The following is a 72,089-nucleotide window of genomic DNA, read 5'->3' on the forward strand; positions in this document are numbered from 1 at the left end:
ATTTGTGCACGCTTCCGGGTGGATGTTTGCGCCCGGTGTGGTTGCAGCTGCTTAGCTCCCGGGACATTATGCAGACACTGGAACGACTGCACCGAACCCTATTATCCAGCATTCGGTTCACGGTTTTATTGTTTGCGAATCGCACAAAAATCAGAAGCAACCAGCAATGCGATAACTAACGGGATGAAAAAACGGCTCTCGTTTTGTGGTATTTGCGTAACATCCATATCGATTGGCTATCTTTCGCTTCAAATGACCATTTGTACGATGTGGTTAAATGCCTTTCTGTGGATTTCAGCAATAGATAGATTTTGGATAGAGTGCAAATGAGTTGTTGCGACGGCAGGAGGTACAGTTAATGATTCTTCTTCTTCTTCTTCTTCTTCCTTGGCTCAACAACCGATGTTGGTCAAGGCCTGCCTGTACCCACTTGTGGGCTTGGCTTTCAGTGACTAATTGATTCCCCCCATAGCAGGATAGTCAGTCCTACGTATGGCGGCACGGTCTATTTGGGGATTGAATCCATGACGGGCATGTTGTTAAGACAGTTGATGATTAGCCCTTAGAAAATGGTCCCAGAATCGAGCGCTTGAAAATTAAAACACTAGCTCGGATGAAGGGTGGTCACTCGTTTGGGAAGAGAGTTTACCGCTGGGGATGGACCAGCCTGACACAAACATATAAATGAGTGCCTAAATTGGATTATAAAATATTTTTCACATGGGGAGGTTTTAACTTGGTCGTTGTAGAGAGCAATGGGATGGAATGCCGTACTAATATTCTGTTCCACTTGGTCACGTTTTGTCCAAGCTAAATTCAACATCACCCGCTCGAACGTTACTGCACAGACACACAAATTGAAAGTTATCTAAAACAATCTACCTTCACCGAGGCATCAATTCGAATGAAGGAGAAGCCAGTCGTTGGTTGGCTGGTGCTGTTTGACCGGATGTCGAAAATCGCCCAGGCAGTGCCCAGGCAATCGTTACAAGCGCCAGTACGAGCGGATGTAGTTTTTCTTCCATTCTTCCATCACGTTGCAGCCTTTTCGATTTGCCATCGTTGTGACTAGTCACATCCAATGCTTGTCCTGGACGAGTAAGGGTGGTTGTTCCGGTTATGGGGGAAAGCCGGAGCCAACGTTTGAGCAGAATTGTTTTCTCGTTTACTTCCGGTTGTTTGTAGTAGTTTGTAGTGTGTAGGGATGTAAAAACATGCCCGATCCTTTGCTGATTGTTTTGGGAAAGGTCAATAAAATAAATTCGGTTAAAATTGAAACGAAGTGAATGAGAGATTTTGAAAATATTGCTTTTTCAGACAATTTTGGTGGGTAATTGAATTTTGAAATAAAGTAAGAGAAATTGATCAAAAATAACTTACGATTCTAAATCAAGTTTGAGTTTAAAGTATAATAATAAATGATTTGTTTCGATTGCGCGTCGAAAAACGCTTGAAAGGGTTTTTCTATTTATCATATTGAATACAGCTTGATAACCCATTTTACAGTCGATTGAACGATCGATCAATATGATTTTAAATGTTTTCCATCAAACTTCACGTGTCGATCGTTGCTCCAGTACCTGTCCCTCCGTTGAAGCAAAGCGGACTCATTAAACGCTTCATTTCCATTCTGTTTGGTCCACCGGTCTGTCCGGATGTTCCATCAAAACAGCAATGGCACGGAGTTTACGTGTTACTTTGTGAGCAGCAGCTAAACAAACTGCCAATTAAATTGATTGACCGATTGATGTTGTTCGTTCGTGAGGAGTGCTTCCGCGTTGTTTCCGGTCCGATTGTATGTTTGTTTAATATAAATCACACAAACAGAGACAATCATGATGATTTGATTGGATCAACAAACGTTCATGCATGCGCAAAATCATGCATTAAATGGGATGTGGTGTTCCGGGTAATGTAAATCGGAATGGAATGGCTAGCTGTACGTGATTCAGATTAATTAAGCAAAAAATCTGCTAAAAATGTATCAAGAGCTTAAATTCATGATCTATTTGTATTTGTGAACAGTAGTAAAAAGTTACACTTATCAATTTTCCACCTCGATTAGCTACCTTTGCCAAAGGATCCTTCTAATGCATCGATAGCATCCCGCCGTAAATCATCGGTTTTTAAAGCCCCAAAAACCGGAAAGAAAAGGTCATTCATTTCTACATCCATTTCGCTGCTCATTGAGCTGTGTGCTCCCCCATATTTGTGTTTCCCACCCCAAAAACCATTTAACTTTCATGCTATTTTCTACTTCATTCCTCACAGACCTCACACACCAAATGGCACCGTTCGTACACGTCCGTGTCCCGCTCGGAGATGATACTGACCGCGGCCAAAACGATAGCGACACTGTACAAGCATGCCGTGCTCGACTACGAACTTACCGTGGCGTCTCAGGTGGATTCGGCAGTGGGAGCAACGGCCGGATCATCCACTACCGGCGGCGACGGTGGCGATGGTACACCCCAACCGTCGGAATAAGAATTAATGTTCACCATCATTAGGGCTTGCCACTGTAATCACTACTGAGCTGGTGTGCCCCCTGTGGAACTGCGAGCTACAGCCGGATGGACAAATGAATTAAGCACATCGTGTGTGGAAGCGTTTTCGTGACGATCGTAGTCCAAGATATTGCAAAAGAAGGGGTTTTGTGAAGAGCTGCACGGTTGTTCCACACAAGATGATGGCGGAAACGGTTAGCATTTAAAGGAGCTTTGGAGTGTCGCTCTTCCCCTTCTTTTACAGACCCATATCGAGAAAGACAGAGACAGAGCATAATGGAAAAAGTATCGACCAACAATCCCATTGGGAGTGAACAGCAGCAAGAAAGCAAGTGAAAAAGCACATATAAGTTTTAATGTTCGTTTGGGTGGCGCCCGTTACGTGACGGTGTAGAATAAGAGAATCCTTTTTTTAATGTTTTGACCCTCCTTCCGAGACACCGAGATACGCTTGTGCCCGAGAAGCGAATGGGAAAATCGGCATGATTTTCAATTTATTGATTCAACCCATGAGATTTAACCGACCGACCCGGATCACAGAAGAATCGCCTGGGATTGCCTGCTGAACAGGATCGCGTGAATCTCGTACGCTCGAAAGATGTGTGAGAGAGAGGGAGAGAGAGAGATAATTTCTTGAAGGTGTCGAGCGTGCGCTTATCAACATTATACGACCATAGTTTATTATATAGCACTCGTTGAAATTGTAAGCCTATTATCGTAATAATCACCAGTAATAAAACGCAAACTGTAAGCAGCCATTCTTAGCTAAATGGAACGAAATGGAACGAAACTGGCCCCAAGGAGAGGCCGCTGTTTATCTTAATTCGCTTTTTATATGTTGCAGTGTCGCCCTGGTGTCGGAGTGTTCTGAGTCGCAATTTAACGAAGTGGACGGTAGAAAATTTGCATTTCTTGTTCAACTTTCATCGCTGTGGTGTTTTCGAGTTGCTCGACAGGATTTTTGATGGTGGGACGTATATTTGTAGGGTGTCAACGTTTTCCGAAAATCTCATTCTTTCTCAACCTGGCCTGTGTGTCTGTTTGGTCTGAATGTTAAGCTCGTAAAGCATGGAGACGCGAACAGGGTAAGGTGTTTCAAACGGTACCAAACTTTGGAATGGAAATTAAATTATAATTCTATGGAAGTAGATTTGAAAACAAATCGTTGGGCGACTAATGCCTGAACACTAGCATTTGTGGTTTTGAGAGGAATATACTCAGCTTAGTTGAATTCTAGAATGGACCCTGCACAGCAGGTGTAAATTAGCGCTATTTAATACATCTTTCTTGTTGTATATGGTGTATCCTGTGCATTCCTATTCATTTTTGCGATTGGTTTCAGCGTAATTTAATCATTTTCTACTTTTAATCATTTTTTAATCTGCTTACAAACCGTACAATAATTACAGAAAGTGTGCAAACACACATCATTAAATCGATTCAATTGTTTCTATTTCAGTGATATCGTGTCCTTTTGCATAATTAAATGTATGTGTAATGTATGCTTTGTGGTACTCTGGGTAAATTTTTTTGAATCTGTTTGTGGCGTTTTGCGCAATGAAATACTCTTTCCGGCAATGGATCTGTTTACAATACGGGATCTTGTCTGGTCCTCACCCTAAAACGTCGGGACAGTTGCTTGTAGTCGAACTGGTTTCTCATGCCTTGGAAGGACCAGTAGGCAGCGGGTATCTCGTTGCTAATTATAATTATCTGCATTTTAAAAGATGTTATTAAAAATAAAGTGAGCTACAAACAACACGTAAAGGCCTTTAAGTTATCCGCTGCTTTCGTTTTCACGCTTGAACAACTTTATCAAAATGGAAACCATGAATTAGCAGCCAATGGTCAATTGGTACAAAAAACGAAGTGCAATACTTTTCCATTCGGCAAACGTGCACTCAAATTGAAAGTGTGATTAAATGAAACACGAAAGCACACACACAAATTTAAACAGTTCCATCCTGCTTTTATTACGCCGGTTCGATTTAATTGCATTTTTATTAATTCTCTCATGACTCCCCCATCGTACCAATGCTTCAAACAGGCATATGAATGTTTATCGGTTAATAATTTTCTCCATTTGTTTGTGTTTGCCTTACTGTGTCTGGTTAATGTGTGAAAGGTGTTTATTACAACCATACCAGACAACTGGCACGAATGTGGTTGGTATCCTTTACAGGTGCCTCTGCACAAAAGAAGCATCACTTCGTCCTGCTTTACCCAACCCCACCAAAGCAAACCTTTATAGACAACAACATGTAATGCAATTTATGCAATTACCAACCATTTCTTGCTATATTCGCATAATTATAGTAAACCCCTTTTCAACACCAAGAAAGTTAAGCTACACACAAATGATGGTATTACGCCCGCAAAGCACAAAGCAAGCCGCTGGTTAGTTGGTTAATGTTTTAATAGTTTTCTGATTTATCGCCCATTTGCCACACTTCTCATTCGCTCATTTCTTTTACACTCTGCTTGATAATCCGATTAAGCAGAATGGTGTAAAAGCGTTAAACAGTAGTAAAAAAACTACAATGCACTCATTCCGTCTAATATCAATGAAGGGTTTCATCGAGCAAGATAAGAAGTAAAGAGAGATGTTAAAATAATGTCCATACAGTTGATTAAGCGTAGTTTCGTTTGCCAAGCAGAAGAAAAAGCTGCTTACGATTTAGTATTAAAATGAATGAATGGGCACGGGAAAATCTCACTAAAAAGAAAACCATTTGAAGGGGAAATGGACACAGTTTTGTAATGAAACTTTTATCTAAAGATCATGGAAGGGGGGGGGGGACATTCGAATACGTTTGATTTTTGCAGCTTATGCTCAAATGGTTTACCTACCTTACGTTCAAATTCGCTCTTTTCTTGTGAAATGTAAATTATTGAAGTAAAATTGACTTTACTTCGAAATTATTTTATTTCAACGTCTTCGATGCACAAGAATTTTAACAACGTTCTTTTCTTCGCTTATTCTGTTCGGTCTTGTCTTGTTGGTCAGGGATGAGTTCTACGATGAATTTCTTCACCGTCATCACCGACAGTTGTTGGTCCACGCGTGGATTTTCAGGAAAAATGCTGTTGATGCAATACTGGGCACCATTAAACTCAGCGGCAAACTCCACTGGCTGGGCGGCAATGCTAACCGCTTAAGCGGGGAGTCCACTGTGAAAAGGAAAGTTAAAATATCCATGAAACTTTTTACATATTTAACACATTACACAAACATCATAAAAAATACTCACACAATGGTAGCCCTGACAAATACTGTCTGAAATGTTTCCAGTATCGGGCGAACACTGTCGTATTTGTCATTGCCCTGGACGCGGTTAGCGAGTAGGGCGGTCGAACGGTACCATTCATGATATGCACGTTGATCGTGGAAGGATCGGCATTCGATGGGGAGCAGACGTACTTCCCGCTGTCGGTGGTGCGGGCGCGCTGTATTAGCAGGTACGATGTCGTCGTTTCACCCTTCTCCGTTATGACCGACACACCGCCCCGGGGTGAATCGTAGTTGATCTCCTGCATACAAACAAAAAATGTGAAGTGAGAAGTGGAGAAGAATCAAATGGAATAAATAGAATATGCTCTCAAACCAAGAAAAAAGCTCCCAATCAATTGACATTGACATTCTTCATTCGTTTCATTCATTTTTATCGATTTTGAAGAACGAAGCAGCGAAAACGCAGTTTTAACGCGAACGTGACCGACCGGCAATTTTCATTTTGAATGCAGTTAGGGTAACACATCGTCAAAGTAAGCAAGATCATATTCCATGATAATCTATTTGTACCGAAGTATGAACCCACGTTTTATTTTTTCATTTGGCTTTGGAACGTTATTGAAGACTTGTTTTTCTTTTCTTTTAATTCTTATTATTTTCCACTTATTTGTCAGTTCGTTTTTTAAATTATGCTATTAATACTGAATTTATAAGGAGAACGAGGGAAGCTAAAGGATGGTTTCAAAAGACTCTGTTAAAACTTTATGCAGATACACTCGAAACGTCCTTTAAGAGTGATTGGAGGTTTTTTTATTAGTGTCAGTAATTAGCATAAAGATATGAGTTAATATTTTGGTTTGTTTCAGTTATAAACAAGTGTAAAATCGAACCCTCGAACACAGGCGAATGACGGCTCAGTGCACTTTCTTATATAAGCTCATTAGTGGATGCATTGACGCGCCGTCCATTCTCGAAAAAATCATTTCCAGGCCCCTAACAGGAGTTTAAGGCCACGAGCTCTATTTAAAACTGATTTCAGGACGACGATTTCGCTTCAAAGACTCTTTACTTCTAAAGCATATAGCTCTTTATACAATACTGTTGATCGCAACGTTAGTGTAAATAATCTTTAAATGATTCTGCGAGGCACATATTGACGATCAGAAGCATTTAGTTATTTATTTATATATTTATTTACCGTTTTCACGTTCATCATAGCTACCTGATTCTAATTCGTGATCATTAGGTCTCGTATGATGTAAATTAAAACTAATTTCAACGAGTCAAACCAAGCGAATGTTTTATAACTTAGTAATTAAAAATGATTCAAAAACATGTTATGTTTTAACAGTATATTAAATGTTATCATCGTTCCCTCAATTTGTTTCAATTGTTTGTTTTTGACGAATAAGAAAAGGCATAATAATAACTCAATTTTATAGACAATAACATAAAACCCACAGCAAATTGGAATATTTATCGTTTTGAGCGTAATGTTTTATATTTTAGAATCTACTTTATTGAATATAACCAAAACACTGAATGTTATTTTGACTATCATCGAATCCTCTATTATTTAACAAAAAGAGCTCAACCGTTGTTAGATTTATTCTTTACCTTGCCTATAAAATGTTTCAGTTAGGGCATAAAACACAATACCTCTTAACCTATTTCCAAATACATCCCCCTTTCTAACGTGACATAAAATGGATAACGTTTGAGCCTTAAGCTTTTTAACATGTTCCCACATTAATTCAAGCCATAATCCAACGCATCATAAAACAAATCTTCCTCAACCCCAGAAACACTAACACACCCGTTCTCCGCTTACCTGATTGTTGTGGGTCCAAAAAATGGTTGAAGGAGGCTCGGGCGAGTTTCGCACTATGCAGGTTAAATTTACAGTTGAGCCCGTGTTGATGTACAGATCCGGCACACCAACGATCGTGGTGATTGGCTCTGCAGATGGAGATGAAGTTATAGGGAAACGTGGAAAGAAGAAAACAAGTGTCTGTTAAAATGGAAATGAGCCTATAAGAGAAATACGTATCCTAAACGGTAACCTAAACGGTTAAACCAGTTTCAGCCCCGTGCATTTAGTCCGGCTGGACACTTACCTACGACGGCGAGAAACATTGAGTGCCCGACCGGTGGCGTAGTGGAGATCTGGCACTCGTACACGCCCGTGTCCCGCTTCTGGGGGTATCTAATCTGAAAGAACAACGAACCAACGGGTATCAGCTGCCAGTGGGAGACAGACAGACGCAAAAAAGCCAGCCAAATAAAGTGCACAAAAAAGAGAGTTCAACACTCCACGGACGGAATCTCCTGAGAGCTTGCGTGTTCGTGCGTGTGCACAAGGATCTACTGCCAACGCCCACCGGCACATGATCGATGGCCTGAACAGGCCATATAGAGTGTCAATAGAGGGAGAGTGGGTTCATTTTTTATTATTTCATATAGTTTGCTGACTCATCGTTTGTGCTTTTCCCCAAGCTCTCAAAAGGCTCATCGAGAAAGAGGGGTAGAGTGATAGAGGTTGCACTAAATAAAAACAAAAACACACATCGTGTGACGCAATGGAGCAACAGAGGAAAAAAGGGGCTTACTTGTAGCGACCAGTCGTCTGTCTGGGGATTATGTACAGCCTGGAAACGTTGGTCAGACGTATAGGTGAATCTACCTACGGTTAACAGATGAATGTCACGATGCCGCACCCAGGACACCTGCCGAGAACGAACGAACCACACAGGGGGACGTTTCACGTTGTGTTGTGATATATGAACAATCGAAACACACACACAGGAAAAAGAGAAACAAATAAAAACACATGGTTAAAATTTATCCAAACGGAAGCAACTGGAGCCAGAAAGCAAAAAAGGACACAAAAACGGGCAAAACGCGTTCTTGTGGGTAGGAAAAAACAAGTACAGAAGCAATACACAGCACCATTGAAATTGAAATTTACCGTTTTATTGCCGATGTTCTTCACCCGGCAGTTGAGATAGGCCGTCTTCCCGACCAGCGCTGTAATGTTTTTCGAGGCGGACAAATCAAAGTGTGGCCCACGGTCGAGCGGCGTCCGGAGCAGATTACTCTCGTCCGAGTCGTAAATTTCGTTCTCACTCGTCTCCGGATGCTGATGGTGCTGGTACTGGTGCTGGTGAAAGCCAAGGTGCAGATTGCCAAGGTACGGTGGTGTTCGGTTACGTATCGGAGGACGCGTTACCGGTGAACTGCTGTGATCATCACTCAGCTCCAGGAGGAACTGTTCCTCCGAAAAGGTCTGCAGTGACTTTGTAATGCCTTCCGGGTTGGTGTTGTGGGATGGGAGTTTTCAATCGATGACCACAGATCCGGTGGCAATGGGAGAAAATTGAGAAAAGATACAAATTAGAGGTGGCAGTTGGAAGCTGTCGAACACAGGAAATCGAAACGTCAGAAGGTAGGGATGATAAATGAAAAACACTGTTTCCTGCACGATTTTGGGATGAATATAATTGAAATTTGTATACTATGTTGCTTTCATAAGTGAAGTTTTTACACACTTTCTTATGACGGAAGACATATTACAGCTTAGCAGAGCGCTTCAAGTATAAAAAGCTTACTAGCTTCATTCATAACAAAACAAAAACAAAGCGGGTAAAATCATTTATTGTAAACAAACCCAGTATTCTGCCTTATCAAATTTAATTTTTGATTTTAAGGTCAAATGTAACAACAATATCAATAATTGCTAGAATGACCTTTATCTGAAACAATCACAACTATCATCTTCAGTGAGACAACTCATCGTACCCATACATACTACAAGGACTTCCTGCATGTTGAATTTACCTCAAGTAAACATGCTTAGGTATACATAATCTACGCTAAAGTATCTCTCTCTTCACAAGATGTACTGTGATTGTCCTGCTCTTGAGGGATAACATTAAAGTTCTAAGATCTCCACACGCAAGAAAGTAACTTCAATTGACCATGACAGTCAAAGGAAAAGCCTTTCCGCTCCCTTGGATTGAGCTGCATCCAACCACTGTGAAGCTTTGGGTTCATCGCCCTGGAGCGTAAATTAATTTATCGTTGTTATCAATCTTGCTCTCACACACGGAGCTGTTGCGGTTTAATGCGGCTCTATCGCTTCTAGCACGCTAAGCTTCCTTGGGCACACAAATACAGCAAAAAAGCAAACACCAGCAAATCCAATCAAAAGTGACAGCTCTGCTAGGCAGGTGTGAGATGTTATCACATAGATAAAGATACATAAATCAACTGTCAACACATAATCTTTCATTGAGGTTGCTGATTGTGATGTGATTGCGTAGAAGTGCAACTGGATGCCGGTGGTAGAGGAGGGCGGATAAGAATGAATGTTTAAATATTCAACGAAAAGCTACTGGCAGTCGTGTAAATGTGCTTTTGTGGATGTTTGATATACAATTATAGCTCCCGGGCAAGTGATGGCATTGCTTCAATTGTTTCATTCCGAACATCAAACTGAATTAGCCAAGAGTTCTGCAAAGCAGATTTCGATGATTAAGTGAAGCTGTTTATGGGTTTAAGTTTTAATTGCAATTTGTGTTGATTTGCAGTTGTTTAGAAAAAGAGACTTCGAAATCATAACTCAGGACAATCAGTGTGATATGCCACACTGTTTAAGCCCTCAGGAGAAACGAGCTGATAAGATGCTTTAAAAGTATACATCTCCATTATCAAGTAAAACATTACAATTTATCTCATTTTAACTGATTAGTAAAGGCCTGAGGGCGTTTTGTTTTTACCTTGTAACAAACTCGTTTCGTCTATTTCATAATCCCAGCCCATTACGTTAATTCAATTCCGATGGACTGCTACAATTATCGGAATTCGGTTGTTAATTGTGCGAACGCTAAATGAACTCCAAATTGAATCATTCCTGCAGGGCACCTGCAATGCTGCTAACGGTATAATCCCCACCTGGGATGATGAGGGAGGGCTCGGTCGGAACGCCATCGGAATGCCAAACTTTCCAAATTGATTGGTAACAATTATAAGCGTATAATTAAGCCCTTTTTGCCTGTGATTTGGCTGTGTGATTGTGTCCTGTGGCTTGGTACAAACACTCATACAGGCACACTGACAAATTTTCCTATCGATTATCAATCCCGGAAATAGCCGATTAACATCTGGTTTTGTGGAATCGGTCCGAAACGAAAAACAGTCAATTCGGCTATCGCCACTCCATGCTGCTGAGGGGTGCAGAGGGTATGGTAGTGGGAAATGGGAAATGATCTAAAATCTGGCACAACTCCCCAGTGGATACGCAGCTGATACACATAAAGACTGGAAGCTTCACAGGACGGCAACTGAGCAACGTGATTGGAATCTGTCAAGGGAACGCACACAGTTAATTAACAGAAAACACTCGCACCGCAAGGCACGTCAGAAGAACGGGAGTGACGGAGTATCATGCAGCTGTGACACATAGCAATCGATTGTTTTGTGGATTTATTGATGCGGTTTGTGTGATGATTATGGTTAAAGAGGAAACCGAACAAGTCGTGGGTTGGAGTGGATCGATGTTTTCGAAATGCGACGTGCGGCAGTGGGCTATTCTCGGTAAGTAACAGTCATTTAAACGGGAATCAGACTCAGATGCAGGATTGATGTATTTTTGGGTTTTCTGATTGAAACTAATGAAAGGTTATACGATTAAACAAGAGCTGCGGTTGAAGGTTCCTATCATTTTTTGCCATTAACTTGCAGACATAAATAGTGGAAAATGCTTAGAATTCGATGAGATTGCTATAAAAAATGAAATTCTAAAAATAGATTGCTTACATTCAGGCTCATAACTCTGCCCGAATTACTGATAAGGGTTAGCAAAATAAAACACATCAATTAAGTTTGTAAGTTGGCTTTGAAAGCTTCTTCATCTTCTTGGGTAGCATTTTGCCGTGTTTACAGATAGCAAATGTGAACCAGATGTTGTACAGTTATGCCATTGTGCTGGCATGCACACCAAACCATTGTTCAACCAAACCGACTCAACATAAGGTACAAAACTCAAGATTAATATTCATAAATTTTCAGTTCCACAAAAAAGGGTTCGCCCATACTGACACTATTGGAGAGAATAGGCATTTTTGGGCACTTTTACGCGAAACATCTTGCACTGCCGTGCATGCTTACGAGCCATTAAAAGCCGCCCTGTACCTCTACTGGAACTGTCGAGCTTTATCATAACCATACCGTCCTTGCCGCTCTTGAACACGAACAAAGCAGATAACAGATAAAAGGATTACAATTGGGACTCCATAAAGTACAGTCTCGACCTTAAATAACCTCCTTCGAACCCGTAAAGGCCTGTTATTCTGGTTTTCCGGCCAAAGGGGCTCCAGTTCCGGTTAGCGTGTCGGTATTCCATCCTATCCATTCCAAGTTACTTTGACTTCCTACACTCGCGTCATCTTACCGCAATATTTCGAGTGAGGCTCCACCAAACCAAAAACCCACGGTGCAGCCCGCATTCGATGTACGCACCAACCTTCCTAGAGCGGCTTTTCTGCAGGATTCTGCTCGGTGTATAAAAAGGGTCACAATTTCTTAGATTTTCTGACTCGTGCGGAGTTCATGAATATTCCTTGTGCCATTGTTGCCCTGGTGAGGGTTTTTGTCTGTTCTTTAATACACCGAATTGGATATCTCTGTACAATGTTCGTTAAAAACAAGACAAATGGTTCCACGATCGTGTACTGCATAGAAAAAAATGGGATAAAATAAGTAAGCTTTCTTTTTTTTTTTGCTGTTCGTTATAACCATCGGCATTCTTGCTTATACAGCATCTCATTCGCATGCATTACATGTGTGTTTAATGTGTTTTATCTCATGAATTCACAATTTCAAGGCTCTACAACAATGGGTTTTATCCGCTAGCTAGAACCCCGAGTTACTTTTTTTAATTTGATTGGAAAGAATGTGATACAACCATTTACAAAAATCTGTCCCTAATTCCCACACATTCCAATGCTATTGCTGAAACTGCAAGAATAAACTACCTTATTCATTAAATAACACACAGGTACGCTCTCTTTCCGTTACTTTAAATCGGGAAACAATGTAACAAAGAAATCGCTTCCATCGTTGTCCCCAACATCAATATCAAACACCTCACGCACGTGTCCTTGAGAGCGTGTTTGTGAAATATCAATTTTAACACAACCGTAACCACTTTATAAATACGATACAAAAAACTGGAACGAAGCAGAGAACAAAACAGATTCGCTCAACTCTTCACAGAATGCACAACGAGCTCTTGTTCTCCCAAACGTGCTACCATGAAGTAAGTGAATGTTTGCGGGCCTAAGCTTTGCTTCCTGCTACAGGCATCAACTCTAGGCTTAAGCGAAATGAACCATTATTATTTAAATCACATCATTCCTGCTTGCTGCGCGTATTAGACGATTGATATGATGGGCGTTCGCGAATGTGATGTGTGTCGTTGGAAAGCGAAACGAGTCAATCGACTGGTGCGAATTACTGTATCCTCCTGTCCTTCACTCCCGCTGTACACGAATTGCTGTGGCCGAAAAATGCAAATCCATTCCGGCACAAACGGGACCAGCCAGCCCGGGCTGTCGTTAAGCGTAAATGGCTATTAATAAATCATTCCGAGGCGTTTCGCACGGAATGATAACGTCTTTTTTGTTTTGCTTGCGTGTGTGGGAATTTCCGCCTGATCGCTTCACGCAGTCTTTTGGGTAATTTTAAGCTTTAGCTTTGCGTGTTTTTGTCTCCTATTGCTATTGCCGTAATAAAGAACAAACAAACAGAAATAAAGTAATCCCCGAGCTCAGCGTAAAACCACCGTTCTGCTCGAGCGCTTCAAGACATTTGATGATGTTTTGACATGTTTTCAATTTGTTTTTATGCTGCTTTTTTGTGTTTATTTCACTTCCTCCAAAACTTGGACTTATTTAGTTAAATGGAAATATGATTTCAGTTTGTGCGAAACGCAGATTACAGTGAGCGTTGAACAATCTTGTCCCGGTTTCTTGTGCATGAGCAGAGTGGGCAGAAAACGGAGCTTCAACGCACACACAAAAATCACTCAACACTCGTCCACGCTAACGGCTGGCAGTAAAAGCCTTACCGTGGTGCTGCTGTTATGTGTGTATGTTTTCGATCAAATTCAATTTTGACGCCATGCAGGACGGATGGGAAACGCAAGCCTGTTATGGTGGCCGCCAGCACCGGCATGATGGGATTTTGCTGGTCGGTGCGGTATTCTGACAGTGGCACACGCATGACAAGTGAGCGATCAATGAAAGTGAAGGAAGGACAAGGGAGTTTTTGTGCGGTTTTGGTGCAAATACCCTTTTGCTTTCTGTTACCAGAACGAGAATAAAAGGAAAATATGCTTTGGAATTTGTAAAAGATACATGGAAGCCAGATGCTTGGAGGGAACACTCTGGAATCTAGTATTTGTGATTCTTCATGAAAGGGTATGTTTCTTCATTCCTGATAAATGATTACATTGCTCTAACAAGTTGTAAACTTTGATAAACAACCAAACCAGTCGTTATGATTCGTCGATGGAACAAGATTAATGGACATAAATTTATAAATCTATTATCTCCAAAGAAATTTCATCCCACTTGTCATATTAAGCTTTCATCAAATAACCGATACCGTACCGAGAAACCCTGCACTGCTGAAACAAACGACACTGTTCTATAACTTTTCTTCCGGCCAAGTCTCAACGAGAATCACAGAAAAAAACATGACGAAAAGCCAACCGAGCCGTTCTTGTGCTAGATGCTCCTTTCAGAACATCAAAATCTGATTCCAACTATCGGGCGTTATCACTTCCTGGCAGTTATGTCCTTGCCTGTAGAAACAGCAAACAAGCTCGGCCCTTCGATATGATAGCCATTTACCATTCTAGCTCTTGGCATGAAGCTTCTGCTTGTGTATTTAAGGGATTCATTTCCCAAACCCCTTTCCAAGGCAAGTTGATGTATGAGGAAGGGGTTTCCTTGAATTTTGTTCCTGCATTGTTTGGAATGATCGATGGGAAGAGGTATGTCTCGATGAAGTTACAGTTTTAGTTTGATTGTTTCGATGAAAAAATCCGTTGTGTTCCATATTAATTTTGTATTTGCAAAACGTCTTTGGTAGACGGGGTTTTAAATGCTTTCAAACCTTCGAGATTTAAGAATCTGAATGCATAAACAGCCAACAGCAACAGCAAATGCTACAATGGCGTTTCACAAAATGATAACTAACAATAAAACATTAAAACACATACGACAGCTCCTCACTTTGAGTGACTCTGATGCAAAGCAAAAAACGGTCCGGCGAGACAGAAACCAATCTCAATTTATATAATTATACTTCTTGTTATCTGCACATTACCTTCCAACGATCCATGCATTCTGAGATTTTTCTCTCGGTCACTTTGGGTAATTATACTTGCAGACTTGGGAAATGAATAATTCCACAACACAAATAAAATGTATTCCAATCTCTCCAGACAACGGCTCACACCGGCACGCTAAGCAATGACCGTGGAAATGATGAAAAATCAACGCTTCTTGCAGCACTTCAACTGATGAATAAATGTCCCAAAAGGCGGACCACTAACCCAAATACGAAACATTGCCAACGTACTCACATACAAACGCTCACAATAGCACAGCTAACCTTATTTAAATAAAAAAGAAAGAGCAAAAAAAGGCTAAATTTTTTCAGCAGTAGACAGGGCAGGTCGGGTTTTTGGTTCGTTCCCCCACTCGGTTGACCTGGCCTGATGGTAGCGAGCAGATTACAGTATTGTTTCATGCCTCGTTTCAATGCTTTGCTTATGTAATGGATCATATCCTCCGCGTTTGTTTGCCACTTTCATTTGCCTTGATGATGCTTTCCGCGTCCTAAAGCGTGTACACGAGCAAACACAATGCTATTTCTGCGTTGTTTCGATTTAAATTGAACAACGATTTGCCAATGATACGCTCCAAACGAGTCCTTGGGCGGGTATATATGTATTTGTCGTATATATTTTGTGTTCGCGTTTGCTTTATTGCAATAGCTCGAGGGAAAGCGAATGCACCATCAGCCCAGTGTGGTCCCAAAACAGCGCCGGGAGCCAGCCGGTGCACTGAATGGCTATCAGAGCTAATAAATCAAAATGCGGTACATTCGGGTTGGGAAAGATCAACTGTGCCGTTCACGTGCTTTCTAACGATGAGATTGTGAAACAAAACGGCTCGAGAGAACAAAATAAAATAAACAGACTCTACTGAACAGTTTTTTTTGTTTCTTTTAAGTTTTATGTGTTGACAAATGTGTATTGAGCTCTTAGAATTACTTGTGTAAGCCTCATTGTGCGCGTATGAATGTGTGGCGAGGAAAATCAGTATCATTATCACTTATTATTGTACGTTACAAACCCTTAACGTATATAATTCATCATACCCTATTGAAGGTTTTGTTAAACGAATATTTAACTTAAACAAAAATTAAAAAGAAACTGAACATTATGCATCGCATAGAGCAAACATGTAAGCTGCATTGAATAACTTCTCCTATCACAGAGGAGTAAAAAGGCTAAATTATAATATTTTCTGCACAAAATCGCTACAGTTGCCACCTAAACAGCATACCACAAGTATTAGTAAATTTACAATAATTCATAAACAAAGTTTAGAAGAGAATGAATTGCACCACACACAATTATCTGAATAGCTCAGAGTGCTAGAGCTAATGACAGAAACACAGAAGTTGACGAACAAATTCTTCATATTCAATATTATTTGTTCTATGTTTTTAATGCATCGAAATATTGTTAATGTTTCTTATACATTTACCTACGAATTTATGAACCCAAATCTAACGTTTAATATCCCTTTCACACAAACACTTTAAATTTTAATTGAATAAAGTATAAGGTTCATAAATTGTTACTGTTTGTTTCACTTACCGTGGTTTAAATGAACGATGAAAAGGAAAATTAAGTTTATTCCATTCTGAGAGCGCAGTGCGGCCATCACTGAAAAAAAGAGAATAAAGAATTTTCTTTGTAAATCATTTTTGGAGCTTGAAACGGTTTTAGTTTTAAACAGCTTTATGCTTATGAATGAATAATACCAAAACAATCCAGTACAACCAATGCACAATACCCGCAAGCAACAATTCTTCGAATTGGATACGTTTAATAATAAAACAGAACAAACGACTAAGGCCAGCGCTTTTGTGAGTGGTCGTTCCACCTCTTTTCCCCTTAACCATACCTTTCCCATAAGCAAAGTAAGCAAAAATAGGAAAATGAAAAAAAAGAAGAAAAAAATGAAAATAGGTTGAAAACGACACTGAATGTCAGCACATGTCGCCATCACCTCTGCAAAAACCTTTCCATCGAGGCGCAACATTTGAATGATTTATTGCATCAGCATGTCCAACGGCTGGCACCGTGAATACAACACCGAGCGTCCTCTCTTCGTTGCACGTGTACACATTTCGCTGATTGTGCAACTGGATAGTGTCACACGCACCTTGTGCAGCAGCGTGCAGCAGTCGCCCTCAGCAACTGTCAAGAGTGAAACAGCCACCAGGCGTCTCCATGTTTCGCGCGGGGAAATAGAATATCATGCATCATGCATACACGGGGTCGTACCGGTTGAACACCGTACCGTGGTGGGTTCTGGCAAAAAAACCAAACCTAACTAGGTGATCATTTATGGTGAGCGTACCTTGTGAACTCAACATCACAGTTGCCTACCGTTGCACCGTTGCCGGAAGCGATACCGTGATAGGCTATATTCAAATTTTCACATTTACCCGATGCGTCAGCTATCGCGATGCTAGGTACACTATGTTAGTGTAAAAGCAAGCTACCACGGTAGATTTTTTGTTTTTTTTTTCAATCTACTACCAGTTTAGGAGCTGTAGGTCATCTGGTGCTTGCCAGGGGTCGTTCAGAAGAAATCCACCAACTTTGGAGGCTTCGGCGGTTTGCGATCCGATGAAACCTGTCGTTTTTCATCGAATTTTACATTCACTGCGGAAACTCATTAGTGGTTAAAGGTTGACCTACATCCTCCACTCACACTCTCATGCACATACAGACACGCTTTAGCTCACACTAAGGGCCACCATTTGGAACCACAAATTTTCCCATCGCAGCAGTTGATCGCTTGGTTGAGGTTCTTTGGCTCATTTTACCAGGCCATGGTAGGTGCATCTCTCTACAGCAAATGGGAAAGATTTTTTCGTCGAACATACTTTCAACCACCAATTTAAGTCATGCAGCCATAAAAGCACGATAACAATTAGGTTATCGTTCTCTATTTCAGAAAGACCCTTGATGCAATGCGGGCGCTATTTAGAGATGTCATTAATCATCTTGGTTTACCTCGCATGGTTTATAGAGTTTGTGATTCAAATTTATAAAATTCCAAGAAGAATAGTTACAGAAAAGAATAGGTACAGAAATATTACTTAACCTTTTAATTGTCAACAGACATCAACCATGAAAGCCAAAACAAATATGTATAATAAAAAAAAGGACCAGAATCCTATCTATGCAATTCGAATTGCTTTAATTTTCAGAGTTTGACTTAATTCACTGGTAAATTAAATGCTTCAAACTACTCAATTCAGTCTCATGCCAAAGACATAAATTTAGAAAAATTCTACAAAAATGCTTTTACTCAGCCGCAATACCTTGAATAATTGATTCGAGCATGGGGACACGTTGACAAAGTGGCAGCAAATTGAATTAAGCCTTCTGTATGAGTTTACCACTTTCATTCACTCGTTCTTTATTCTTGTTGCGGGTTATTGCAAGTAGTCTGCCAAACATAATAAGTCTCCTGTATAGCGTAAATGAGCTTGCTGACTTTGGTTTTGTTAGTTTTTTGCTAAATTTTATTTGGGAGAATAACTATTCCCATGATCTTCTTTGAACATCGTTTTTGCGGCCCCATCTGCTGCTGTGTGACGTTATTCTTGCGTTTGACTGGATTTCTAAAAGCTGATAGATGAAAGAATCCTTTGATCTGCCCTTAAATATCGATGCAAAGAAAACAGGGGTGCTACTACCGGTTCACTTGTTATTTTTCTACTTTCAGCAATCTAACGTGCACTTTTTTTGCTCGTTCGTTCGTATTCGTTGTTTTTTGCTTTCCCATAAGCAACAGTGCGCTTGAACGAGTAGAAAGGAGCAACGGAAAAAAGGTTGCGCTTCATTGTGTTCGTTCTCCTGTGTGTTGCTGATGCAGGATCAAATGGAAGGATGATTATCATAGCCAGATGCACAGCACAATATGCTCTCGTCAAGAATCTCTGCCGCACCGGTATGGACTGCCTCCGGGCCGAAAGCCAAGCCATCGCTTCTGCACAGCACGCACCGATCAAAGGGGAGCAGAAGCACTTTTTTGGTTTGTGAAATGTGTTGAAGGCGGTTGTTAATTGAATTAAAGCAAGCGCAAGCATAACTGGCATACACTATTCGGGCAGCATTGTTGATCGTATGCTTGTAGCAGCCATGCATGTACTGTTTACGAATGTGTGTTACGGTTACCCATGGTCCGTGTAATTGAAATATTTCAACTGCGTTTCACGTAATTGCGATTTTTAATCGGACTGTGCGTATATTTGACAGTTTCTGTTTTGTATGTATTGGTGCGATTAGGATAGCGGGGAAAGATTGATCGAATTGATACAAGAACCGACACCCCAAGAGCAACAGCTTTGCGTAGCACACAAAAGTTTCGCGTTATATTTCAATAAAGCAGTTTTATGTAAAAAACATAAAAATTAACACAACGAAGGGGTTTGTACGATCATGTACAAAGGGATGCGTGCCTTCATCTGTGTTTAAATATTGACTTCCACAGAGAACCAAACACTGCTTTCAAGCATTTTCATTCCAGCAAGGTTGTCACGCAAGTATGCTGCTGAAGTTAAGAAAAACTGCAGAGGAAGGCGCTGGGAATGATTTGTAAACTACCAGGGCAGAACCAGCAATGGAATATGACGATGGAATGTTAATTAGTTCTGCCGTATCACTAACATTAACAAAGTTCTCTCCACGCTGTTTCGTTGCGTTCGATTCGCTTGTCATGAATATTTTAAGCATGTTGATAAGGTATGGGACTATATGTCTGCCATCTACCAACCCAAAAGTGTCATCTGGTTGAAGCCTTATCTTCCAACTTGTTGGGTATAGTTGAATACGAAAAAGGACCAAGAAGTGATCAAATTGATGTTTGCCAACACCTGCTAAACATTCGTCTGGTGAAATTGATAATGAGACAAGTAACAGGAACACCTACAAATAGTTTGCCTGTACATTGTTTGGCTTGTTTGTTTGGAGACAGTTTTTCCTAGGTGTACTTCATTACACTTTGACATTTCTTGATTTTCAAGAAAAAAAAAGTCACAATAGAAATACTATGATAAAATATATTCCTTGTTGATCTTTCCCGTTACTAGGAAGGAACTAATCTATTCCCCTGTTGGTTTCAAATAAGTGACAGAATCTTTCCTTTTCGTTTTGGATCAGGACATTAGCTTTGGATTGGCAAATATAGTACCGAATCAGGGCTAAAAGTTCAATCATTGCAATACGCTTGACTTGCCAATTTGGTGTTCTTGCAGTTTGAATCGCAACGTACCTTCCAGAAAGCATTGGTTTTCCAAATAATACTTAAGGAATTCACATGACTGTTGAAAATAGGATTTTTCGCTGTAACAAAAGATACTTTTATTTTTCATTGCAGGCTACAGGGAATTTGCCTGGAATGAATAATTTGAGTAGTTATAGTAGAGTTTTGCAGATTACGTTTATGTATCACGTTCCGTTTTACAGCATCACCTAGAATTCCAAATCCTTTTGTTATAGCTTCCAGAGTTATTATATGGATGCATAATCTGCGCACCATTGTACATGTTTGTGTGTATTGTTACATAGAAGCTAATACATCAATGGGATTGAAAATGTTATTGTTAGGTCTGATCTGAAAAATAGAAATTGGAATTTATCCACAGTATGAACTATAACGCGGAATTTATTCATTTACAGGTATGTCGTTTTTGTTATGTATCAGTGCTATTATTCAAACAAAACTATTGAAATCTGCTAAGGTTCTGAGAATCTGATAGTGTAGCCATGATACAACTGAAAAAGCTAAATACGAGTGATTTTTCGTAATATGGAAACAGCTCAAAAGTAAATATTATTAATGCATAACTCTTCTTTTGACTTAATATATTTGCTACTTGTAAAGGTGATACGAATAATAGATAGCATGATCACAAGATAACAAAATTGGAATTTTATTCGTAATGCAAAAAAAGTTCCAACAAACTGAAAAGAACAACGTGTCATTCCCAAAAAAACAATTTCCACGGAATGCTTCAACTGTAATCCGATGTTGGCACACCTTCCAAGATACAGATTATATCGTCTCGCATATTGATTTAACTGTTTCCAAATCTTCTTTCGTCTGTGATGGTGACATGAAAATCCCACAGTGAAAAAGATGACACAGTTCAATCGAAACGGAACATATCAAACAAAACGGCTATGGGTACACTGGTATAATATTGACACTTGAAATGTAGCTTAGATAAATCGAATCCTTTACTTTGTGTTTAAGATCGACGGAATTTTGTAGACTCCTCCTACAGCGATTGCCTTCGCTGCGTATGGGAATGATTGAAGGTGGTTGTCTGAATGTTGCAAATACAAGAGTTATGTAGACAATTTTACCTTTGAATAAAAGGCAATCGTAGATGTCTTGAATGTAAGCATTTGAATCGCAGTGCAGAAAGGTGTCAAAGGAGTTTTGCAATCGTCGCTATTTCATCACAGCTTACACTTTCTTCAAAGTAATGTACATTTAGCGCGGTATTTCCCTTGAACATATCACCTCAAAGACCCCAATGATGCTCAACACTCACAATCTCTTTGCATGAACCTACAGACATGGTCGACAAGCCGGAGGATTGGATCGCGAACAGCTGAGAACAGACGATGTTCAATCATGCAAAATCACATTTTACCCACCAGCTTGGTGACACAAAACCCTTTTCTCTCGGTGTGGTACTAACCAGTGCGTGATAATAAATTTCACCACCACTGCAAGCGCTTTTAGATAAATGACCTCCGACAGCAGCGAAGGATGGCACCATAAACCACCCGCCGATAGGCTCCAATCGTTCCGGGGTGATAGTGTGTCGCGTACGGGTGAAGGTCACTGTAAAATCGCTTTGCTCGCTTCACACAGCGTCCAACGATTGAATGACCATCCGCGGGATACGCTAACGTTGTAAGTACTCGTAGACTTTTTGTCCCGATACTCTCGAACATGATTTATGTACCGTTGGAAATGACAAAGTTATGTGCCGGCCGACGCTACTTTATCACGAACAATATTGATCAACGGAATGGCGTACGACAGGAAACGCCGTCACCATGAAAGTTGAGCTTGAAGTGAGTGATTACGAATGAAAAGAACGAACGAGCAAAGCAAACAGAGGGAAGAAAAACGTTCCAGCCGCGCCAGCCGTAAGTGCAGAGAATACTTGGAAGTTTGTTTACTATGTTTCATTGATGGTGAAAATCTATCACAAAGAATAATACGCTCAAAGCCGTTCCAAGCCGCTGCCATTGCAATGATGGTATTTCTCTTCTAGAAATTGCTCGCATCGTTGGCTTTTTGAAAGACACACATCAACTAAAACCACTAGGGACAAACCACACTGTCTGAAAAGTTTTCCAACCGTCAAAAGAGTTGCTGTTCGAGTACTGGGCTTGTTTGACCAATATGATCACTCCACTTCAAGTTGAGCTTAAAATTGGCTTATAGATGAGTTTTTACTCTTCACTCAAGAGTCTTGAGGATGAATTTTTATAAGGAAATAATAGATAAGACTGTTCATTATTCTCAGAAAATGCTCTGAACTTATATAAGTTAAACAATTGATATGCAAATTTTAGTATAAATCTGGTAAAAGCTAATAAAAATGTTTATATTATAATCATTACTAGTTGAAAAATATATAAAAAATCCACTTTTCTCTGATGGATATTCTTTTTTAGCTGGTTTTATAACATGCTTAACCGTTTGCGTACCATGTTTGAACTTCATTTATTGCCGAAAATGATACGTTCGATACATCCAAGCATTATATCAGATTCTGCATACTTATATTTATCTACATGAAAATAAAACTTTCCGTATAAGTTGCTCCGGTGCCTTTCGTCGAAAAATCCTTCCGTTTTACGGTAGCCAATAAATTCAAAGCTTATTGCAACAGACTTCATGGTTTATGGTTCGTCTATTCACTAGCCTAACATTCGGTTTTCGGTCCTCGAACCCGGGCTAACGTTTGGTCCGGACTTTCACCAACTTAAGTCGTCCAGAGCGATATGAGAAAAAGAGGCTCAGAAATGAATTATTAATTAACAATTAATTTACTTTATGCGGCCGTAAAACTGCATTCAGTGCCATACACTAGCCGAACCAATAAGTCTTTCAACCTGGTAACGTAATGTGTGAGCTATCTGTCAGAAGGGAAAGCATGAGTTTGTGCATGTGTATGGTTTGAGAACAGATTTTGGTGGGCATAAGAAAGAGCCAGCCGAACATTATTCTTATTGGTTCATGATATCATTGCGCGGTACCTTCACATAAACAAGGTATGGTGTTTCTGGGAAGTAGCAACTTTTACTAAATTTCCCGAGAATATTGTTCACCCACTTTGACCTTTTTTCCAACCAAATTCGATACTTTACTCACCCATTTGGCCTATATCATGCAAAAAGCATCGTAGGTGCTAGCATGAAAATAAAATTCCCAATAACACACACACACACATACACGTGCTCCTCCTGCAAGATTCACGCACAAAACGCGTCCATCATCCACGAGAGCAAGAGCACAAAACTACACACACTTTAGTCCTGTGGTTAGCCCAGTTGGGAACTAGAAGTTGGGAAGAAGCGATTCGGCTACAAATCAGCTTTAATGAGCTTTACCCGACACACGTTGCATAATTTACCATTCACGCAGCATACGCTCGTGAACAAGCAGACCACTAAAAAAAAATAGCAGGAAACGATTGATACAAGAGACATCATCGTTCCTAAGTGTGCTTCAAAACTGCAAGAAAATTAAGCGCAACGCTTTCGAGCATTAGTGTGTGTGTATTTCAGGATTTCGTATTACACATATGAAATATTCTAGGAATATAAATAACTAACCCATCCCATGGATCAAAACTTGGGAACAGGTTTGCTCACATAAGCGCTATTTCAAAAAATGGCGAAGTCAGAATTGCTGCAAATAATGCTCAATTTAGAAGTACGTTTGTCAGGCGTAGTATTGCAGATGAAGATTGCAAATGAATGAAGCAAAAGCATTTCAAATGCTCCTATGACCATTATTTGGAGTAGTGGCAATATTGTTAAACGATAGCAAAAGTAGTACAGGCTGTTTGTTGAAATTATGTCCATTCGGCGCAAACCCCATCTAGACAGAAAACGACCGAAGGTTGTTATGCGAAATTTGAATCTTACTCTCAGTGTCTCTCGATGCATTGGTTGCGCTTTGGTCGGATTCCAATGCCATAAATCTCCAACGCCGGTCTCTTAGTACAGTCGTCAACTCGTACGACTTAACAACATGCCCGTCATGGGTTCAATCCCCAAATAGACCGCGCCGCCATACGTAGGACTGACTATCCTGCTATGGGGGGAATCAATTAATCACTGAAAGCCAAGGCCACTAGTGGGTACAGGCAGGCCTTGACCGACATCGGTTGTTGAGCCAAACAAGAAGAAGAAGAAATCTCTTTACAAGATGGTCGAGCTGGCATCAAGAACATGAGCACAGTTGATTGCAGCTGACATTGATTGTAAGAGCTACATCATTGGCATTAGTCCAATTCTTAAAAGCATTGCTGTCGTTCGTCGCTGTTATACACAACTGAACGAAAGTTAAACGACATTTTACTACAAGTAAACAAACAATATTCTTGCAGTGTAAGAAACGTTTTATTCTTCTACTTTCAGCACTCTAACGTGCACATTTCCTGGTTCGTTTGTATTCGTTGTTTGTTGCTATCCCATAAGCAACAGTGTGCTTGAACGATTAGAGAAGAGCAACTCAAAAAAAGATTGTACTTCATTGTATTTGTTCGCCTGTGTACTGCTGATACAGGATAAAATGAAAAGATGATTATCATAGCCAGCGTAAACGTTTTAGCTTTTAAACAGGTACATTTGATTGATGTTGTTTCAATCAATCACAAAAGCAATGAAGTGAGAGGATACAGGGTTTCCCACGATTTATTGGTTGGTTCCCATCAATTTTTGGTGGGTTCCCATATTTTTTTGGTGCGTTCCCACGATTTTTTGGTCGTTTCCCAGAATTTGTTGGTCCAATTGTATTGATATCCAATTGGAAAATACCAATAAAATATGGGAACGAACCAAAAATCTATAGGATACGACCAAAAAATCGTGGGAACGCACCAATAAATCATGGGAACTGACCAATAAATCGTGGGAAACCCTGTAATACAAATAAAATAATCTATAAGAACAGTCTATTCCTTCCACCAAACAGTCCAACATTTTTTCACTCATATAACACCACACCAATACACAGATGTTCTTTATCCCAGGTTTTCGTTTCTACGTGTCAAAGCTGGGCAAAGAAATAAAAAACCACTCAGATTGAAAATAAATCTATTTCATATCAAAAATCGATTCCAAAACCTCTGTGCAAGTTCAACACGTCGCCAGGAAACATTTCCACTTTGCACCCAGAGTTGTCTCTATTAAACAACAAATCCGAAATCACCAAATATCCCCGCTTTTGCTTTGGTTTCATGTTCAAATTTGTGCTTTCTATTTCTGTGCGTCCTGATTCCAAGAATATTATATTTTTCCAAGAATTCCTTTTCTCACTCGTGTCGCCCTAAACCGTGCTTGAATTGGCTGACATTGTGCGGCATGCCACTGTTACCCGACCAACTCCGTCACCAATATGTGGCCATTCATCTTTCTCAAGCAGCTTGGAGTGTAGGACGATAAAGACGACGACGATGGATCAAGAAGCTGCTTCTACGTCTGTGTCTGTGTGTCACGATTAGCGTCATTTATGGCTGGTATAAGCTTCAAGGTTCCGTCCAAGACGCGACGTCTTCTGCCTGTGTCTCTGAATGAAACTCCGTCTCAAGTTCCCATAGTGCCATTATCTGGATCACAAAATCCCAACCGAATATCCAAACATGAATTGAATAACTTTGTTCGGATCATCAAATAGCTCTGTATCAATTTCATTCGTATGTTCCTTCTCGATAGAGACATTTGAGACCTTCACTATTCGACGAAACCGTACACGTCAGTATCGAATATATTTCTAGATTTGGTTGTAATAAGGCAAAGTCAGCAAACAGCTTCAACAAAGCTTGGAAAATCATTATCTCGCACGCAACACTTTCGGCTTCATAAGGCATGTCATCAGCTCAGCAGAACAGCCTTGGTTGGTTACTTCGAGTAGATCGATTTTCTCTCGACTAAATGCAATCCAATCGCATTGCGTGCTTCAGTTCCAGAGTCAACTAGTTCCTCTTCGTTTCACTTGACCTCTCTCTGCAACAAACCAGAGTCGTATTTCAAGTGTTGAAAGTCGCAAACACGGTAAGATTTACGAGATGCACCACTAAACAGGCAAAACGGGAAAAGGAAACGGTTGCGGTCCTCTTTCCAATTCCAATCGCTTCTCAGCACAGTTTACCCAATCGGAGCTTCAACCTTGCAGCACCAAGGAGATCGGTGAAGACGGTGAAATATTATCAATTCTGATAATATTTCTACCTTCCCAAGACGTTTAATATGCACAAGCAGCATGCTGTCTACTGCCGGTCTTGATACTTTCAGCCACTTTCGGTCCATTCCGTTGAGCCTTGTAAATCTATACCCTGCGAAATCTGGAGCAGTTAGGGAAACGAAGAAGTGCAGTAAAACATTGAGGAGGTGCACAGATTGCTTTGCGATGAAATATGGCCTCCAGTAAATGGGGTTGCGCCGTTTTGTGAGCAGCAATTTCCTATTTTTGGAACGGTTTGCTATTTCAATACCCATGATGCTTCTCTTGAAAGCGCCTGTACAAGGTGCAAATCATAAACGGCTGTCAGCGAATTTATAACTGAACGTTGATTGCCTTAAGGGGTTACTATCAAGTGACGTATTTAGGTTAAGTCAAGACGATTTTTTCAATACCATAGACAAAAACCTCAACATTAAGCAGCTGTAACAACATATATCATGGCTCATATTTGTCATTACAGGGTTTCCCACGATTTATTAGTTGATTCCCAGAAATTTTTGATTGTTCCCATTTATTTTTTTAAAGCGTTCCTACGATTTTGTTGCCAATTCCAAGATTTTTTGGCTTAATAATATTTGTATCCATTCGGAAGATATCAATAAATTATGGGAACGATCCAAAAACCTATGGGATATGATGAAAAATCGTGAGACGAGCACAAACAATTATGGGAACTGATCAATAAATCGTGAGAAACCCTGTAATTATTACCTAACACAAACAAAAACAAGCAAATGAATATCTATTGACTCAATTTGAATCAATCTTTTCATTTACACTACAATCACTCGAAAATCCTATTCTGTAAGCACTGTTACACACCGATATTCATTATGGCCGAATGTAAAGAAGCATGTTTGCAATTACGCGGAGTTTAGGCGGCGCTCTGGGACCAATCGAACGAGACAAATAAACACGACTTTGTTCGATAGGTGCTCTGTCACCCGGCGCTCTAGCACCAATCGAACACGACATCGAACATGAAAAATGTATGGGATTTGACATGTTTGTCTTGTTTGTTTGTTTGTGTCTGACAGTGCACCTCCATATGATTATATAGATTTGTTCGTGTCGGATGTCGTGTTTGATTGCTGCTAGAGCGCCGCCATATCCGTTACAATTTCGAGATTTTGTGGTTCGTTATGTAAATTTTCCCAACAATTGCAATCCCTCGTTGTTTAAATTCCCGTTCATGCTATCGAATCGATCACCATGCTATCGGATTTGCGATTGATCGATGTTGAACGACGCGTGGTGCAGGGCCTCCATTTTATCAATATGATGCAACGAGTATACATTATTATCCATCCCTGGACCTTACATCCTGGCACATATTTTCAGAACCCATGCTCATGATTCAGCAACCGGAAATGCACCGACAAACACATCAGCCTACGCCCCCTTTACAGCATGACGTTGATGTACCTTCTGCCAGGAGAGTCCGAGGGTACGATGCGATAGAATTGTAGTATCCACCAGTGCTTCTGTCAAGGAGGTTGTTTTCGCCTGTATGAGCACTGGCAATAGACATAGAGCTAGGAAGGGTGGCGTAAACAGTGTGCTGTGCATATTGTTCCCCGGATGCACCCATATTGTACACGGATATGCAAATGCAACGAGAATACACGGGGGCCGAATTCGGTATGAATATGGTGGAAGTGGGCTCAGCAGGGTTGCGTCGAGCGTCAGTTGTAGAAGGTCTCGTTCTATGCTGTTAGTCGGAAGTGGGAAACGTTACCGCACCCGGGTGCATCTGCTACTCAACGGTCATTAATAATCTCCTTGTACGCGGCACTCTTTACTTTTGTCATCCTTGTTTTCCACCATTACATCCGGATCGTTTTGCGTTGTGACTCGGTGTGAGAGTGTTTGTTCCCCGTAAACCCCGTGCTATTGTTGGTGTACCTCTTCTGGCCACATCTTTTTGTGGTTCAAATTGAAAAGCGTGTCTCTCAGTGCTGCTCCTCTTGCTCCCAACACAATTAGTTTAGATCATATTTTTTCAATTTCATTTTTATTTAAACGTACTCCTTATGTAAAAGTGTGTTGTAGCATATCTGCTATACAGAACATATTGTAATACACACTATCAGCCATAGACACATTGTAACACACTTCGGAAAGCCAAATCACGTCATTGCAACACATTCATTATAACACATCAGCAAATCAATCCACACCATAGCAACACACCCTGACCATACCGTTCATAGAAAAAACAATTGAGACACATTTATCGAAAACAACCGAAACGCGCAACATAAGCAATTCAAGCGTTACTGCGGCAAAGTGGACAAACAGAGACGCATAGCAACTTATTGCTAAAAGCGCAGTGTAGGCAAAGATCGACGAACGCACTCGTTCTTTGGCTAGAACAGTTGAATCTTTCCAGAACCTTTGTAAAAACACTAAAAGCGCAGCATAGGTACAAATTGACAGACACCTCACTCCAATAAAATGTATTAATTGTACCTCATATCAATAACCTTTAATTAGGACAAAAACACATTCCAAAACCAATATTTCGAAACCCATTGAGTATAAATAAAACCAATTCCGACCGTGGCAAGTCAGATTCGTTCGGACTGTCAGGATAGGACTATGCCCATCCAGCATCTATCGACTTCTCATTTAAAGAGTTTAGTTATGTCCCCCTACCCAAGGTAAGGCCTCTAAACTCCAACGTTTCCAGTAAGGGAAACCTCCTAAAGGTTTCTATGATCGCCTGGACGATCAAGTGTCGAAAAGTCCGCTTCGAACAAAGTGTTATTCAACCTCGATACTTGTCAGCGAAACACTGACCTACCGCGATGGTACGCGTTGATCAGTTGTACCGTTGTACGCTCATCAGATTACATGGCGACCGTATCAAAAACCGAACATACTATATGACGACCATAGCTATCTCCAAACCTACTACAGTGTGTCTGTATGAAAATGTGTGTATGCTTCGGGCACTCCCAACACAAGCAATTGCGCTCTTACATCACGCAACCGGGACAAAAGGAGCACATCGAGCCAGTAACGGTCAGCTACAGGAATAATTCAATTCTTATATTACATTTTCCCCTTTTTTTTGCTACTTGCAGAAAAGCACCACAGAGGGTGATTATAGAAATGGGAAAGAATGGAACTAGTTAGTCATTTGAATAATATGCACGGTTTAGCATTTTTGAAAGCCGAGCAAAGGTAGAAAGACGGCATGGAAACAGCTCAGAAATCTGATACTCTTCCACTTTAATATTCCCAAAATGCAAGAAAAGGTTCTCCTATTGTTATCAAAAATGTGTGAAATATGTAGACAACAGCATGAATTTAAAATAAAAACCGACTTGCCCTTTAGGATACATCCTACACAACGGTAGAGCCGCGAAATGGTAATCGTTTGAGGTGCAATAAACGGAATACTTATATTCGGTTACCAGCATCGTTAGATGTCGTGTCTATCTGGTGGAAATGTTCACATTGATGGTGCGTGCGGAACAATAAGCGTAAGAAGCCTTAAGAGTGCTGCTAATGGTGGCCGATGGTTAGATTTGGGGCATAATTAATTGTTTTGTTCCCTTTTATCGTCTATTTTCGAGCGCAGCTGTGTGGTGGAGATCGTTTATAACCAAAGTGAGCGCATATTATAACAATTTTTTTACATCCTATTCGATTCTATTCTATTTTGAAGCTTTTACCGGAAGATCGAGTAATTAGTTTGTACATTATGATAGAAAAGTATCCAGCGATATTTTTTGCTTTGAAACATCCTTAAACACAAGAAACATATCTAAGGATATAAAACAAAAGCAAACGCTTGAAAGCACACTGAAGCAAAACACACATTAACTCATCTCTAATGGCTCCGGTCCCTGGTGAGACAGTCTCTCTGGCGTGGTCTGGGATCAAGATGAATGTCAAACGACTGGAGCCGGCTTGTTAAACTGTCCTGTTTAATTTTCATTTCAGGTCGTTTAGTTTTCTTTTCTTTTTATTTTTTTGCTTTTTATACGTTTGAGGGTGCAGAGTGTTGCTGCTTTCATCTACTGAGAGATACGATTACGCGAGCTTTGCCTCGCTACTAGAATGTTTATGCAGGCTCTATTCCATGTGGAGCGCACTAGAGATACTTTAAGTGACAGAGAGAAAGAGATCAAAGGGAAAAGAAGGAGAGAGATGGAGAGATATGATGAGGTAGTGGCATCCGTTGACGTCATTCGGTAAATCAGACATGCTCATTATATTTATTCAGCATAGGGGAAATATTTTGGACATATCACTTTGCATTCAAGCACCACTATGTATATAACTAAAATAATGGCTTAGTCTCAAGTTTCAGTTGCATGTTCAACCATCACTACCGTACATCAAATGCAAGCGTGATAGTGGCTTTATTTTCTATTTGAAGCGATCCTGCGCGGAATTGTATCCATCAATTGGTACAAATAGGTAATGTTTATCTATGGGTGACTTATAACTCGAACAAAGTTTCACATTTCCACTATCGCAACACGTCTGAATGATAAATCTTGATCCACGCTCTCTCGCATACTCCAATGCATCCTCCAACAACATAAAACGAAGACTCATCGAGCACTCTTATAGCTCCTACTGCGCCGAGCGAACATGCAATCAATATATTCATACAACAGCGAGTTGCAATTGCATCAACAATATTCTCTTCCCCACTGGCTGCAATGAGTAATCTGATGCCAACGATCTGAGCAATCACGACAGGGGAAATTAATGTGGGAGCATCGAGGTTCCTCCTATTCGTGGCGTACATCAGACGACGATATGCAAGCCAGAAGTATCGAGCTCTCAACACCTTCCTTCGGCAGTTTTCCCTCCTCATGAAAAGTGTATGCAGTTGCAGTAAAAAACATAGTCACAAAGCCGGAACATGCTACACGTGGTAAACTGGAGTCGAAACTAAACCACTGAACCTTGCACCCACCGTCGTCCCGAAGCATCTTCTTTCCACGTGATATCGAATGAATAATGTACGGCTATTTATCAGTCTCAGGGGGCAGCAACAGCATACGAAGCACACACAGGGTGAATTATTGCAGCTCAGGTCACCATTACCACCTCGTACGTTTTACCAGTCAAACGTTGCAGTGAAGTGCAATAAAAACACTACGACAATGAAACAAAAACCAGCCAGCACATTCAATAAACTGCATCCGGATAAGAATGAAGGTAATGAATGAAACAGTTGCTGGAAGTTGGTATAGTTGACGGCGTGTTTCGACTGTGGAAGCCTTTCCTCCATAGTGGGACGTGATTTAATGGCGTCCTAGTTCTTCTTCGCGGGCTCGTGTTTACATTCATTACGCTAGTGACCAGTAGTCAAGTAAACGCTATTCTTAACCGTCGTGATCGTGTTTGAAGCTCACCGTGTACTGTTGCACCGGAACAAATCCTTGAGGCATAAAAATTGTGTCCCGAGATCGATATGGGTTGCCACGTTTTTGCAGATACCATCGTGTGAGCTGATTTATGTCGATACTGGTGACCCGAATGGTTGTCCAGAAAAATAATGTCGGGTAATGCGGATCCAATACAAACCGAATCCGACCTGTTACTTGGTAATACAAATATACAGTTACTTTTAAATATTCTGACCTGTAACTTGGTAATACAATACAAACCGAGATGACCTGTACACGTCTTGGACATATGTTCAGACATTCGAACTCTTGTTTCAACCTGTTGGTACATGAATTATGCACGTGGTTCAGTGTGTAGTACAGGACCTAAGCTACTTAAACAAGAAAAGGATAGTCTCCATTGCAATTGATTGATACAAATATTGAACCTTCTGGTGTTTTTCCCGGAAAGCGATGGATTTCCTCTAGCGCAGAGGAGGTAGCTATCAACCTTTGTCCAAGTGGACACCCTTACCAACTCTACAAATCGTACCGATCTGATGCAATACGTATGACAAAGTCTAGATCACTGGAATCAAACACTTCTGACAGTCAATAGTGCCACGGAAACCTCTTTTGCCCTTCCACTCGGATAAAGGGTCCTTCTGAGAACGTTACTCTTATTTGAGGCTAACAGAATTTTGCAAGAAATTGGTACTACATGCATTTTTTTGTTTTCTTTTGAAATGCATGACCTGAATGGTCATTAAGGCTTTTTCATTCCGTCGAACTAATTCTGTTCTTGCAATCGAGTTAGTTAAAATTAAGTGAACAATTTACAATTCTGTGTGAATGTTTAAAAAAAATGGATGAAGTAGCAAATTTTACAGCATTTCTTAAGGAACAGGATTTGTTTCTAAAGTCATTGATGTGTCGATAAAGTCATTAATGTGGCTTAAACGTTGGCTTAACACTCTAATGCTCAGCGTTGATTTAGGATCATTCTTTTTTCCTTTCAAATGATGAAAGAAAGTATTTTTGTCTAAACTGCATTATTCAAAGTATTTTCAACAGGGATTCATATGTTCTCGAAGCTTGGCACATCTTTTGGAACGAAACTAATATCATAGTCATAACAAGGGCCTTTTCTCCGAAATTTTCAAACGTCAAACTCTGTTTGCTTAAAAAAAAGTCATTCTATTTGTTAGATTTTGAGATAAGCAGAACACACCCGCAAGTTAGGCAATGAATTAACAACGCCTATGCATATGCAACACGCATTACAAGTATTTTCTCTTTAGACAGAATTCCCATTTAAACCAGTTCAAACAGAATCCAGTTGGAATAGTGCCAACGCAATAAGAATTTAACAAGAAAGTGTATGTATCGCTAACGGAGCACGTAGGCTTCTGAAAAGAACACCCCAGATATTACCAATAAATCGAGTTAGAATTCCAGTGTTATTTACTAATTTTTCCTCCAAAATTTTGTGAGCATTGCTCTTCGTGGGAAATTCGATTCTCATAAAGAGTGGCAATACCTCTTTGGCAATATCCGTTGTTGGATAGGCGGAAGTTTGCATCGGGGTGCCAGCCTTTTTCAAGGCTTTTGCTCGGGAGTACTGCTCCCCTTTCTTAATACAGTCCACAAGACGGCTAGTAGGCCGTAGAAACCTACACTATTCCCTTTCCGTTGCTCATAAAACCGTTTCCGTACAAGCAATAAGCCACATTCATGGAACGCATCGTATGGCTGTTTTCTATTGCACATCCTCCATTGAACAAAAGCCATCACAAAGCCCCCAAGGAGCGGTCGGTAAACTGCAAAACCACCTTGGGAAAGATGAGTCTCACCTGGAGAAAAGTCGGAAACGAAAGCAACGACGCGTTTCATAACAGCATTTTATGAGACATTCCACACGCCAGCTGGTTTTTGATTACCGTCTCAGTGGCATTTGCGTGTTCTCGCCGTAATCCTTGCCTGTCGGCACAAAACGAAAACCAAGTGGTCACGAACGACTCACACCGGCCTGTGGTTCATTATTCGGGCTCGTGCGTAGAATTTTGTTACTACCTTCGGGCTAAACCTGTCCTCGAGCTAAATGCGAAACGTACGCACTGTGCGAAAGCTGCCGGATGCTTTATGGTCCCAGTCCATTGCTTGTGCCAAGCGTTTGTCAAAACGAAACTTTAACGAATAACAGGAAAACACCGCCGCTTTGCCCCAGAGTCGTAAGACGCACGTGGGGACTTGTTGGGGCAGATCGGTATCGTAAATTTGACACCTTCTTTTCTCGTGCGAGACACAACAAGCGCCAGTGACCCCCACACTGAAACCGCTTGTGCTCATGGTTTATGTACGCCGAAGTGTGTGGCATGCAAATTTTTCTCTTACCCACACACATTCACATGGCATCACCAACATTCAAACATTATGCTTCCTGCGGGTGTCGTTGGATGAGGTTTTTGGTGAGATTGTTTTGTTTTGCTTTCCATTTTTTGCGTTCATGTGTGAGTGTGTTTGTTTGCTGAACAGCTTTTTGCCATTGCTGTCAGCACTCTATTGATGTAACCGAAGCAATAGCTGGTTGTGGTCGAAAGCAACACAGATCGAGCCTAACAGCCATAAAAAAGAGCCACAACATGTTGAAACTTTCCATTCCACACTGGCTGAGAGCGTTTTTGCTGTATCGCTACGTCAAGCTTTTACATCCAACACGACTATCATTTTCCGAGTTACACTTTCAAGAGTTGGTTTAGAAGATGGGTAGCAGACACAAAAAACAACATAGACTCATCATAGTCTGGCACTGGAGCTGATGTGGGAGCGATGTGGAAAAGTTAGTCAAATAGATGGCAAACTTTCGCATTGAACATAAAACAAGCACAACAAAAGCATTCTAGAAAGCCCTTCTGTTACACAAAAAAAATGCATATGAAAAGAGAAAATACTCTGAACACTGAGCAGATAGGCATACATTAGCTTTAATTTATCTCAGATAAAACATTCCATTCCAGAGCACCACCCAACGTCAATTGAAAACTTCTCAGGAACGAGGTGCTTTTGTTCTTCTATTTCCATTCAGTGGAACCTCCTTCTCGAAGATCTAAAGCGGCGAGAGAAGAGACGAAAGAATCCGGATTTGGAACAAAGAATGTAACTGAGTCAAGCGTGTAGGGTTGGAAAAATTTCTTGCGAAAACTTTTGATCGTTTCCTTGTCTTTGAACCGGCAACGGAAGGGACACGTCCCCCGAGACAATGCGCTTGCCAGTATTTAACAGTACCTCTTTTTTGCTGTTGTTACCCCCATGGAAGTTTACCGCACCGCACGGAAATCCTTCCTTCGTGGAGGTTCATTAAGAGAGACTTTAAAGCCGGGTCCGTTTTTTCTGCGGTTTTTGTGGTAGAACCTGCACACCCGTGATGTATACTTCCACCACACTAAGGATGTTACATGTACGTTCTAAGAAAAAGGAAGCTTTGGTAATTTGTTGATTAATTATATTTTGTTAAGGTATTAAATTTATATTTGTTACGACCAACAATTTCGAAATATTGTGCCTTACTCTTGACTTTCCCCAAATAATCCGATCGTAAACAACAGAGACTTGTGTTCACCGCAACAACCGCAGAACAATAGCGAAGCAATGAAGCAACATGACATGATAGTTTATCGTTTGGCAAATTGTACATCAACCCGCGGTCTTTATGTGGTGGTAAACTGTTTTAAGGTTCAACACACATTTCTAGTGTTCAGCTAATTCTAGCAGCTACAGCAGTGAAAGCCTGCAGAGTTTCTACCAAAAGCACAACAGCACTGGAAACTTCGTACCCACACGCACCGGCGCATTATGTTATAAAATTTTGCATTTTACGAACCACTGGGAGCATGGGAGTGGGTTGTAGCAACACATTTCATGAGAACGAGTTCACCCGAACCCGAAAGAAGATGGTTCAAAAAGATGGCATGCAAGCTTGTTTGGTGTTTGAATTTTCTTAGAGCAAAAGTAAATACTCGTTCCTCTGGTTGGCTTGCGCTATGTTTGCTAAATTTACAGGTTGCAGTAGTTGGGATGGGATTGAGGAACGAATCGTGCAACAGATTGATCTTCTCTATAAGATTGCATCGGGTCAATAGGTGGGTAGTGGGTTGTAAGCGCTTTTTTATTGCTAACAAATAAGAATAAAAAACGGCTACAGATTCCTATTGAGATAATATTGTTTTTATTCAGAGGAGTGAACATGGCTTTCAGTTTAAAAACATAAATATTTTTTACCATTATTGGTATTAAACACTAATCAATAATTTGCCTAACCACAAAGTAGCTTAGATTACCATTTTCGATGATATCCATTTCCTGCTACTGTTCATAATCAATTATTCATTATTTTGCGCTGACAGTCATTCTTGACAACGAACAACTACCGGGAAACTTTTCCATTCATTACTGCGTGCTTTGTTTCCGCAATCACTGCTCCTGGAATGCCTTGGTTGTGTCTCAAATCCATTATTATGGACGCCCACTATGAGTAAATTAACTTTCTCGATACTTTTTCCCACCACGACAGCTGACTCCCAGTGTCCATCCTGTCTGGTCCGTATTCTGCTCAGCATCTCATCATATAGCAGAGCATTATTTACAAACTTACAAAACATTCGTCAAGTGTTTCATATTTCATTCTTTTGCTCTCAAAGTTCGGCTTCCATTTCTATCGTAGCGGCCTTTTACGTGCAACAAACTTCAATCTAATGCCGAATTTTGAAATTGCATTTCTACTTCTTATTGTTCTCAGACGTTGTGTTGAGAATGGTTTTCCCATCAGCAGACAACACTGAAATTGAAATGCTAATGGTTGCGAGAGTGGGCGCTGAAAGGCAAGCAACAGTATGCTAGACAACGAAAACAATGTTTTTTTTTTGTTTCTAGTCATTCTTCTTATCTTATCTATCTCTCCCGGTGTTTTCTCGCTTTTACCGGGTGGGAAGAAATTTCATCAGAAAGCAAACTCATCTGTACGCAGCAGACAATGGAGAATGAGAAATGATGAAATTATTCTCGTCCAAGTGCTTTATCTGTGTCTTTTCTCTTGTTTTTTCTTCTATTAAATCGATTAAAAAAGGCAGTTTAAAAAGCTCTTCGTTTTTGAAGGCCATTCCAATCATTTTGACGATAGAGTCATAATTTCAAAACTGGTATCTTAAAACTAAGATTGTATAGTTTTTCCAAATAATCAACCATGAATTTCACAGTATATAGGCCAGTTTTGCGATTAATAATGTTAATGATTTTAAAATCGTTCCAAAAATTCCATTTACAACGTTCTGCGCTACAAATCAATCTAAATTACACAACCATGTTTTATTCACGCCATTTATTATGAAATGTGCGCTATTCTGGATATATTTTTCCTCGATTCGGTCTTTCGTTTTACAGCTACATAAAGCATTCTCAGTGCGAACAAAACTTGCTGCCTTCACGCAGAAAGTGGTTCCAATTGTTTCTACACTCCACTCTCCCGCTTTGCGTTGCATGATATTTGCGTTGCATGTTGTTTACAGAGCATAATGCATACCATCGCCACCAAAAACTCATTCAATGCCGTTTTGCCTGAGCCGTACCAAAACGGTTTTCCTATGTATGTGTTCGTGAGCCAGCATAGTCCTGAAATAACACGCGCACATTATGGAGCGAGCACTTTAAAACGATTGCTGCAGTTGCAGCCTCACTCGTTTTAAAGTACTTTAAATGCTTTATGAAAAGTCTGCAATTCACTCCGTGTACTTTGTTCTATAACGCCAATGTCGGGCAAGTCTGTGGAATTTTGTGCTTGGCACTGATGCCCAGTGGTGCAAAACGGGAGCAATTTCAGATATGAGATTCCAAAAAGGTTAAGATAGCGAAAAAAATTATGATGCGCCGCAGCTGGCACGATTAAGGACAACGTTTTATGCTTTTTGATGATGTAGATACGATAAAGGACAAAGTTTTATGCTTTTTGATGATGAAGAAAATACTAAATAATTGAAATGTTTTAGAGGAGTTTGTCTAGCTTTACATTCACTATGCAAGTCTTGTTATTTCAGTAGTTCTACAATCAGCTTCAGGTTAAAATTTATCATACCTTAACATGAATAATTTATGGTGTTGTAAAACACACAAAACAAACAAAGTTGCCTCCATTGCGCACGCACTTCCCACTGGGACAGTTAATTAATTCCACTGCAATACATAAATTGTTCAACCATACGCTTTACTCATAATCGTTTAAACACAACCAAATTTAAACTCCCAACACTAAAAGTTGATCGCTCCAGTTATACTTCTGGCCCTACCAAAACGTTTGGTTTGGAGGTTTGGGGCACAAACACAGAGAAAGGCATAATAACCAGAAAAAACGAACACTACCACCAAAAAACTGCCCACCGCTCAATTGCCATTGGAGCGAAAACTAAAAACGCTGCAGAATTCATTTGCCGTTTCAACTGTGTTTTTATTCACCGAACTGTTCCCGTGCTATGACTTTGTTGCATGGTTCGCTTTTCGTTGAGCTCTGAAAATTTGTTTTTGCAATTACGACCACTTAGGCAAACTAAACAAACAAACAAGCTGGACGGAGTTTTTTGCCGACGAACCAACCTTTTGTTTACTTGCTTTTAAATCGTTAATAGGCAGTAGTTTACTACAGATTAATGGAGACTGTGGTTTTTGTGAACTCATAAAGCGTTGGTAGAGGAAAATATGATACTGTCGGTCCAATTTATGAAGTGTTGTTTTTTCATCTGAACATTTATTTATTCAGCAAGGCAAATAGAGCAAATCAGTCACCAAAAAAGAAGCTTGAATCAGAGTAAAACAGCATAGGTTGAATATAAATCATTTAAACAGCCATTTTTACTCGTTAATTATATTTGCTTCTTTAGAAAATTATCATCCAATCATTAATTCAATCCCAGCTGCGGTAGCAGGTGCTAATCCTTCTTACTTATGCTAATCGCTCATCGCCTAAAATTAATGAACATTTTGGACCTATTGGATAAAGCGTTGGCTTGAGACATAACAACGCCATTCATCTCAGTTTCTTTCGCTTTGTCACAGGCAAGTGCATTATGGCTCGGTTCAAGGCTTAGAAGAACCCATAAATCTGCATAACAATCAGTTAAGCAATCTGATTAATGAACAGCTCTTATAAATAATTAACTGGCCAATAGAAGCGAACCAACTTGTTACTGATAATGGGGAGATGGTCGTTCTTTGATGGTTGAGACTGATAACAATTAGCTGTGATCCTTTCTCTTCTTTTCAATTATTTGGCTTATGATTTTGCGACTCAAGAGCTTATCGAATGTTTAAAAGGATAATAATTACCATAAAACGTTTTGACGAGACTAAATACTTAAATGTTTTAAATCTCTTGTCTGTTTGGAATAGAGTGAAGTCTTTACCAGCTTTTTTAAAACACCAATACGAGCAACGGCTTTTAAGAATAAAAAAACAGCAAACAAAAGAGTGGAAACATTCAAAATCATGCATCCCCGTTAGTGGGTACCGTGTGCATTCGAGAACACCGACTCCCCAAAATCAATTTCTCTGCCTTGAGTAACAACAACGACAAAATCCCCTCCCAGATCTCAACATTCTCATGCAGGATGTGATTGTACATTCTCTAGCTACAACCAGACCTTGTCACAAGCGGCAAACCCTTATCGACTCGTTGGCGAAACAAGCTTCCTTAAAGTGGACCCAAAACGAGAACATCCTTTTTATCGATTTTCACATGGCTTCTGTTTGGTGTATTTTTTTCTCCTCTACTCCTATGTTGACCGTAAGCCTACATGCACACTGACACAGACGTTAGTGGTCGGATCTCGAGTTTTCACTCGACACTAGCGCTCAACGTTTTAGATGAAAAGCCTCTCATTCACAAATGTCCTACGACAAATGTTTTACGTGAACCTTTAGCTGGTGTCAGTTTTTGTCCATTCCTCATATCTGCATACCTAGTTAGCTCGGGACAGCTGTGAATCCGCTAGTCGTTTGTTAGTGACACATTTTTGTAGCTTAAGCCGTTAAGCCAACCGCTAGTCTCATTCGCACAACGTGTTGCCCGGTATCGTTTCGAGCCTGTTCGGAATGTCATTCATCAACGGAGAGGTCGAAAATATGTCACCAGCTATGTGCACCGTTGGTGCGACGAATAGACTCGTCAAAACGTAACGACCACAGTTTATGCGTCCGATCACGGAAACGTATCGGGAAGGCATGAACACTCGTTTCATCCATCAGCAGCCTTACAGCATTTTTGTGTAGTCTTTTTGTTTCCGTTGTGGCCTTTCATTCTCTTTGCAATCTTTTGCAATTTGGTCAAGGCACGAAATTTGACGCTTTTCCGCATGACTCAATTTTTGGACGCGCTATTAATATTAACACGACCTTGAGAGCGTGCGGAAAAATGTGTGCCCTGGTGTCCAATAACCGGATAACGGCTGCCGTAGTAAGCTTAACCACCGATTCCAACTACCGACACATTATTCATGGTTTGTTGAGTTTTGCTGCTTCTTTATTCTGCCAGAAATGGAACCCAGTGGATGAAGCCATGTCCGGACAGTATGAAAGTCCAGCATCAGGGCAAATGAACGAAAAGGGAGAGAAAGAGCGAGGTGACAAAAACACACTCTTTAAGCTTTCTGCCACTAGTCCTTGTTGCTTGGTACGCGATAGTATTGGCAAATTTCATTTTGCTATTTCATGGAATTATCGCTTTGCTTTTCCACTGCCAGACTGTTTCGGAGCGAGAGAATTGAGAGTCCGAATAACATCGAAAGGGGGAAATAATAATACTGCTTCGAGCGAGAAAACTGTTCCATGGTGACCCATATTGAGAAGTATAGATGGTGTAGTTCACTCCACTATGCTGTTTGCTTGTAAGTATTTTCCACGATTACGGACAAAACGGGGTTTCAACAGAAACTTTATTTGTGAAGGTATACCTCACCTTTTCTCTTTTCAGAACAGGTATAGAGTAGTTTTATTAAGTGTAGAACGTAGAATATGATTAGGATAGCAATCTGAAAATTATACAAAACCATTCTTATGTTTCCTATTTTGTATGTCCCAAACCCGGTTAAGCCGGTCTCGTAGTACAGTCGTCAACTCGTACGACTTAACAACATGCCCGTCATGGGTTCAATCCCCAAACAGACCGTGCCGCCATAAGTAGGATTGACTATCCTGCTATGGGGGGGAATCAATTAGTCACTGAAAGCCAAGCCCACAAGTGGGTACAGGCAGGCCTTGACCGACATCGGTTGTTGAGCCAAAGAAAACAAAAAAAAAAATGTCCCAAACCGGTATAGTGGAGCCGCCCAGTCGTTTGTGTAAAAAGCTCGTTTAATGGAGACGCCTGGTTGCTTTTAAAATCAAAGTCGCAAACAATTCCCCCGACATGTTACTTACCTTCGGTCCCCGAATGAACAATCTCACTACATTAGAAAGGATTTTGTTTTCTCGTTTAATGCCAATATAATCACACGCATGGATAACACAAACAGACGCACCCCAACCAACCAAACCGTGCTCTTTCGTAGTAAATTTGCTTTGATATAGCTTCGAAAGAAGTTCTCTACCGAAGGTGTATCATTTTGATAGGCAGCTCCTTCCGAAGTTAAGCTCGGGTGTTTAGCCGAAATGTTACAAAAGAGAAATAAAAAATTCTCTCGTTTGCTGCCCCGCGCGTTCGCTCACACGCTCGCCCTGTCCCCTATTTATTTACGTACGTATTTATAGCCCCTCCCTCCTCCTCCTCCTCTGATCTATCTTCCTACCTTATGTGCAGTGATTATGTGTTTAAATGTAATTGGAAGGAGACATATTAGATTTATTTATTACGTGACATTTAATCAGAGAGTTGAAACATGGTACTTGGTGGATCTACTGTTCAACACAAGCGGGCCTAACACTTTAACTATTTGCTAATTCGCGCATAAGGACGTAAAAGGCGCAATAATAATGGAGCGGTTCTAGCGTAGACAGAAAAAATCGCTCAGCTGGAAATTTGATAGAGTGGACTAGCATTTCATTGTATTAGCATTGCTAGTATATCATCCGCGCACTCTATGAACCGTACTTTTTCAAATATCTTAAAAAGTACGCATTGTATGAAAAAACCGTCTTTACAAGATCGATTCAGAATTTCAAAACACATTTGGAAAAAGTTTTTCGCTAAAAGTGACTTTTGACATTTTACTCAGATTAATGGTTATTCCTTTAAATTAATTCATAAATGGGGCAAGGGAAATAATTTATACTAATGCTAATAGACCACGACTCCATTGCCTGAAATATTTAGTGCCTCAAAGTAGTATATGCTCTTTGCCAAGCGTTTGAGTTAAACTGATTCTTCGCAAAACGTGAAGAGAGCGTTCGGCCCCTCTTCAGATGCTTCGACAGAGTGAAGCTCCTCCCCTTCCTCCATTCGTCATCCATCAATATTTCTCCGCGCACTCACACATCTACACGCGCAGCTGTTCGCATGGCAACACGTGAGATGCGTTACATGCTTTCTCGCTCATCACGAAGGATTTGCTTCGAAAGAGCTCGGTTTGGTTGGTTGGGACATCAGAACCGGCTCATCTCACCGTCAAGACGAAAATTTAATCTGACACATCTGCTTAATGCAGATTTGTCCCCGGATATTGAATCTTTTCATATCCAGCAAATGTAGAAGCAAGGTAAGGGGCGGTCCCGTGGTACAATCGTCAACTCAAACGACTCAATAACGTAACCGTCATTGGGTCATGGGTTCAATCCCAGAACGGACCGTCCCCCGTAGTAAGGATTGATCCGGCTGCGTGGTAATGCATTTTGTCTCGAAAGCCTGTATAGGCCGGCATATCCGCGTAGATCAGAACACTAAATAGAAGAAGAAGAAGCAAGCAACGCACCACCTCTCTACTGATGACAACATTCAGCGAAGAATATGTTGAGCTTGAGTCAATTTGCAAACATTCGTGAAAACTCACTTACACACATCATGTAAGGAAAACTGGATAAACAAGAATTATAAACTTAACAGATTCTGTTCCACTCAAACCTTCGAATGCTTGGTTAGTGGATGATCCTTCAAAATATCATTTTTGAATGTGAAATAAAGCTTATGCAAAATGTCGCTTATAACCATTTTTTTCAAAGACTAAAATAATCGAGCATTTGTATGTTAGAAATCAACATCTGGATGTAACCCATTCGGTTTAGTTAAGGTTATTTTGCAGCAAAATATCCAAATCTTTCAGTAAAAAAAACTAAACTTCTCAAGCACTGCCACATTTCCGTTTCAATTTCGGCCCGTAAATTTTTAATTTAACTGTATATGCATTTTTGTTTAGTAAAAATAACCCATTGAGTGCTTCTAAAACTCGTCAACTAATCCCTTCACGTACGCTGGTGTTCAAACTTTGCCAGTTTCTCTCCTAAAAAATAACCAAAAATAAAGCTGCTCATAACTTTACAGTTCCAAGCTGCTGTCCCACGAGATGCTTGACTATTTCACCATTTTTATGCTGTTTTATGGTTTCACACTGCACCTTGCGCCACAGCATGAGCATTTCGATAAATATTTATGAAACCGTGCGCAACCCGGCCGAGGTTAACCTGTAAAGCCGTGAGCCGGAAAAGCAGACTCCCAAAAGATCACCGGAAAACCGGAGGTGAAAATGCGGTTTTAACGTTTCGTCTGTAGCGGTGGCAGGGGAAATATAATTTCCTGCATAAACTGCCGCTAGGGCAAGTCCCACAGCTTGTATGGGTTTATGGAAAGCAGGAAACATGAAAAAATGTTAAGCTGGTTGGTTGAAGCAACAATATCCTTGTACGTTTGATTTTTTCACACATGAAAATCATTATTATAAACAGGACGAAACGCATTATCTGGAAAATGGAAGCCAAACTCATTTGTATTCTGTGTTATTGAAACAAACAATTAAAATAAACAGAGCATACAAAGAGATTCAAAAGTTCTGTTTCCTTTTCAATCTGTTCAACCTATTGACACAATTATTCACTTGAAAAGGTTGATTAACACGCACTAATAGCGTAACAAAAGCTGTATTTGATGATTTTGTTGTAAGGAGTAGAAAAATTTAATGTATTGAATGAAATTACACCACAAATGATACAATAAATGCAAACAAACAAAACATGTGGAGGAGGTAGTAAGTTAATTTTTGCAAATAATAAAAGTATAAAAAAATAAAACATGCAACCCGTGGTGAACCTTTCATTCAGATTATGCTCCATCTACGTACCTGTAGTATATACCTCTTTTTTTGTTTTATCCAGATTTGGCAGTGTTTGTGTCGGCCGCTATTTTATAAATTCATATTCACAAAATGTATCCAATAAAACGCAACGCAATTGACGTGATATTACCACAACCGCATAATGTTCACGGTTGTTCCTTTGCGTGGTTTTGCGATCGCAATTCACAGGCTCTGCTTCTGCTGACCGCAACACAAATTGTCAATTACCGTAACAGACACTGTCGGTGAGACGCCACCACACACTGATGCATCCAAAGCTCCAAGGTTTAACACCAACAAGAAACACAAAACCACAATCTCCCCCAAACCACCACGTAGCGAAAAATACTGTAAAACGAAAGGAAAGGAAATGGTTTGAGCATACAATCGAGGCATGGGGAAGACAGTGTTGGTATAATTTTACGCCTCCCTAGCGTAGAGAGCGTGGTCTGGCGTTGGCTCATACAAACAATATCCGGAGTACACATACTGTCACACAAACACACACTTAGTATTCTACATTATCTATCGATAAGCTGAAACCGATATTCAACACACGAATGCTCGCCACCCGAGTTGGAAAAGATTTTCTGGGAACACTTGTTTATTTATTTATCGCTTCGTATTTTGCTCTTCTTTTTTTTCTGGACCGCATTTCAGTTGCCGGACTGCATAAACCATATAGTCGGATACAGGATTTCTTTCACAACACTTTAGGTGTCATACCCGGAGATGCGGGTTTTATGCGTCGGATCCCATCTGCTCAGCGGCAAGCTCAAACGGGACACAATTTCTGAAATAAAACAACACACACTTCTACACTCTATGCTTCACAGACACATTTGATCTCCTCCACGTACGGGTCACGTTTTACGAAGCGTACAGCACTCCGGAAAAAGAAATCACACCTAACCGGACTTGCCCCATTCACAAGGCACCTCAGCAACGTATGCGTCACGCAACCACTACAACCTCGAAAATCAAACACTGCAGTACAACGGAACGGGTTGGAAAATTGCTTTCTAATTCCATTAAACCGGTCTCACACATTCCACATTCCAATGGCATCTCTCAACGATCACACTAACACACATACCCGCGTCGACGTGAGTACAGATCTGCATGCGTTTTATTCCACTGCGTTGCGTACATCATCATCATCATCATCATCATCATCATCATCATCATGGGTGGGTCGTGAAGAATTTCAAATCGCTTTACCAAACATTCCAAGCGCAACAACTTTTTGCGCCAAACACACACAGAGCCAAATGCACTGCACTTCATTCCGAGCAATTAACGATTAATGCCAACCCGATGGCGGAAAGGTGCCACTTGTGTGTAAGTAATTTATGTTTCACCAACTAAGGCTTAACCGAGCAACCATTTGGCATGCCATTGTACAGGTGTGAACGAACACTTCTGCCGTCCAACAGCATCTCTGATGTATGATTCTGTTAAGGACACTTTATTCTTTTCTCAAGACTTTTCCTTTTAATTTCATGCTGCGTCTTGCCTTTCTTCATGTATCAAACATCATTCTTCTTGCAATGGTTGAGAGCAACTAAAAAATAAAAAGCACGACGACTGTCAAATATTGTATCACGGTCGCTTCACTCCGTCCGCTTCACAGGCAACTAAAGAAGAACCTGCATGACACTCTGCAAGCAAAACGAATGTATTGGAGAGCCTCTTTTCTCAACACACTCGTACATTTCTACCTTCGAGCCGTTAAAACACGTCTGCCTACGAAGGTCACTAGCGCACCAGCTAAGGAATAATCATCCAATATTCAAGCGACGAAGGCTACACCATCTACCAGCAACGATTTAAGTGATCTTTCCGGCGACTGATTGAGAAGAAAACACTGATTGCAACACCTCTCTTTGATACGATTTTCGACGGAACGAGAAAAGTCGAAAACACCTCCCACCGTCACTTCACGCTAGCATGCACGCATGGACAGCCATTTCCTGTCAACTACCGTCAACGCTAGTCACCGAGCTACTGAGATACTGTTTCGTTTCATTTGCCCATGGGGTTGACTTCGTTGATTCAAGCTGAGCTGAGTGACTTACCCTAACCGAACGAAGAAGCTTTCGGGGCACTCACTGAGCCATCTGAGGGAGAGAGTTTTCATTGTCACACCAACACAACCGTACGGTTCATTCAAAACTAGCAAAACGGACAATATACGTTTACGTTTCGAGGTTAGGGTGTTTTGATTTGATTTTTTGTTTTGTTCTTTGTGTGTGGGTAGAACTTGTTCCTGTTCTTGTCTCTTTGTCATGTCCCAATCCATTATCAGCTGATGCGTTTCGATGAGTAGAATTGAGTATTACGTACGTATTACGGTGTGGGAAAAGTTGTTCGATCGAAAATAAGTAGAAGCGTCTATTTTAATAAGCAACTTTTTAGCATTTTAAGAAACAAATGTAATGAAATTGAATATAAAGAACTAAATTTGACAATTACAAGACACGCTTCAGTCATTTTGCTTAAAAATTCAAAATAATATCACCAAATCATGAATTGAACATGTTTATAGACAGCTTTTGAATGACTTGATCTGAACCCTAAAAATTATATGTAATTCCAAAGATTTTAACAAAGCATGATTGCAAGGATTTTCATTTGCATTCAACCGAAAAAGTCAGTTAAAAAAAAGATCGTTAAAGAAGGTATAAAAAACCTCGTCCATGCTTAATATTACAGGAAAAACTTCCAACAATATTTAAGTTTCAACGTATCAGTCGACCTTTTATCATTCCTGTCGATAATGAGCTTCAACATAATTTTCAAACATGTCATGTATCGAGCTGATAATGTTTTAGATAGAATCAAGGCTTATGGTTAAGCTTTCCCTATTCAGTTCACTCTAGGTTATTACTGATGCGATTTATCAAACTGTCATTAAATCTCCCCTCGCTTCGTAAGGCTCTCCCTACAAGAGGTCGTATTAAATTAGCGATAGTGTCATGGAAAGTACCAACAGCATTATTAACTCGTATGCACATTGGCCCAAGGCTACCGGCGCAAGATACCATCAACGCCCAACAAAGCCGTCACTAGCACGGAACATTATATATTTTACCAAACACACAGATTATGTTGTGCCACCGAGTACGATGAGCATTCACCTCCTCCACGCTGACGCATAATGCCATTCCAATAACTTTACCAACCAGTTCATTCCGAACCGAGTGCTGCAACGCAACGAAATCTCCACATGTATCCCGTGGAGTGAACGGGGATCAGTGGCATTAGCTGGTTTAAACTCTGTAGCCACAGCTCGCACACTACTTTCATGTTTTCGCGGACATTTATCCTTCCAGCGATGGTGCTTGCCTCACCCAACAGTTCATAGCGGAATCATTTTTATGTGACTGAACCCCGAGGATAGGGAAAATCTTTTTCCCAGCAGGGCAGCAATCCTGTCCTTATCTATTCATTTTATGCTTCATTCTTTTATCGTCCCCGACAAACGCTTAGAGCGCACATTGAGCTTGTTTATACCATCGCAACTATAGTTTCTTAGGTGGCAGTAGATCCCCCACGGGGATGTATAATGCTCACCTCGTGAAGATGAACCAGAATGATGTTGGTAACAAATTCCAAATGCCACCGGTCAGATATGTATTAGAGCGAAAGATGAGCGTTTGATGTTCGCTTTATGATCTTAAATTCTAGAGCAAAAAAAAAAAACAGATATGTTTTGGCTATCTCTCATGTACCGAGCTTTTTTGTGACAAAGGCTGAAAAACTCAAGAACAACACACTGATGCATAGAAATGTAATGATTCGTAATTTCGTTATCAAGAAAAGCTTTTCTGAACTCCCAACGCACTTCGCAATGGTATTTGAAAACACTCACAAGCACAAGAAAAACATGATTGTTAGTACATCGATTAATAACTATTCCGATGTGCTGTTTTTCAACGAAATGTAACGGGCAAATTATTTCCTGGTGAAAATTTCTGATTATGTCATCGGCATTGAATTGTGCAGACCACACGTAAACCGAACCCTAGAAGCAAACATTCCATAAGGAGATACACATCGTGGACCAAACGACGTCGGCAATCATTGTCTCAGCGCTGTACAGGTCATTTTCCTTTGCTCTGTCCATCTTGAACAACGACTTCAACGACTTGAACCGTACCTTTGATTCGTACAACCTCAACGGTATGTAGTGCAATTCACCTTGATTCCGTTCTCGTCAATGGGAAAGATGTAAGGACACCCAACAACCCACCTCCTTCGATGGTTTTTGGATTCGTAGTGGGTTGTAAGCACAAAAAGGCACAAACATCATAGGTTTGAATGTCAATTGACGGTTTCAGAGGAAAATTGAAAGCTTCTCGCTATAACTTCTATCAAACCCTCAACAGCTTGCGTTCAATTGATGTCCTGTCCCGTGCCCGAGAATTGATTTTCATTCAAAACCGCTCGGTGTTCAAGAAGTTTACAAGCACTTCATCGTTAACCACGACAAGGGCGAGGACTGGCGATGCATAAATGATGTGCCGTCGAATAATTAAACCAACTACGCAGGTTCTTCGTGCTCCAGAACGGTGACTGCATCAAGCGTAGAGAGTTGCGTGGCCACCAGGTGGCTTTCAATTAATTATTCAAATAACATCCTAACGCAGGGTGAAAAGTGATTCAAAGAAGAATTTGCAGAATATCGGCACACTTATCGGTGAACATTGATGCATGGCGAGTTACGCGGAAAAGCGAAAAGTTTTGAGAAGAAGAATTTAAAATCCAGCTCAAAGAATAAGGATGATGCATATCGATTACTTTTTTCCATTTTCGATACAATATCATCCACAACAGTCGGCTCTTCTGCTTTATAAATTTCACTGTGGCGATAAACAATGCAAAAAACTACCATTATGAACTGATGAGCGCACATTGTTACAATTTCACGCTCTCACACGCGCATTTATTTCATCTCATTGTAATGGGCTTCACAGATTTTCCACATGAATCTGCCGTGTCATGGAAAAATACAAGTGTCATACACACATGTCCGGCCCACCTAGCAGCTTCCTCCGGTTTGGAAGGATGGAAACCGTCACCACCAGTAACGTTATACAGTCGGTTGGTCACCAGCGGTGGCTTGATTATTCAATTTATTTCTGTTCTTACCACGTGCATCCCAATAATGCTGTGAAGCAGAAATGTATCAATTTCACTGCAAATATTGGTGGCGTGTGCGAAAAATCAACCAGAGAAGGTGATTTTTGTATGGTACGATTATTGTCTAGATACAGTGGATCCCGTTGAACGTTTCCGCGTGGTTATCAAATTTGCTCTCTCTTGGTATGATGTTTGTACTGTTTGTAATAGTCTTAATTCAAAACGTAGTGTCAATAATTTCAATAATTGCTTAATCAAAATTAGTTTATCTTTTCCTTGATCATGATGGTATTGAGTTTCTTTGGTAGAATTAGACCTTAAGTAAATATTATGTTTATTTAAACCTTGAATTCTTTATTTTCCGTCCACTACTGTAAACATCAAGTGAATTTTATACAAGGAAACTATTTATGAACACAATCAAATCTTTAGATACTTGATCAAGAGAGCGAAATTATTTTATTCTATCAAATCACGAAGCGTAAGATATATTTCGCTGTTGTGCTTGTGGAGCAACGTCTCCAATACCAACACGAAGGAACAAGAAACGATCTATTCATCCCAAAATTCAAGGCCTCCTTATTCTCGGAAGCAATCACACCCACATCAAAGACACTCGAGACGCTGCCGCGTAAATGTAGCTGTGTATCGTTTGGCAAATGGCAAATTTCGCTTAATCGTTCAGAAATGCGCTTGCCTAGGCAATTACAAACGGCGCTTAGCCTCCCTCCTTGGATCCTTTGAAAGGATCATCGATGAACGAGAAAACAGTACGTTGTTTCAGTTCCGTTCGAGCAATCAGCATAAAACATTGAATTATGAAGGCGAATGTTTCGATCAGCTCAAGTGGCAATTGGAATCGTGCCGACCAAATTGAAGAATCTTCGACGCTGTGCGCATTAAGTACTGGGAATATCTACAGAAATGTTGATTGAGCAACTGTTTTTCTATCAAACTATTCAACTGCAGGCTAAACTTCAAATGCTACCTGTCACTTGCTCACAGGAATCTTGCCGTAAATGTTCTGATGCAAACGCTCCTATTCTATGCCTTCGAAAACGACCCTATGCCCTCTTTTCTGGCTTAATCTAAGAACGACATGACACACACCAAACAGCCGGTAGGAGATTGTTGGTTTATCTGATTTCGCTTCGCAACACTTCCAGCTCCGAAACAGTGCTCGGGGGTGTTGCAGCTTCCGCTTTACACGCACAATTTTGTCGCCGTTCATCAGACGTCATCCAACGGTGACGCAAAACTTCCCGTTTGCTGCTACTGCTGTGGCTCTGTGGTAACCTGTTTACGAATTGTCGGTCGCTTCCTGCGCACCATTACAAAACGAGACAGCACAACTTCTGTCATCTGTCGAGAGAAAGCAGCAGCAGCAACGGCAGCAACACCATTACACACATTTTCGAACATTAATTTCAGCGTGTACCGTGTCGCGTATACATGAGTTGCGGGTTGGTTCTTTGGTCGCGTTTTTCCTCGCGTTGCAGGCATATTGCTACAAAACGATTACCGAACCATGAAAAGATGTGAGTACAAAAAAGCAGCAGAGACACATAACAACCTGCGTTTGTTTCATTGTTCTGCTGGAGTTAGCAGCGGCGATGCAAATTGAAAAGGAAATTAGATACTTTAACAATGCGAAAAGAACAACGCCATTTGTTTGCTGTCAAAAAAACAAATTGCGATCTGTAGCAATAGTATTGTTAATTTATCACAAAATATGACTTTCACGGGCGTTGTAGTTATTATTTTATCCGACAAATAAGCATATGCCAATACTCGCCACATTTATAACTCTAACAAACTACTAATCCTGCTCCCTGGCATTAACAATAACACACAATAGGGCCTCACTGAAATGAAACAAGAATAGCAAATAATCAGATTCGCCGAAATCAATCAACATTCGCCCGGAATTGTCCACAACTCCCGGAAGCGTGCATGGTTCGGTGGGGTTATAAAAAAGAAAAGTAAGAAAAAGAAACTATTGTACGCTTCTCTGATAGGGACACATTACCCCACTCTTGTTTAATAGAAACATAGTGGCGTGCGTTTCCGTCTTAATCGTACAACAGATTGCGGAAACTTTTGGCTTTCACATATGCCAGCTATTGTGATTTGGTTTTCACTGGATCCAAAGAAAGCCCACGCCAAACCCCCGAAGCTCATGCGTGAACATTGTGTTGGACAAGCAGGAAATATTGAAGACCATTTTGATTGTATTGTGTTGAAGATGAAAAGCAGAACATCGTAAACGTGACCATGTTTTCTTGTTTGCGGTGGCAAAGGAAAGGCATGCTGTATATTGTGTGGTCTTTACGTGTAGTTTTGTTGAGAAAAAGACAGTATTGAACCATTATACTCTTTTTTCGGGAATCAATAGCATTATAGTAATGTGGGAAGGCAAACTAACAAAAAATATGCACCATCATTTAACCATAAATGTTTAATAAACACCTTTCTCTATTTTAAATCTCTATTAAAAGAAACCGTTGCTCAAAACACTTAGCACAGTAAAAGCTTACACCGTAAAAATGACTCACTCGCCTCACACCTTCCCTCCATCGGTAGTAGAAACCTCATTACACACTAATGGGCGTCAAAAGGGTCTCGGATACTTCCTCACGGATGCGCAGTTCATAGTTCTGTGGATCGTAAATGTGGGCCAAGCCAGTCCCGTCCCGGAAGCACTATTGTCAAGTGGTGCTCTGTACCAATTACAGTAAACATTGAAAAGAGCCCCACTCAGTGCCTTCCAAATACCGGTATACTAAGCTGGCAAATTAATGCCTCCAATTCTTGTGACATTGCCCATTCCTTTTGGGTTGTGAGTTTACTCATTGCGGTATTTTCTTTCCTATTACGAAATGTAAAAGAGTCATCATTGCCCTTTTGAGTTTCTTAGATCCACTTCATGCCGAGAGTCGTTTGCTTAAGCTATCTATTCAATAAAGTTTCCACTGGCCATATTGAAGACGGTTGATAATTATGTCATATCTTACTGCGGGAGAACATTAAAATAGCAAAACATGAATAGTTATTGAAGCTTACTGTAGAGCTTTTGATATTTAAGTTTTGTAAAGAAATCCACTCTTTTCGATTGCAGGTGGTGTTTTGTATTTCATTCAGTTCAATTAATCGCTATCACTATCCAAAATGTATATTCTGTAGTATATTAAACCTACAATTTATTCAGTTTAAAGATTGTTTAGCTTAAAAGTAAATTTTCTTAGTAAAATTTTAAATGGATAATTTTGCCCAGCGTTTATTAATCAATCATCAGACCTTTAATCATTAAAAGTTAAGAAATTTTACTATTATCTCATATATTTTAGATGCATAATTTAAACAGTTTCTCCACAGCAGTTTGAGTATTACATCTCTGGCATAACATCACCGATGACCATTTTCCGGTTGGGCGAATTTCACATCATTAGTCACGTCACGTCAAAATGTATAACCACTCATCTCACCTGGTCGTCCATGCTTCAACTGGAAACCAGACCGTTCACTGCATGAGCTAATCCCCTTTCCCCGTCTCAAACGGTTCTCTTACAGGCAGTTATTAAGACAGAGTGAACAAGAGCATTGAACATTGTCGTAGAATATTTGCCAGCTCGAGTGTACCAAACGTGTGCCCTCCGGTGCGGAAACGACCGTCCATTTCAGGAAAGATTATTAAGTTTAACAACTGCGGATGTTAATTCCTCCCCAGTCGATGCCGAACTAAATATAGTTAAGTGATGGTGCAAATAGTACCATTTCCTGTGTATGCCAACATTCTCCAGAACCTTCTATACATGTGAGAAATTTGATAACTATCAAAACATTCGTGCCTATTCGTTTGAATGTATATCTTACGAAGTAGATAGCAGGTATACAAACCATAGATAACAGCTAGTGTTGTCTCTTACTAGAACCACACTACATGCTTGATTTACAAATGCTTTCCATATTCTTAAATTCATAAATCTTCTTCCTGCAAATTTCCATCTCAAATCAACAGTTTTCAGTTGTTGATGGTTTAGATTATTGGTTTTTCTTTCCTTTATAGTAATGAGGCAGTTGCTCTTCCGATAATGACACCTTCAGAAGGAGGCACAAACGAACGATCAATTTTCGGGAGCATCAATCGTATCACTTAGTATTTGATTAGCACATCCCTTTCGTCAGCACGCACGGCCCACACCGTCTCCACAATCCCACGGCAATTCCCACAGCTCAATTCAGCTCACAGATGGACTGGAAACACTGTTTGATAATCCCCATCGAGCGCTGGAAACATGTTGTTTTTGCGTGCTCAAATCCAAAACAACTTTTCCCTTGAATCCCTTGAGACTTCTTTGCCATCCTTGCATTCAGAATTAACAGAGTGTTGGTGAAGCAACTAACAAATGGCTCACAATCGACCCACCTATCAACATAACGCGTTTGAGGCCACCCCATCCCGGCGGCTATTGATGAACAAGGGAAAGTGATTTTCGGTATCTCCCGGGAGAAGGATGAAAGCGTCTGCACGTGGAATAGTAATGTAGTCAATTCGATGGACTGTGTTTTAACCCACGAAAGCCGGGTTTAGGTTGTTTTCTCTTTCTCTCGCTCTCTTACTCCCACTAACTATCACAAGTTGCTCCTTTTCTTGTGTTTCTTGTTTGTCTCTGCTAGAAAGGAAATGTGATATCTAGTGAGCCCTTTTAGTATAATTGCTGTTTCATCAAAGATTATCTGGTTTTAAGAAGGGTTTCCTCGATGCATCGTGTTGCGCTTTTTAAATTTCAAAATCTTGGAAGATTCTAACCGTCAGGAGGATTAACAAACAAACTGAGAAAAAAGTAAAGATAAAACACGCTGACGTCAAAGCCATACAGTCCACGCAATAAAGTTTGAATATGTCCTCTGAATTGATTCATATCGCACAATCCTCGCCTGTGGTTTGAGCATTTCTATCAAATGAAACATTTCATTAACGTGCAACTCTAGTCACTTTTCAGGCAAGAAGCTTAAACCATACCAAACATGTGACAAGCGCTCTTACCCATTAACACTTGTCCCAATCACATGTTTTCAAAATCCACACACACACGCGTACGGTACACTAATGAAAGTGTAAATACAAATTAATTTCAACCGATGTTTCCAAAACCTGGCTGACAAGCTAACATCCAAGCCTGACGGGCGCGTTTCATGAATAGTGTTGCGAATTGAGCAATTAATTTGCACAAATGACTAACACAAGTCAGTTTCGGGCTGTGAAGAACGGTCGTTACACGTATGTGTTGTAGCAGTTGGTGCCAACTTGTATCTCACTTTATCCAAACCAGAGGCAAGATCCACCTTTACACGATTTAAAACGGTTTTATTTATTTTATTTATTTCATTAAATTATCCGCCTAAGGCTTAACAATATGTTGCTTAAAAACTAAGGAGAGGAAGGAATGTACGGGTTAACGAATTATGGAGTGGGAAGTGTGATAGTGTTGCGAAGGAGGGAGCGGAAACGGGAGGGTGGGATATGGTAGTCGAAGAGATCGGAGTGTTCGTTGAAGGTGGCGAATGCTCGTAGGAGTGGGTCATTTTGGCCGTAACGGGTTCGGCGAAATTCTATGTAGAGGGGAGCTCTGGGGCGTAAGGGTCGAGACGGAACATAAAGGGGTATACGCGACAAGAGAGATGGGGAATCAAGATCAGAGGAGAGAAGATTGGCAACAAAAAGGGACTGGATGATATAATGTCTGACCTGGATAGGTTCCAAACTAAGCAGGCGACAACGGACATGATATGGAGGAATAGACGACTGATCGGGAAGGAAGCGACGAATGGCAATACGGGTAAATTTTCGTTGGATTTTCTCTAGCCTTGCCATGGCAGTGATACCGGGTGGAGACCAAACAACTGCTGTGTATTCAAGAGTGGGACGGACCCAACAGCAGTACAAGGACTTAAGGCACATTGGATCTCTTATCTCGGATGATAAACGAAGGATTAATCCAAGAGGTTTGTTGGCTTTTTTTAGGACAAATTCGACATGTTCATTGAACAGTATTTTTTCGTCCAACCATACACCGAGATCCTTCAATGATGAGACGCGAACAAGTTGAGAGCCACAAATGTAGTAATTCCAGAGAACTTTGTGGGATGAACGACCAAACGATATAACAGAGTATTTTTGAGGACATAAACGGAGACCATTGAGGCAACACCAATCAGAAAATTTGTCCACCACATGCTGGAGGACATTACAGTCATGAGATGAGGCAACAGGTAAAAAGATTTTTACATCATCGGCGTAGAGAAGACAGCTATTTTGAGGGAGCACAGATAAACAATCGTTGACAAACAGTATAAAAAGCAAAGGACTGAGCACGCTTCCTTGAGGTACGCCAGAGAGACCTGCGAATGTTTCGGAGAAACTATCGCAGACACGCACTTTGTAGGAACGGCCAGAAAGGTAAGATCTGAGCCAATCTAAAAGGTAACCTCCGAAGCCAAGTTTCTTAAGCTTAGCTAACAGGAGATTGATTGGAATGCTATCAAAAGCTGCTTTCATATCGGTATATATGGCGTCAATTTGGCTTTTCTCTTTGGATGAAAGAGCCGGAGATATAACAGATAATAGACACATAAGGTTTGTAACTGTGGATCTTTTGGGCATGAAGCCATGCTGGAGAGGAAATATATAGCTGGAGACAATTGGAGACAGGTACGAATGAACAATCGAATCCATAATTTTGGACATTGAGCATAGTATAGCAATACTGCGGTAATTAAAACATAAAGAGCGATCGTTCTTTTTGTGGATGGGAATAAGAAATGCAGATTTCCATATTGTGGGAACGGAACCCTCTTGGATTGATCTGGAGTAAATACGGGATAGAAGGGGAGCAATAGACGTTGCACATTGTTTTAATATATAAGAAGGAATACCGTCGGGACCAGGAGAGAACGAAGGTTTCAATTTACTCATGGCGGCAAGGACACTTTGCGTGGTAATAGGCACATTGTTGCATGAGAAAACATCGGGAGGCGTTGTTGAAAGTCCTTCGGATACAGGGAACTGATGGGTGGTAGGATCGGTAGGAAAAAGTTTGCATTTGTCCTGAGTGCTGGAAGCGACTTCGTTGTTAAAGAAGATGGTAGAGGGATATTCCGAGTTAGAAGTGCGGGATTTGACAAAGCTCCAAAAGGACCCTGGATCCATCGAGAATCGGTCCTGTAGGCGCACAACATAGGACGCGTAGCAAGCACTGTTATATGTACGGTAAGCTTTGTCTGCATATTTATAGATCCGTAGAAAATATGGATGACGCGAACGATTATATGCCCGGAGAGTGCGGTTTTTATCGGCCTTCAAAGCCCTAAGCGACCTGTTCGACCACGGGGGACTGGGGGAGGGTTTCAGGAGTGGACAGCAGAGAGGAAAGGAGGAGGTGATTACATTGTTGAACTTATATACTACTTCGTCGATGTTGCTGCATTGTTCGATGAAAGACCAATCGATCTGCAAGATGATATCACATAGCTTTCTTATATTCGTTCTACGGAAGTTAAATCTTCGGTATCGAGATCGGTGTGATTTAGGTTGATGTTGTTGGGTGACGGGGGTTGCAAACTTAACGGATAGTTCAAGTGCAGGATGATGTTGATCAAGCGCCACAAGGGGTAGGGGTGATTCCAGCACTGAAGAGCACAACTCGGCAGCGATCGTACTTCCGAATATAATATCAAGTTGACGATCACGAGAATTTTTTACTCCTGACAGTTGAAGCAAGCCGTTAAACGACATTCCATCAATGAGAGCTGCATTTCCCGTAGAGGTGCTGGTCGAGGTGAAATGAAGCGGTAGCGTCGGCGACGGGAGCCAAGAGAGAGAGGGAGTGTTGAAATCTCCGAGTAAAAGTAACTGATCGGATGTGTTCTCTAGCTCACAACCAATTCACTTTCGGATCGATCGGTTCACTTCCAAACATCGCGGTGGTTACGTTAAGACTAATTTATTATACATATTTACAATTCACTAACACCTTAATCCTATTCTAATCCTAAGTCTATCACCAATATATACACATTTTAGATCCGTCTAGCGGATTGCCTACTCATAGGCGCAAACATTCCCGACCACCTAAAAATTCATATTTTTACCCGCTTCATTGAATTTCCTTATTTATCTGCCGATACCTTAATTCATCATATCTCACACCAATTTCATAAATTGATGTTTTTAATATTAAATCCCTCTCTTATGCATTCCACCACCACTTATAATTATATATGTATGTTGTACTCATTATCTATATTTTATCAATCACTCCTCTAACTGCTACTTCCTTTTCACCCTTTCGACGATCACTGGTTAGGCAAAATACAAATACGAACTACTGGTCGCTTGATATCTTTCGCGTTGGACGTTCGCAATGTTACTACCCGTACCACACCGTCACTCCCTGGATGGACTTCTGACACCCTTGCTAATGGCCATTTTGTTGGGGGTACATTATCCTCGCGTAACAAGACTAACATACCGGGCACGATTGCGGTTACAGATCCATGCCACTTAGTTCTCGCATGGAGCTGTTGAAGATATTCAGTCTTCCATCTGACCCAAAACTGCTGCAACCGTTTTCTGACCAACCGCCAAAGATTTAAACGGTTATCTGGGATGTCCTTCACATCGATCTCTATAACGTGCTGCAGGTGAGATCCCGTCAAAAAGTGCCCTGGGGTTAGCGCTTCAAAGTCCGACGGGTCATCTGACAGTGGGGTAATGGGCCTCGAATTCAAGCACGCTTCGATTTCTGTAAGTAAAGTGGTCATGTCTACGTACGATGCTGAAGCATTTCCAAGAACTCTTATTAAGTGAAATTTCATTGATCTTACGGCAGCTTCCCACAATCCACCAAAGTGTGGGGCACGAGGTGGGATGAACTTCCACTGGATTGTATTTTCCGCACTCCATGCTGAAACCTCTTCTCTATGCTTTAGCGAGCATAGCATTTCATATAATTGATGTAGCTCGTTTGCTGCTCCCTTAAAGTTGGTTCCATTGTCTGAATGCAGCTCCGTCACCAGCCCTCGTCTTGCAACAAATCTCCTGAGTGCAGCCAAGAAGGCTGGAGTGCTTAAATCGGATACTAATTCCAAATGAACGGCTCGAGTTACAAAACAAACAAAAACGGCTACAAATGCCTTTGTCGGTGCTCCTCTTCGATGTTGTGCCTTGATCCATACAGGTCCGCAATAGTCCACCCCCGATATCGCGAATGGTCTTGCTTCTGTTACTCGATTTGCAGGAAGATCGGCCATTGGTTGAACCACTCCCTTTGGATTACATTTAAAGCACCTAATGCATTTGTGGCATACTTTCTTCACTATCGATCTTGCCCCAAATATCCAGAATCGTTGTCTGATCGCAGTCAGAGTTGTTTGTACTCCAGCGTTCAATTGTTTTAGGTGATAATGTTTAGCCAGCATTTTTCCCAACATATGGTTTTTTGGCACAGCTATTGGATTTTTTGCATCTATACCCATGTGAGCATTTTGTAATCTTCCATTTAACCGAATGATCCCTTCTGCGTCGATAAATGGCTTATATCCTCTCAATGGAGATGACTGGGTAATTTCCTTCTTACTTGTGAGACAATTTAATTCCTTTTCAAAACATTGTTTCTGAGCTAGTCGACACAATACCCGCTCTGATCGCAAACGTTCTTCTGTGGTGAGGATTAGCGTCTCGTATTGAACTACTGAAGATCCATGCTGTTCTGACTCTCTCTTTGATCGCATTCGCACACCTTGTAGGCACCTTAAGCAGTAACCTACTATTAGCCGAAGCTTAGCGAAAGATGAATAACGATCGAACAACCAGTCAACAAATGTCTCTTCATTGACTGAAGAGGCTATTAACTCCACCTTCCGTTCTTCGCCTGTTGATATTGCTCTTGCTTCAGGCAATGTTGGCCATTTTTCTTCAGCTTCTGATAGCCAAGTAGGCCCCGACCACCAAAGCGCATTATTGATTAATCGCGATGGTTCACATCCTCTCGACACTAAATCGGCTGGACAGTGAAATGAAGCGGTAGCGTCGGCGACGGGAGCCAAGAGAGAGAGGGAGTGTTGAAATCTCCGAGTAAAAGTAACTGATCGGATGGTTTCATACGTTCCGTAATGAGACACACACTCTCATTTAGTGAATCCAGTATTTCTACACATGAGCTGCGATCAAGTGGAATGTATCCAAGGAAACATTTTGGACCTAGCTTGAACAAAAACTGGGCTGTTTTGCTCTATCTTCTATACCGCACCTGCTTGCACTCATTCGCGAGCGTTAAAATATACTCTCCCGATTTCATGTTCTCGCGAATTGCCTGCTGCTGTAAGAATGTATGAGTGAATGTGTAGCGTTTTTCTCTGTGCTTCCTCTTCTCCCCCCTCGTTCGTACTCCCTTCTTCCATCGATCCGATGCGCGATTCCTGATTCGACCGCGCAATAACATTTGTAAGGTTCCGCCGCAATGAGATACTGTACGGAAATATACAGAGCATTTCCATTAAGCATCCGTGGTCCACACGGAACGCCGATGAACCTAACACCACCAGCCAATTTCAAATTCTCGATATTGGCAGTGACTGGTGAATGCATGTCCCTCCCCTCCCTCATCAACTTTAATTCACTTTCTTCTCATCTCCTTCCCTTTCCCCTTCTCCTAGAACTCATACAAATGGAATTCTAGAGAGAAGTAGAGAAGAGGGGAGGGTGAATCAGCTTTTTCGCTCTCTCTCAAAAAATAAGTCCAAAATTGTCTGCCTTTGAGTACCAGTTTAGGTACTGAGATAGGGCCCCATCTCAGGTCCATAGTTTTACCCATTCATCGCGTTTTGGACGTTTGGGTAGATGACACCAATAAACAGAGAGAAATTAACGAACTTGATGCATACCCATGAGAGCTCCAGTGACGTGAAGGTGTGCGAAATTGAATACGAAGTGAGCTTGGATGAGCATGCTATCAGGACACCGCCTCCAAGAGAGCGAGAACTGGTATTTGAGCAACGGTCACAACGATAGATCTCGTAATTATTGTCGCAAAGGAGAGAGGAAGGCACGGAGTCGTCTAGCCATGTTTCGGTAAGGGCGTACACATCGAAATTGTTCTCAGCCAAGGCTTGTCTCACGTTGAGTAATTTAGTGCGTAATCCTCTCACGTTCTGATAGTAGATGGTGAGAGAGTGAGATGATACCCCAAACGTCCAAAACGCGATGAATGGGTAAAACTATGGACCTGAGATGGGGCCCTATCTCAGTACCCAAACTGGTACCCAAAGGCAGACAATTTTGGACTTATTTTTTGAGAGAGAGCGAAAAAGCTGATTCACCCTCCCCTCTTCTCCACTTCTCTCTAGAACTCCATTTGTATGAGTTCTAGGAGAAGGGGAAAGGGAAGGAGATGAGAAGAAAGTGAATTAAAGTTGATGAGGGAGGGGAGGGACATGCATTCACCAGTCACTGCCAATATCGAGAATTTGAAATTGGCTGGTGGTGTTAGGTTCATCGGCGTTCCGTGTGGACCACGGATGCTTAATGGAAATGCTCTGTATATTTCCGTACAGTATCTCATTGCGGCGGAACCTTACAAATGTTATTGCGCGGTCGAATCAGGAATCGCGCATCGGATCGATGGAAGAAGGGAGTACGAACGAGGGGGGAGAAGAGGAAGCACAGAGAAAAACGCTACACATTCACTCATACATTCTTACAGCAGCAGGCAATTCGCGAGAACATGAAATCGGGAGAGTATATTTTAACGCTCGCGAATGAGTGCAAGCAGGTGCGGTATAGAAGATAGAGCAAAACAGCCCAGTTTTTGTTCAAGCTAGGTCCAAAATGTTTCCTTGGGTTGTTGACGTGAAGCGGAGTAACGGAGGTTATTCGTCTGATGTTATCGTGAGTAGTGTCTCGATCGGTGGTTCTGCGTAGATTGTTGATTGTTGATTCTGATGTGAAGTGTGTTGCGATGGATTGTGGGCATCTAGTGGCAGTTGTCGTGTCGATGGGCCCCAAAAATTTTGAGCAGCGGTTGAACGGTGATCGATGAATTCTCTGAATATTATTCCTTTGTGCCAGGTATGATACCTGGTTTTATACCATCGTTTCACTTTCCCATAAGACCCAAATGCCTTGGGAAGCGTAAAGCGGTTGAGGGAATCTTCCCATTTTTGAAACAATTTATTTAGACGAAAGATTCTAATTAAAATTATACATTTGCTTACCGTGTCTTGGCTTTCGTTAGTTGCCCTTGGGGATTTTTTTTATGTCATACTTTGATATGTTCCGAACACGCTGCAGAGGGATTGGAAATAATTCATAGTGGTTTGTTTTTCTTTGATTGACTAAGATTCTGTTCATCCATCGTTGATAACCGAACTTAAACTCTCTAATGTAATCAAGTATGACGGAGAACAAGGTTGGTTAATGTTTTGATAGACGATTAGTTTTTATAAAGATGGTTTTAATCAAACTTCAACTTTGAACAGTTATTTGCTTAAATGTATGAAATTCAGTTAACTTTCGAAGCGATCTACATCTCTTTTTTTAAAAAAAACTCTTTATTATCGTATTAATTCTCTTGATAAATGCTGTCATTCAATATGAAGGGGCAAAAATTGCCAGAAAAACATGTAGAACAATGTTTGATAAGTTACAGTTACAGTTACCTTATCCTGGACAATCTTGTGCATTACAATTTGTTTTTGTGCGGCATAAACATACTTTCAATAAATGCTGTTGTGTGCAAGCATCTCATTTTATCTTCATCATTTTCACAGTTTGTTTTTGAAATTAACTACCCAAAGAACTTTATCCATCATTTCTGTTTCATATAGTTAAAGAGACATAAAATACAAAATTATCGCCTTTTTTTGTTTTTTAGGTATCAATATATTATTCATTATTACATTGAAATATTATTAAGCATAACTGCTTTTTTATACTCACATCAAGCTTTAAATATTCAGCTCAACAGAATTCTCAAACTCTGTGCACCATTTGCTTTTCTACTGTAAAAATAACACACAAACGGCTTTATTATTAGTTCACATAAGATTTGACAGTATGCTTCAAATTTGCATAAAATCTTCGCCACCACAAACCAGCATGACAGCAAAAGTAACACCATACTCTCTCTTGTCACGACATGAACAATTGGTAAGGTATGAAATAATAATTAGAAACACGCTCCTATGATCATACCTCTACTATTCCTCTACTATTCCTCATACTTCTCTCCCACTCTATCCTCTTTAATTCTTAATCTCTCTGTATTCGAGCTGCTATCAAACGACCGCACACAAAACAGACACTCATTACTATGGTGGTGAAAATTGAACATTCCCCATCCGAACACACAAAACGCTCGGTGTGTCGTCCTGCTGCCCTCGTACGCTACCGGCGCTACGAGCTGTCGAGAGCATATACATGTATGCAAAAATAAACTTGCCTCCACTCACCTGTGGCTTACCAGCAACAATCATAAAATGAACCAAACTTTCCAAATTTAATAAACAAAACAATTAACATCGACAATCATCGCAGCTGCTGATGGTGGCTGCAGTTGGCATCACAGTCCGCCCTGGGGCCTCTTAATCCTTCTTTCACACCTCTTTAGAAACTTTCCTCTTTTTTGTTGTGCCTTTTTGCGGTTGGTCCCACACCGATGCTTTTCAATTGGTAGCCTTAGTGCTTGAATCTAATTTTAGCATTCGTGGTAGAAAATAGACACCATGTACCGCAGACAACATATGGTCTTGACTTGTGCACAAAGACTTGGAATAGACAGTTCTCAGAAGTCGGAAATGGTCAGGAAATTTGGAGTACAAAAATAGAACTCATATACTCATTTCCTTTCATGATCAGACACTGTTTCTGAGTACATCTTGATGGCTCAGCTAGGATGGAAAAGGTTACTTGCATGGGTTTTTGTTGACGGAGTATGTACTCTAATAGTGACACGAAACCATATTTTTCTGGAAATGATACATTAACTAAAGAGATACAAATAGAAGCACTGCGGCTAACACCAGCACTCAGCAGCAAGGAGTATCAGAAAACGTTATGAAATCAATAATTCGGCTCAAAGTTTTGAAACCCTGAATCGCTTATTTACACCTTACAGTGTAAATACTGATCGCAGCAATCAACAGATGGCATCAATCTGCAAACAAACCATGCAAACAACATTTAATTTAATTATCAATTCAAACACCAAATACAAACCATGAGTAAACTGCACTTGCGCAAAGAGCTTACCTTTGCTGAGTTAAACACTTTCTGTGAAGCGTATTTCTTTCACATGATTTGTTTTCCGTCGAAACGGATCCTTTGTTATTGAGCTTACTTTCTTGTTTACAAAACAAAACAAAGAACTTTGAACACAAATTAAACGAAACTCGAAGATTTTTGGTTTACATATTCTTGCAAACAAAACTGAACTATTCAAAATTACTTGTTTTGATGCAGAAATATTTGGCAAAGGAAGCGTCCGGAAGCTTTTTAAACTCTGGCAAATATTTTGCATCGTGTGGTACTTTTTCTTCACGGAAAATGTAGCCAAACAGTAGTTTTGCGGTTAACCACGTTTCAACAGTTTCCAATTACGCTGGCAGTAACGAGTGCACTCTTTGAGATAAAGAGTGACCATGCAGTTCCAAGTCAAACATAAACTTCCAACGGAGGCGATCAATTTGAACAGGTTATAATCCAATTGGTTCACATATTTTTTCAAACAAACTTGTCTACAACTCTCACCCTATTTACCGAAAGTTAGTTCGACCGAACTGGAAAGCGGTTTGACCTTTAAGTTTATCGTCATTATTTCCTTCATGCCATCTGCTGGCAGCATGTATTTGCTAAATCATCATTTCATATGTGTTTGACGTGGAAAACTTCCTGAAGCCAACGTTCAGCCTTCGCCCGTCTGCATATGATTGAAGTAAAACCGTTTCCCAAAAGCATTCAAACCACAAAATTTGACAGGATACATGTGGTGTGTGTGTTTTGTAAATTAAGTTGACATTATTTTCATTTGGCAAAAGCTGGATAAATCAAGTTGATAATCTCTATACTTTTTGCAAAAGCTTTTACGAGCACTAAAAAAAGCGTGAATTTAACGAATATTTTTTTCGTAGCGTCGTAACCAGGATACAAAATTTCTACAGTCTCACTACCCTATTTGAACATGTTCTTCAATACCGTCTGATCGATTTCCTATCACAATCCCTCAATCAATACTTACTTTCAAACAACCTCCATCCTACTGCCTTTTCTTTATCACCAGGATCAAAATCGTAAACCAATGGTATCATTTGGTCATCTAACGCATACTTTGCCGTTGACAGAATGTACCACAGAATGCCTCAACAATGACACGAAAAGGTCTATCGTTCCGAGTGCAATTTCGACAGCTTTCCATGGCCAGTTTCTCCAGACGAATATCCAGACGAATGGTTGTCATACCAGTGCCTTTATTCTCCGTCTGACATAACCACAAAGTGTTGCCCAACAAACGCTTTCCTTCTTAACGCGTCAATAACATGGTACGCCAAAATTAAGCTGAAACTAGGTACAACAAACTTCCGGTCGATTAGTTCTCCACTTCCATCAAGCTGAGACTGTCATCATCCAGCAAACTTTGAAACCAAGTTGATTGCTCGAAATACGCACCCGTTCTAAGCGATCTCAGCATCCTGGAACACGTTTGGTGCTCATCGAATGTTCTGGTTTACACAAGCCATAACGACCCGAAAAGCCCCAGGAAACAAGTGGGCCCAACATTGTCGCATACGGTTGATTTATTTCAGATCAACAAATATCGGTAACACTCGGTCCCAGATGAACATTTTTATAAACTTGTCCGATTCTGGGGAATGAGGATGTTGCAGCCCAAAAATGTATCGTTTTTTGACACTTTGATATCATGTTCAAAACCATACTTCATCGATAGTGTATCATCATGGGGAAGGATGGAAGCAGAGCGAATGTTTCGATGTTTTGGAAGTCAAGATCTGCAAGTGAGCATCCCGTTCCGATATCTTGTAGGAATAAATCACTTGATGTTTGAGGGTTGGAATAGATACATACGTTCCGATACATCCGGGCAATTGGATTGTACCGTGTAGTTTATTGAATAGGGAGTGTGAAATTTATGTAAACTAACATGAGTTTACAGCAACTTCAGAAAACATTGAAATGTTGCTTGTTTTAAAGAGTTTCAGTTAAAAAGAATACAATAAACGCCAAAGAGTTTTATTAGAAAGTTGAAAGTAAATTTTCAAAATCGTCATAATTCATGAAATACCTCTCACATTGACGTATTAAATAGTTATTTCGAAAGTCACTAATGCACATACCATAGAGCTTATGCGAGAGATGTAGCAGTAACGATTATTAAGCAACTTCACTTTGCCGAGAATACAGGCTCATTTTAGTGCACTGCGTTGTAATACTACCCACGAAACCGCAGCAAATCATGCGGAGAGTTTCCCACTTCGCTCTACAAATTAAAACAAATCGCCTTTTAAGCTACACCAACACATTGACGGAGCCATCATTTTATCGCTTGGTGACGCTATTTCTAGAAGGCGAAACCCCTCTCCGATGCATTGTGTGGGCAACCTACCCTTTTCTACCAAGGCATACATCATTTCAACAGGCAGACGGCGTGCTCGCTACTTTGCTCAGCTGACGGTAGCAATTTTTCATTTCCGTTCCAATGCTTTACTTCGGGCTCGTGTGTGAGTGTCAGCGTGTGCATGTGCGTAAAAGAGAATAAGAATCGACGCTACTTCACCTGCAACCTCCAATGCATAAGTTCTTCCTTAAGACTTCCCGGAAACACAAGAAATGCACAATCGATCGAACCCATCAACCCATTCTGTTCCCCAACGAAGGGTAGAGAAAAGTCCGGATACACGCACCACTTGCTCGGCATCAAAACCGCTTCCGGATCACATTTTCCGCCCAACGACGACGTGCGGTAACACTTTTCTGTAAGGAATAAATCATAACGTTTGCGATTCATTTTCTCAGGTAAGCTACCTGGCAGAATATAGTAAAACGGAAGCAGATACACACTCATGTATGCACGGCTGCACCAGCTCTTTATGGTGATGGTGTGCAAGAAGTGTGGCTTCCATCCACTACGCTTTAGCCATTTGGCGAAAAGCATTCTTTCCAATTCATTTGCTTTTATTACGACCGTGTAGCGAGCAGGAGAACATTGCAGCTTGTTCACTTTTATTCCGACGGAGGAATTTGTGGAATAATGCAATTCTCGCGACACGTTCCACTGCAGTCACATGCCGACAATAGCAACAAGTTCGAAAAGTGTCATCCTTGCAGCAATGTGGTGTGGTTAGAGTGGCCTTTTAAAGTGTTGATGAATAGCCATTATGTGTGTTTGACTCAACACCTGATGTTGTGTGGCATGGTTATTATTTTACGCAGAACGATTTGTACTGACTACTGGAACGAATAGGATTTAAATCAGTAATTTGTTAATTCTCATTTCCTAGAAAAACAAACAGAACTTTACTACTGATGATGAAGGCTGTTGTTATTTGCAACTGAACAAAAAGCTTCACAGTATCGTTTACATTTGACTGCTTTAAAACGCATACACTCACTCATTCGTTTTTCTTCTTCAGTTGCTCTATGCTTCGAGAGTATGAGATTTATTTTTGAATTGTTTCGGTGTATAATCCTATTCAAAAGAAGCTCCAAAGAACATGGCACAAAATTGTGCTTCTACTGCCACCAATGTGACCATTTCTTCACTCTACGGAAAACAACAAGAACCACCGAATAGTTTGGTCAAGCTAGCCAAAGCTCACAAAATGTTAACATTAAGCTCCCCGTGCCAGGGAAAGGACTTAGTGAAAGAAGTTTTTGAGGCCATCAAAACGTTCCCTTCCTGTGTCTCTATGTTGCGTTCTACTATTGTTTTCGTTGCTTCGTACCTTCGTGCGAGCCAAACGGCCACACAAACAAAATCCGGATAAGCTAATTTCACTGCACTATGGAACATTATGGTGATGGTGGATTGTGGAAGGTTTTAATCGCAGTTGAAACTTTTAACAAATAGCTTAATCGTTTCACTTGATGGAAGAGGGAGATCACTTTCCTGTATATGAAACATGTTTTTAGTGTCATGTTGGGAATGTGAAACCGTAAATTAACAAAAACAACATAATTATGGAATGATTACCTAGTTAAAGCTGATTTATAACATTTTCTATATTCGACTTTTCAAGGAAATAAGTGACATTGAAAAATGAGCCTTATGCTTGAAAATGTTTGCTGTTCAAACTTTCAAATCAAAGAATTGTCTTTGATGGATCGGATGTGATCAGGCACAGGTTCATGTTGCCACAGCGTCTCATCATTCAGGCCATCTGCGTACAGCTTGTTGGAAAAGCCAGTGAATTTCTTCCAAACAATTCTAAGAATAAATCGTGCATTGATAATATTTATGATAATAATTCGGACTTAACTGGATTGCCACCAAAACAAACAGGTGATCCTTATTTCTTTCTGAATTTCTCAGTTAAAATGGCTCAATCGATGTAGATTAATGAAATCAACTAGAACAAAGGGTACACAAGTTGTCATGCAGCGTATCTCAAACAACTATATAAAAGAGGAAGTACAAACAAAAAATCATTTCGCGTTTAAATTGTGCATTAAACACGACACACTATCAAAGCAGGAAAGCGAATACAATCCACTCTCGCCACCCAGAGCATACACTGATAAATCATGTCGCCCTTGAAAGTGCAACCACTCAAATTTATCCTATGAAAGATTGCTCCTCAAACTACCTCGACATAAGCCCCGTAAAAGCACATTTCACCTTATTCACGCACATATTTGACCGGTGCACTTAACTCTTTACTGAGTGTAAAATAAAAGAAACGACCATTACCGTATCGAACTTTATCCTACAAAATTTATACGATGCAACGAGGTCAAAAGCGTAAGTCGCCCTTCTGTGGACATAAAAAGAATGTGTGTCAGTCACGGGAGAAAAATGGAATTAAAATCACGTCGATATTGATCATTTTTAATACTCGTTATCCACTTTTCCTTCGTGCGATGGACATCGTTTGCTCTTACCGTGCAGCGTCAATCCTGCATGATGTTTTTATTCGATTGCTTTGCATCCATTGCTGTAGTTAAAAGGGTTTTTTAATAAAGCACTTTTCGTTTTGTTTCTCTTTTTTAAAGCTACATTTTAACTTTTCTGCGCACGTTTTCTGTTTTAATATATTATATTTTCATACTTTTATATTATATTATTAACAGACTGAATGTGTGAGATAGTCAAGAGATAAAATAGGTGATATGTACAACCGTGGCCATTATTTCCATTATCACCTTTCCTTCCGTTTGGGCGGGAATGCGTTCTGGAAACGACAATTGAATCATTCCATTGGATTAATATTGTGCAATTAAATTGAAGTGAACTATGCGAAGTAATCGAGTTTATTTGCACTGCACGGCTTACAATAATGTATCCATGTATGTATGTATGTATAGAGCATTTGTAGAATCCATTAATTTGTAACAAATAATTTGCATTCTGCATACAGGTGAAGCGTGCCAATAGGTGTTGAGAAGACATTGCATGAAAATGATTTCTCTTATGGAAAGGAGAAGAAAGTAAACATGTAAAGACTGTGACAAAATGAACACAAATTGCACAGTCCGGCCAAAACAAACCATAAATTGACACACTAGTTAGATAACTGAAATTCGTGATCCTTTTTGTCTTAAGTCCCTTTATTGTTGTTGGGTCCGTTCCGTACTGGAATATGCCTGTGTCATCTGGTCTCCTGTTCAACTATCTCTGCTCCAAAGGATTGAGAGGATCCAGAGACGTTTTACAAGGATCGTATTTCGTAGGTCGCTGGGTCATCACTCTATTCCGCTTCCTTCGTATGACGATAGATGCACTCTATTAGGCCTTGCCAAGTTGGAGCACCGCCTCTCGGTCGCTCAGGCTTCTTTCGTCGCTGGCATATTGCTCAATACGATTGATACCCCTTCACTTCTGTCGCGCTTACATTTGTATGCACCTTGTCGCACCTTACGTTATCGTTTTCGTCTCCAGTTACCTATATGTCGTACACGTTTTGCTCGCAATGAGCCTTTTGTAAGAGCTATGTCGTCTTTTAATAGTACTTCTGATCTTTTCGATTTCAACATATCCTATCCTGTCTACCGATCCCGTCTTCGCTCCTTTTCCGTACCATAAACTCCTTCCAACTCCTTCGTGAATAATTGTATACTATAGTCAGTAAGCACTATTGCTGTAACCCAACGTGGCCGAGCAATTAATAAAATAAAAAAAATAAAATAAAATAAAATAAAATAAAATCCAAACGAATGAAGCAACCAGGTTTGACGAATGAAAGCAAAACTAAATATAAGAGAAGTTACAATAACATAAAGGCTGATTGTTCTGAGCCTTGGGTAACGGTAGGCGAAGATCTAATATGAATGTAATCGGATGTTCATTTCGTTATGTTTTCATAAAGCTGAATGCAATGGACGACGAACAGGACACAACTACAATTGCTGGAACTTACAACAGGTATGGGGGGGGGTCCTGTGGAAATAAAAGATTGTAGACCAACGATGTCATCTTTTCAACAAATGGAAATGACTTCGGAAACAAGAAACAAGAATATATCGAAAGAACAGATAACTTCCCAAGCAACAAAATCAACATGCTTTTTCACTCCCTCAGGGTTTATAGTCTGTTGGGTAGAATGACAAAACATGTTGGTTGTTGGTAAGTTCGTTCTGTGTTTGAAGATCGGAAAGGCTTGATTCAAACTCAGAAAACACAACGATATGGTTAGTTCACCACACGCTTGGCAGAGAGTGCACCACTAGCATAATCGAAATTTAACTATTTGCTACTGATGTTCTTTACCTTTCGCAGTTTGCAAAACGCATTCCTTCCCATTCCTTACGCAGTAACATCGTGTCATGCGCAAAATTCAAAGAATCAAGCCTACGGTTGATCGAGGATCGAGGAACAGATTACTTTCGTCCGTTTCGTAAATTTTATTCTCGCTCGCTTCCGGTTGCTTGGTGTGGGCCCGGAATGCTACCACCAACACTCAGGCTCACCGAAGTACTGTACACTTCCAAGAAGGTTCACTCTAATTATGTTATAGGCGAGTGTAGTGGAAGGACTGGTACTTTCAATTGATGACGTTACGACACGAGAAAGCAAAAAGATACAAATTATAATTGGAATTCGTCGATTGCAGGAGCCTTGAATTCCGGAAAAGTCGTTTAATAAATGAGACACTTTTGCTTTCATTGATTTTATTGATGATGGTTACAAAAAACGGTATCATTTCCTGTGCTTTAAATACATATTTTACCGTTTGCTAGGTTTCATAAACGTGCTTGCTGCTCTTTCTGATTCGTCGCTGAACTCACTCTCATTGAAGATCTAAAGAATGCACCTAATCTTGTGCTCTCTAGTACAATGTGTTATTCATATTGTTTAATCTTCTGGATTTACTTCTCGTGACTAACAGAACAGCACATTGGCCACGAACGCTACACACAACAGTCAGAACACAGTAGATCAACCTTTCCGGCATTAATTACTATCCTCAAACCCTCAAGCAGAAATACGACAACAACACTCTGATGTCCCCTTTAGAGAAAGCTTCTCAAACCTCCAGCCAGAGCGAGTGAGCTAACCTTCTGGCGACGTTAAAGTTCTGAAGGCGAACCCGAATTAAAGCAGACATTTCATTTACTTTCATTCGTTGTGCTGGCCTGCGACGCTATGGTCGCGGGATGTATTAGCGCTGAGTGAGTGAGCAATAATTTATTGTTGATATCAATCTTCCTTCCAACTACTGATTTCATGCTGCGGTCGTTCAGTGCTCAGTTCTATTATCCCACTCTGTCCTCTGTTCATAAGAACAAACAGAAAAATTCAATGAACAGTGACACCTCGGAGGCGGAAAGGTGTGAGGTGAGCTTATCGCAGCTGTGAAGCATAAATCAACACTGTCGGCGGACTAATTGGAGAGGTGTCACGATTGGCGTGAAGTGTTGCGGATAACTAGTGAATTAGTTTCAATACTTACGCACACCGTTCTGTGTTGCATCAGGATGTAAGTTAAATGGTTTGTTTGTGTAAGTAAATAAAAAAAAGATATATTTGCAAAATAAATAGAAAGCATTGTATACTGCAGTATCGTCACATACTGGTTTACCTTGACCAGACCTTGTTAACTTCATTTTTGCTTCACTCAACTCACTCATTTTTGCACCGAGCTATTTTCTACAAAAGGGAGTTTGTTTGAGACATTTTGTACCTAACATTCAACCTCAATAGAAGCCAGCCAACCATTTTCTAATGAAGATTAACAGGCATTTTATCGAGTTTCCCATTTGGTTTGGTGTGCGCGAAAACACCCTACAGCTTGGCATACTCACTCTCTTATTGATTATCAAATCTAAAAACAGTTTCATTTCACAAAATTAAGCCACGAAAAATTCTCACTTAGATTTTGGTGCCCCCTTTGCATGCTGCCTGTAAGGGTGACTCAATGAGCATGATGGACAAATCGATAAA

General features: G+C 40.5%; 1 protein-coding gene across 5 annotated transcripts; it reads right to left on the reverse strand.

Annotated features, from left to right (window-relative positions):
• Positions 1-5,395: 5,395 nt before the first annotated feature.
• Positions 5,396-46,265, reverse strand: LOC120904261 (zwei Ig domain protein zig-8-like). Of its 5 annotated transcripts, none has more exons than XM_040314129.1 (9): positions 46,155-46,265; positions 44,281-44,622; positions 16,697-16,765; positions 8,708-9,045; positions 8,349-8,465; positions 7,857-7,950; positions 7,571-7,698; positions 5,759-6,038; positions 5,396-5,678 (listed from the first exon to the last, which is right to left on the reverse strand). In XM_040314129.1, exons 3-9 carry the CDS (start codon positions 16,761-16,763, stop codon positions 5,548-5,550), a joined length of 1,155 nt encoding a protein of 384 aa, XP_040170063.1. In that variant the 5' UTR covers positions 16,764-16,765; positions 44,281-44,622; positions 46,155-46,265; the 3' UTR covers positions 5,396-5,547. The 5 variants fall into 5 exon arrangements, with proteins under 5 accessions (XP_040170063.1, XP_040170064.1, XP_040170066.1 ...); XM_040314130.1 differs by having other exon boundaries at positions 46,094-46,259; XM_040314132.1 differs by having other exon boundaries at positions 5,396-5,654; positions 45,996-46,259.
• Between the last annotated feature and the right edge of the window lie 25,824 nt (positions 46,266-72,089).

Source organism: Anopheles arabiensis, chromosome 3, assembly GCF_016920715.1.
Source record: "Anopheles arabiensis isolate DONGOLA chromosome 3, AaraD3, whole genome shotgun sequence".
Classification (NCBI taxonomy): domain Eukaryota; kingdom Metazoa; phylum Arthropoda; class Insecta; order Diptera; family Culicidae; genus Anopheles; species Anopheles arabiensis.

Bases quoted from the DNA above. Each gene is read 5' to 3' on its own strand.
- LOC120904261 (XM_040314129.1), bottom strand. From the start codon at position 16,763: ATGGCCGCACTGCGCTCTCAGAATGGAATAAACTTAATTTTCCTTTTC. The intron at 8,466-8,707 runs GTAAATTTCAAT...CGTTCTCGGCAG, and splicing joins AGAACATCGGCAATAAAACG to GTGTCCTGGGTGCGGCATCG. The intron at 7,699-7,856 runs GTAAGTGTCCAG...CTCCATCTGCAG, and splicing joins AATGTTTCTCGCCGTCGTAG to AGCCAATCACCACGATCGTT.